The 57,499-nt window shown below is 34.3% G+C and overlaps 4 protein-coding genes, 1 long non-coding RNA gene and 1 pseudogene across 5 annotated transcripts; 4 read left to right on the forward strand and 2 right to left on the reverse strand.

The window, feature by feature from the left end:
• Positions 1-17,317: 17,317 nt before the first annotated feature.
• Positions 17,318-20,004, reverse strand: LOC137000371 (uncharacterized; annotated as a pseudogene).
• Positions 20,005-20,084: 80 nt separating this feature from the next.
• On the forward strand, positions 20,085-22,371 carry LOC105669273 (putative nuclease HARBI1). The gene is made up of 4 exons (XM_067356683.1): positions 20,085-20,506; positions 20,645-20,785; positions 20,893-21,160; positions 21,240-22,371. The coding sequence occupies exons 1-4, from the start codon at positions 20,286-20,288 to the stop codon at positions 21,768-21,770; spliced, it is 1,161 nt and encodes a 386-aa protein (XP_067212784.1). The 5' UTR covers positions 20,085-20,285; the 3' UTR covers positions 21,771-22,371.
• Positions 22,372-23,467: 1,096 nt separating this feature from the next.
• On the forward strand, positions 23,468-27,105 carry LOC136997420 (uncharacterized). Its single transcript, XM_067348159.1, has 2 exons — positions 23,468-26,608; positions 26,692-27,105. Exons 1-2 carry the CDS (start codon positions 23,468-23,470, stop codon positions 27,103-27,105), a joined length of 3,555 nt encoding a protein of 1,184 aa, XP_067204260.1.
• A 48-nt stretch (positions 27,106-27,153) lies between these two features.
• Positions 27,154-28,658, forward strand: LOC136997421 (uncharacterized). Its single transcript, XM_067348160.1, has 2 exons — positions 27,154-28,132; positions 28,183-28,658. The coding sequence occupies exons 1-2, from the start codon at positions 27,154-27,156 to the stop codon at positions 28,656-28,658; spliced, it is 1,455 nt and encodes a 484-aa protein (XP_067204261.1).
• Positions 28,659-29,655: 997 nt separating this feature from the next.
• Positions 29,656-36,638, reverse strand: LOC136999788 (uncharacterized). Its single transcript, XR_010890109.1, has 2 exons — positions 36,294-36,638; positions 29,656-31,157 (listed from the first exon to the last, which is right to left on the reverse strand). It is a non-coding gene; the product is annotated as an uncharacterized lncRNA (long non-coding RNA).
• An 8,849-nt stretch (positions 36,639-45,487) lies between these two features.
• Positions 45,488-53,203, forward strand: LOC136997424 (uncharacterized). Its single transcript, XM_067348161.1, has 6 exons — positions 45,488-46,534; positions 46,650-46,965; positions 47,489-47,496; positions 47,815-47,973; positions 48,163-48,395; positions 48,465-53,203. Exons 1-6 carry the CDS (start codon positions 46,336-46,338, stop codon positions 48,738-48,740), a joined length of 1,191 nt encoding a protein of 396 aa, XP_067204262.1. The 5' UTR covers positions 45,488-46,335; the 3' UTR covers positions 48,741-53,203.
• The last annotated feature ends 4,296 nt before the right edge of the window (positions 53,204-57,499 follow it).

The following is a 57,499-nucleotide window of genomic DNA, read 5'->3' on the forward strand; positions in this document are numbered from 1 at the left end:
ACTCTTACCTTTGTTAATAATAAATCTTAGAGGATAAAAAACTCATCGTTGTAGCGACACCTTCCGCACATTGGTCCTATGTTGGTGCAATGGGGAGAAGGTCGTCCAAGTAAACCACCGAGAAGAGACCCTTCTTACTAAAGTATAAGACTGATTGTAAGCTCTTCGTGAAGATATCAGGAGCTGAAGCCAGTCCAAAAGGTGGGACTTTAAACTGAAAAAGTTGATTTCAAAAACGAAAGCGCAAAAACTTCCTATCATCCTGTATGGATTAGTAAAAGGAAGAATGCATCCTCTAAATCAATTAAGGCAAGAGATTATTTATGGAGAGGAGGCAAATTACCGTTTTCTAGTCCTCTAGCTTGCACTGCGGAGCTATAATAAACTAATTGAGGCAATTTATATTAAACATAAATAACCCTCCTCTCGATTGATTTCTTAATAATCTTAAGAACGGAGATAAAAATTAGACCTTACAATCCGCTACAATCTCGATTGTTCCTCTATCGAGAAGTCTGGAAATCTCCTGAGAACAAATCTGTTCCTCCAACTTGGATAAGTGTTATGTGACCGGTGGCCTATAGCCAGCAATAGCCAGGCTGAAAGATTATCCGGTCTGATATAATTTCCTTCCACCGGGAAGAAAATAAGACAACCTGCCAGCAATATTTACTTCCTTTCTGTCTAGTATCTCCTCGACTGGGATTTGGAGCGGTATGATGATCGGCGACTGTTGTTCGCTGCCCCTGTTCTCTTCGTTGCTAATCTCAAGTATCTCACAGGGGCACGGGCGTTACCCAATCTAACGGGGACTACTTACGATGGTTGCTTAATTGGTTGCTGAATCTTCCGAGATATTGTTAGCGGCGATTTAATAATGTTCCTGGATGATTTCTCCATAGAGGCCGCTGTTCTCATCTGCTCTCCAAAGAAAGAAAAAAAGAAGGTCGTCAGCTGGAATGGCATCCGCTGTATTTTTGGCGATCAATTTAAGGGCGGGTGTAATCCGCGCTCTTTTACTCAAAGAGAGTCGATAAAAAGGGCCACCAGGATCCTTGTTTCGTGTTCGGTCAACTCCGCGCGAGCGGAGAGACTCACACGAGCGTCCGAAGACGCCGTACTTTATCTAGCGACCGAATCATCGCGCGTGTCCTTATTGCCGCCGGTATTTTTTAATCCGGTCAGCAACACTCGCTCCTTCGTTGACCTTTGTTACAGCTACTAGGGGATCCTGATGTCGATAATGAGGAGGGAGGGGGCTTCAACCTGCTTTAATGCATTCTTTACCAAGATTTTTGAAACGGATTCAGCAAAATTGATTTTTTACTTGGAAGGGGGGAAGGTTTAACCCCAAGCCCTCCCTCAGGATCCGCCAATGGTTACAGCTATGCGAGCCTCAGGACCGAAAGCATTCTGCGTAGCTGGCCTAAGAAAATCCGAGCTGGCTTCGCCTAAAGCGCACAGCACTATGCCCACCTGAGCCTGATTCAAGGTGGGGGCCTGAGAAATGTTACCTCGGGAGGGGAGTATTTTCTTAGTAAAAGCTCCCATTGATCTGCGAGAAGCCCGTTACGCGTTAGATCACGCCACCTCTGTGTCACTAGCTCGTTCCAGGATAAAATTTCCTCTCCTTCCAGATCGGAACCAAACAATTGTTCAGTAAGAGAATCCGCAGTATCTTCTTTTAAGGTCAAGATTATGGACAAGGAGTCTTCTATTAGCGTGTTTCGCTTAGATAGTCTAGGGGACGTGTCATCCTCGACTAAGATCTCACCCGCCACTGCCAAGATCCATTGGATGTTCCAAGTATTCGGACAAAAAAAGTTGTGTCGTCATGCCGCCTGTATTTCGCAAATACAGATCCAGCAATATCATACACATCTGAATTGTGGGTCCGTTGGTCCCACTTGTCTTGCAAGGGATACCAGAATATTCGAATCAGATTTCTGATAGATTCTGACTCGATACGTGACCCATGGTCCGCCTGTTGCACAGGGAAAAAAGACGCTGGCAAAGACGGGGGGGGGGGGGAAGAGGGCGATTGGGCGCCTAACCTAACTTTGCGTCAAAATGTCATTTAAGCGGGACATTCTCTTCCGAGCCCGCCAGACGTTTGTTGATGACGATCTCTTACTCTTCCTCGACCTATGAGGAGACCTACCCACACCTGAAAAAATTAAAAACCAAAAAATCAAAAGGAAAAACTACACCTAACGTGTTGAGGAATCGCACAACAGGAAAAACGAAATCGCACAAAATGACGAACCGTGAGTGCAAATAGGCGCGCCTCAGTGTAAGAGAGCGGCGCCTTTTTTGAATTTGGTGTTAAAAACCTGTTGAGGATAGCGCAGCTCAACGCTACTACGATTATCCATCCGGACGAGACATTGCATAATGATAATTAAACACAAAACACATTTTTAATCTAATGAAAGAAAAACAATAAACTGATATTTAACACAATGAAATAATAATTAAATACGAAATACATTCTTAATCCAATAAAACAAAAACAATAAACTGATATTTAACGCAATGAAATAATAATTAAATACGAAATACATCTAGATGTCTTGCTAAAATTAATCAATTTTATCAGTATCTGATTTAACCCATAGCATGTTTTTGGCTTCCCACACTCCTCGGTATTCTTTTTGTGTGTTCTGAAAACCAGTTATATCACATACTTATTTAATAAATATTGATCATTTTGTAATAATTTCGCAATAACATATGGCCCCTCATATTGGGGAATTAGTTTTTTAGAAATACCAGCGGTGCTATCAAAATTACGCAATAGAACATAATCACTTTCTTTATATGTAGTCGGTTTCTTATGCTTTTTACGCATCTACAATCAGAAAAACATACTTTTTAATCGTACATTGTTTATCGATAGGTCCTAAATAGTTCTCAATGTGCAATACATTCAGGGGAGTGTTTTTCCTTTTGGTATTGGATGCAAAGTGCCTTCTGTTTTTCCCAAAGGCGGTGTATAAGCCAAACATTTTAAACAATTTAAAATATGTGTCTTTACTTTGGATTTTAAATGTGGAAACCAATAGTTTTTTTAAATGACTTCCAACGTTTTTTCAGTAGTAGAGCTAGGAGAGTTCAAACCCAGGGGGTAATGAGGAGAGTGCGGGTGAAGAGGGGAAGAGGGGTATCAGATTACAGTGGTGGGGTTAATGACGTCATCGTTTTGGAGGAGAGGAGGTAATTTTGGAGTTGGGTGGGCACGAGGGAGGTGTAGGGGAGAGGGGAAGATATCAGATTACATCAATTCCTGGAAGAGATAAGGATTCCTGGAAAAGATAAGATAAGAATTGTTTATACAAACATGAGTCATTGAGGGATAAGGATTCCTGGAAAAGATAAGGATTGTTTATACAAAAATGATTCATAGTTCCGAGAATTGTTTATATCCTTTGCAGGCACGTGCAGGTTTTTTCTACACATCAAAGTAGAGCGTCTGTTTAAATTACATCATCACTATTTTTAGAACAGACAATGGAGGGAGTGATAAGGAATGTTTATACAAATTTTAGGCAGCGCCATGTTGCGAGATTTCAATATGTGTGACATCATAGCTATTTTTAATTAGTGCCGTGTGCAAAAGCCCATAGCAACAGGCAGCCACGTCAGCATTTTAGGCGCCATTGTTGCCAGATTTCAATTTTATGTAACATTATCGCTATTTTTAATTAGTATCTTGTGCAACAAGCAGCTATATATGGTCCATCAAGAACAACTCGCGGTAACAGTCGAAATGTTCATCGTGCTCTCGGACGAACGCGACATTCTGAGCCTGTCAGCGGAAGAATTAGAATTCGTGCCGAAAGTGTTTCTTCTGAGCAAGTTTGCTCGGTTTGTGGATCATGTGTAGGATAGGCTACCGGAACATTTAAGAGCGGATCCGGAAGTGCGAGGATACTGTCGGTGCAACGAGCACTACAACCAGCCGTGGCAGCGCGATCACATCGACGGGCTCCCGCCGTACCGCAAAGATTGCACTCTGTGCAAATTGAAATAAGTAAAAGAAATATTTTCTCTAAATTATAATTTTTAATTTTTTAATTTTTTTAATAATTTTTTATTTTAATAATTTTTATTTGTTACAGAGATGGAAGACAGTCTCACCTTACAAGAGGAAAATCTCAGTACTCTGACAGATTGGTTAAGAACATGTAAGATATGTAGAAGTAAATATAAAACCAGTGCAGAACTAATGGAAAAGTACACTACATTTCCAGCATACATTAAACCGTATATATCGGATATATTTCGCGAAGAAATGATCCAATGGACGAGTGAATATGACGAGAGTGTACTCGAAGAATCCGAGGAGGATTTTGTGGTGTTTTTGCGAGAATCTATTCTACCGTTATTGACACAAAAGTTGTGTCCGTTATGTGCTGCGGATAGTCTAATATCAACGATGTCTTCACGCTACAATAACTACATATATTTTATGATACCGAAGCAGTATAGATCCGCGATACTGGAAAAAATTAGAAAAATGCATCCAGAGAAGGCGCCGACAGCGATACATTTACACAAAGTACACTCAACTCCTCAACATCAAACATCGATCATCTACTTTTTGCAGAACCGGGAGAACGGAGTATGCAACACCTCAGTGCAAGAATACAAAAGGAGGAGCAGAATGCAAATGTACTTAGACCTATTAAAACATAAATTTTGAAAATAATTTAAAAAAAAAATGGAACTTTATATGTAATTATAATAAAAAACATTTTGAACATATATGTATGTGATTAATAAAAATTTTACACTTTATTATAAAAAAAACAAAATTTTATTTCTCTCTCCCTTTATCTCCTGCCGTAGTATATGTCACATCTATCGCGTGCTTGTGTAAAATATAAATTTAAAAAGTTTCTATATCCAATAAATTTTTCTATATCTAATATTTTACATTTATTATTTTTTCCTATAATTTTTTCTAATATTTTATCTATTTCTCTTTTTATCTATTAATTATTATTTCTTTTTAATTAATTATTATTATTTTATATCATGATTGTTTATTAATTTATACTAAGAATAATAGTTTTTTTTGCTATTAATTTTTAAATATAACTAAAGTTAATCTAAAGATATGGAGAAGAAAGGTATATATATATATATACAATTAGATTAAAATGTAAAAAAATATAAAATTTATTTTAAAAATGTGTACTGTACATGTGTGCGTGCGTGCGCGCGCGCGCGCGCGTGTGTGTGTGTGTGTGTGATAAAAATAATATATAATATACAAATAAAAACCATATAATATAATAATCAACGTATAAAAAATCAGTCATCTGTAACAAAAGAAAAAAATCATTAATATATATTTAAAATAACAGTACAGATTTAAAAAATAGATATAAAAGATATAAAAAATAGAATATTGGCTAGGCAGTAATCCGAGTCAAAACGACCCCAGTTTACAACCGAATCAATCCTGGTTGTTAAGCGACCAAGGACGACGCGCAATAAACACCTTGAGTAACCCCGAGAGGGAACCGCGCGAAACACCGCGAGAATTCGTAGTAAACGATAGAGACGAAAGCGTCGCGAACGTCGACGAAAACGTTGAAACAACGCGAGAATATTCTTTCCGCGAATTAGATAACAGCTTAATATCCGGAGTAAGCGAGGATTCGCGCCAAGATAGGCCTACAACCACGAGGCCATTGAGTAGAATATCGGAGCGCACTGAGACTGCATCGACTACGTACGATAGTAGTATCTTTGATCCGCGAGAATTAAACAACGAAATAACAATGGCACAACCGCCAAACGACGTAACCGCACGAATTGAGGACGGAGAGCCTCCGCGGCGACAGATCAACATAGACGGGAATGTGACCAATGCTACAAACGACATACAAGAGAATTTAATAGAGACACAGATCGGAGTACTAGCAGACGCGATAAACGAGATGCGAGCGCAAACGCAAGTGCTGCAAGAACATTTACATGAACAGATACTTAACTTGCACGAACGATTTAACGCACAAATATACGGTATACAAGGGCAGCAACAGGGATCAACTAGTAACCGTGAATTAAATAACGCGTCACGTGGAACGATGAACGCACCAGAAATAAACGTATCGTACGGCCAAGGCCCCGCTGACGTAAGGAATAGGCCAACCCATTCTAACAATTATATGCAGTTGAAAGAAGCCCGAAGCCTAATACCGGAAATCGACGGGACAGCACCAAATAGAATACAGGAGTTTTTAAGTGCTAGTACCTACGCGATGGAAAGCATAGATCCAACAGAGGAGCTACAATTACTCAAGGCTATACTGTGCATAAAACTGAAAGGGAAAATCTTACTTGATTTCCAAACGAGAAATATTCAATCGTTCGCCCAATTAAAACAGGAAATAGAAAGGGGTTATACTACACATAAGAGTGTTACGCACCTACAATTAGAGTTTAATACTCTGAAGCAAAAACAAGGTGAAAGTGCTCAAAACTTTGGTTCGAGAGTAGACCAACTCGCTATGAAACTCTATGAATCAATGATAGAGGGAAAAACTCACACGATTATGGAGAAAAACACTATTAAAAACACCGTACAAAACTTGGCGTTACAAAATTTCCAGATAGGATTACAAGATAATATTAAAACTATTGTACGCGCAAGGAACTACGGAACGCTACAAGAGGCTATTGCTGTGGCAACGGCTGAGGAAAAATTACAAGGATCAAGCCCAGCGTTAAATAAATATAATGCCTATTATAAAATCACGAATAAAGCGCGGGAAAAGACACCGCAATGTGCAAAGTGCGGAAAATGGGGGCATATCGGGCGTGAGTGCCGTACAAGTCGTTTTGCGAACCGATTCAGTTTACCGAAGGCTGACGGACACAGAGTAAACGCATTAGAAAAATATTGCAAATATTGCAAAAAGCCCGGACACTTTCAGGAGGAGTGCTGGCAATTAAACGGTCGACCCGAAAAAGGGAATGCGAAAGAGAACGCGCAACATAAAACAGTTAAAGAGAATAAGGCAAAGAAGGCCGACAACGACGAAGAAGATGACGCAGCAAACAAGAAAAAGACACGGCCCATAAAAGCGTTGTTAGCACATACAGATAAGACAGCTAAAATACACGCAAATCTAGATTTAATCGCGTTACCAATAGTGGAAGCGAAAAACGAACACGCAACAATGCTTGTGGATACTGGAGCTACACTAACTCTGATTAAAATAAAAAGTCTATTAGAAGAAACACCCGTATATGACGAAACGGTAACATTAGTCGGTGCCACGGGACAGAAAGCTGACACGTTAGGCGTGATAAAAGCGCATATAACATTAAAAGATAAAACAATAATGCATAAAATGCATGTAGTAAAAGACGACTTTCCGATAGGATACGAAGGTATTCTAGGAGCGGACTTTTTAAACAAATACGTCACGAAATGGGACTATCCCGTAAAGAAATTGACGGTCGAGGGAACGACATTCAAACTATTTCAGCATAACAACATAAAACTAGCTCCCAGAAGCGAGACAATAATTAAAGCATCAACAAGCAAAAATGCGCTGGGAATAGTGCATGCAATGGAAACACAACCAGGGGTGATCATCGGTAGTTGCATAGTGGAAGCAGAGGACTACTGTTGCCCGGTTAGTGTCATTAATACCACGGACAAGGAAATAGACTTTCAAACGCCCTTCGTGAACATTGAAAAAGTCGAGGAACTAAAAGAGGAAGTACACACGATTGGAACTGTTAAGGAAGAAACAACTCCAAGGTCACGTGAAAACAAGGTCAAAAATCTCTTAAGAATAGACCATTTGAATGAAGAAGAGAAAAAAGCAATACTGGAAATAAGCGAAAATTATTGCGATATTTTTCATCTCGACGGAGAATCACTGTCTAGCACACAGGCGATGAAACATGAGATCGCCACGCGAGCCGGAGCAGCGCCCGCGAATACGAGACCTTATCGGCTGCCGGAGAAACATAAGGAGGAGGTGAGCCGACAAGTGACAGAAATGCTAAATAACAAAATAATAAGGCCAAGTTCGAGTCAGTGGAACGCGCCACTTTTAGTAGTGCCTAAAAAACCAGATGCATCAGGAAAAGCCAAATTACGAGTTGTCGTAGATTTTAGAAAACTAAACGACTTAACGATCGGAGATTCTTTCCCGTTACCAAACATTACTGACATATTAGATCAGTTGGGAAATTCAAAATATTTTACAACGTTAGATTTGGCATCTGGTTACCATCAAATTCCAATGGCGGAAAAAGACAGAGAAAAAACAGCATTTTTGACGCCGTATGGACACTACGAGTTCAACCGAATGCCGTTCGGACTTAAAAATGCTCCAGCGACATTTCAAAGATTAATGAATACAATATTGGCCGGAATTCAAGGTTTACGATGTCTAGTATATTTAGACGATATTGTCATTTACGGCACTAGTCTAGAAGACCATAATCGCCGTTTAACAGAAGTATTCGACAGAATTCGCGAAAATAATTTAAAATTACAGCCGGACAAGTGTGAATTTCTTCGAAAAGAAGTAGTTTACTTAGGCCACGTAATAACAGAGGGAGGCATTAAACCTGACCCTGGAAAGATCCAAGCGGTAAAAAATTTTCCAACACCGAAAAAAGTAAAAGATATACAGTCATTCATTGGATTAGCCGGATATTATCGAAAATTCATAGAAAATTTTTCTAAAATAGTGAAACCTCTCACTAAATTGACAAAAAAAGGAGTAAAATTTGAATGGACGCAAGAGCAAGAAAACGCGTTCAAAAATCTAAAAAGCAAGTTAATTACTGCACCGGTATTAAATTACCCTGATTTTAATAATGAATTTATAGTCACGACAGACGCATCTGATTTTGCGATAGGCGCAATATTATCTCAAGGAAAAATAGGACAAGATCGTCCAATAGCGTACGCTAGCCGACTTCTCTCAAAGGCGGAACAAAATTATAATACGACCGAAAAAGAATTACTGGCGATAGTATGGGCGGTCAAACATTTTCGTCCGTATATATATGGTATTAGTTTTTCAAAAAAATATTTATTCTGCTCTATCAACTTTTCTTACTACTAAAATGCATTTCCTTCTTTAAATTACATTCTTTTTTGCCTTTCCACCATATCAAATCGCTATTTTTATAATTTTTTTTAGAAAAGTTCAAACTTTTTACATAAAAATATCTCACTTCAATTGTGAGCCAGATTTAAAAACAAAGCAAAATAAAATATTTTTTTTTAACTTTTCAAATTTATTTAAAAAAATTTTGCAATCTAGAATCTTTCATGAATTTTATAATCAACAAAACTATCGAAAAAAATGTTTAAAATTCATTAAAAATTCTAAATTGCAAATTTTTATAAATTCAAAAAATTATAAAATTTTTTTTTGCATTGTTTTGAAATCCAGCTCACGATTGAAATGACATATTTTTATATAGAAAAATCTGAATTTTTCAATAATAAAAAATAAAAATTACGATTGTATATAGTGGAAGGGCGAAAAAACGCAATTTAAATAAAAAATGGATTTTTTTGTAGTAAAGAAAGCTGATAAAGCAAAATAAAGATTTTGTTTGACTAAAACTTAAAATCATTGCATAAAAAAACATTGAAATTATCTCACTAAATAAGGTAAAAAAACATTTTGATATGTTTATCTCAGTCCCTAATAGAGCTAGAGATTTTAAAATTTAGAGTCTTCCTTTTGACACTAATAAAGGATGAAGAAAATTGGAGGTCAATACAAATCGTTCCCTGATAATTGGTGGAATGTGTCATATAATTCAGTAAATAAAAGAGCCAAAATAGAGCTTACAAATTTGTTATATTCCTCCAGATTTTCTGATAAATTTCTTTCTAAAGCCTTGACATCGTCAATTGTTTTTAGTGGGAGAGAGCACTGCATATTTGATACATCCAAAATAGGAGAATCTCCGGAAGTAGTTCGATTAACTTTTTTTTCGACAGCTGCTGAACGACTGTTTAATTCTTTGACTTGTTGTGAAAGGTCGGTTAACGTTTCATATATTACTTCGAAATGAGCTGAAAAATTAATAATTTTAAGATAAAACTGCAAAAAAGCAGATAGTACTGATCCCTGATGGAAATATTTTGCTGAAAGTACTATAAAATCAATACAAAGTAAAATAAAAGTTTTTGAAAAATTACTGAATATGTTTCAAAATAAATCATAATTTTCAGTATGAAAATTTAATGTAATACTATGAAATATAAGGAAAGTTAAAATATACTGTTGAAAAGTAATAAAAAAGTTTTAAAATAATTATCATTATGAAATTTACTGAATTAAACTGAAAATTGTTACTTTTTAATAAAAAATTGCTGAAATTTTATAAAATTAATTAATGGGGCTAATTGAGAGAAATTTTCAAATACATTTCAGTAAAATTTCGTTATATTTTTTCAGAAAAATATTTCCATCAGGGTAAAGTTGTACAAAAAAAAAGATACCTTCCATGCGAGCTGATGTTTCTGTGATTAATGTATGTAAGTCCCTTATACCTACAAAATTTTAAAAGTGCTAGAATAATCCCGCAATATCACTAATAAAAACTGTAAATGAGATCAAGGAACGACTATCAATACAGGTATAAACTTCAATTAACAAAACACATCGGTATAAGTAAATATTTATGAAAGGTATTGCATAAAAACGACGTGAGGTTTACAGCACCTCACTGTAATAAGTGCGTAATTTTTGTATAGTGTGTCATACTAAGATTTATAATATAGTAAATGAAAATTTGCCGTTACTTTTATGTGATACGACAGATCCGTCAATAACCTGCAGATCTACGACTTCTTGAACAGGCTCATCGAGAGTTTTCGAGGATATCTTAACTGACTTCTTTTTATTAATTGTAAGAGCTGGTGGGTTTGGTAGAACCGATGCCGGCTCAGAATCACATTCGGAATCAGAATTAGACACCCCAGTTTTTTTTTTTTGGGTTCTACTTGAAATACGCGACTTTTTGTTTATGTGAATTATTGCGCTATCATCGCATGAAGAATAGTTCATCGCCTTCTCTCTAGCCTGTTCTAAAGAATCTTTGTGGGAACAAAATTGTACTTTTCATGTTACATTGTTTTTCAACATATTATAACATACAAGCTAAATATACTGTTACGTTTCCGAAACGCGTCGCACAGTTCGCATAAATAAACCAACACTTTTTATGAAAATAAACACTTTAATAATAAACACAGAACTCAATAATAAGTAACCAATAATACAATTCAAAGATCGGAGCTGTCATAAACGTCCGCCCGAGCAGACAGCTATCCAAGATCTGACATATGACAGTTTGTTTATAAACTGTCATAGAGACCCTTTAAACCGCTAATCAATATTCGTTGTCTTGACAACGAATATAAGAAAGATTATTAACATATGCCATTTAGCTTCAACTTTCTAGTGACCGATCGATATTATCGATCGGTCCGTCAGCTGTAACACACAGCATCAGTGGCAAAAGGTATGGGCGCAACACTGCCCCTCTTCTTCCAGATTGTCGTCCCGACAATCATTTTTAAATCTTTTTCTTTAGAACTGAGATGTTCCTTTGTTCTTCTCTGAGCTACTGCAACAGATTTTCCGAACGAATATCTCCAATCCTCAAGCTGTCGATTCCAGGGAATGTTTCCTCGCTCTACCTCGCACTTCATGCAAGTTACCGGGCTTGACTTCCCATCGACTTCTTAATTTTCAGACAAGGGGGGGAATAACTTCCGTGGACCCAACGTCCCTGAGGACTCCCTAAGTCTTTGCCTCCGTCCCACGGGAAAACCACGGTCAAAAACCGTGGGCGAGGCAATCTTCATTGAGAACAAAATTCACCGCCATGCTTTTCTGGTGTTCTTAATTCCTTCCTTCAAGAATCTTCTATGTTCACTGTAACTGAACACAAAATAAAACGAGTAACTTGAAAATAGAAAGAAAATTGTTAACTTTAGACTCAAAATTATAAAAATTTATTTATTCCAAAATTTGTCTTTTATAATAGGGAACTAATCTATCTAGATGAACTACTTTATTTTTATATTTACTGGATTTTCTAATATAATAGACTACATCATTTAATTTTTTTACAACTTCATAAGGTCCCTCCCAATTGCTTTGTAATTTAGGTGTTCTTCCTAAAAATCTTTGAGGATTGTACAACCAAACTTTCTGTCCTATATCAAACGATAATTGACGAGCATTTTGATCATAAAGAGCTTTAATTTTAGCAGACCTAATATCTAAATGTCCTATAGTTTCTTCGTGAATACAATTCAATTTTTCTTTTAATTGAGAAACATAATTTTCTCTGAAATAAATAGACTCTTGGGGAGGATTTCCACGAAGAAGATCTAATGGTAACTTTAAGTCTCTACCGAAACACATTTCTGCTGGAGAAATTTTAACAGACTCATGTCTGGCTGATCTAAGAGCCAATAAACACATTCCTATCCATTGATCCCAATCACGTTGATTTGTTGAAACAAATTTTGCTAAATAATTTAAAATTGTTTGATGCTGACGCTTTACCATTCCATTAGATTGCGGATGCAATGGAGTAGTTCTTGTCTTTTTAATTCCTAATAATTGAGATAATTCAAAGAAAAGACGAGAATCAAAATTTCTTCCCTGATCAGTATGAAGTTCTGAAGGCACACCGAATCTAGAAATAAATTGATTTACAAAAACCTCAGCAACAGTTCTAGTCCTGAAATTTTTTAAAGAAAAAGCTTCTACCCATCTGGTAAAGCAATCAACTACAACTAATAGATATTTATTTCCTAAAGAAGAAGACGGAAATGGACCAAGAATGTCCATTTGAAGTCTTTCAAATGGAGAACCAGTGTTATAAATTTGAAATTCCGATTTTCCTTTTTCCGAAGGGCCTCTTTTTGACACGCAAATCTTACAAGTCCTACACCAATTTTCGACATCAGCCTTACATGTTGCCCAATAAAATCGTTTTCTAATTCTATCAAGGGTTTTATTTATTCCAAAATGTCCTCCTGAAAAAGAATCGTGAGCTTCTTTCAAAATTTGACCAATCTTTACTCGGGGAACAATCATTTGCAAAACAGAATTTTTCAAATTAGGTGTCTTCCAGCTTCTATATAGAATTCCATTTTTAACTAAAAGAGAATTCCATTGAGTCCAATAGACCTTGGCTGAAGAATCTTCAGAAACAATTTCTTGCAAAAGAGGTCGACGATCTTCTTCCTTTCCATAAAGTATCTTAACTATAGCTGAATCTTTTAATTGTTCTTCTCTCCAATTTATTGTTTTAGATTCAAAAATAATTCGCCCAACTTCTTTTTCTTCTCTAATCTCTGTTTTGAAACAATAATTACAATTAATTTTTTCACAAGGCCGTCTAGACAACCCATCAGCATTTCCATGCAAATTTCCTTTTCGATGAATAATCTCAAAATCATATTGCTCCATTTGTTCTAACCAACGCGCTAATTGTCCTTCCAAATTCTTAAAAGACAAAAGCCATCGTAAAGAAATATGGTCAGTTCTGATAATAAATTTCTTACCATATAAATAATGATGAAAAGATTTAAAAATTATAGATGTATCAGGCTCTGATGATTGTTAAAATCAATAATATTAGATAGGAGCGTAAAGAGCCAACAGCCAAAAGTCGTGCGAAGGTTATCGTATATTAGTTTATAACCATTAAACATTTACATTAAAAACAAACGTTTCAGCCTGTCATCAGGCCTTTATCAGTATTATTACAGAAACTAATAAAACGCAACGCGTTAATTAAATACAAAATAAGAAGCAAATTAACATAATTAACCTAAACATTTTAACCTAACATAATTAACCTAAATTAATATGTATTTAATTAATGCGTTGCGTTTTATTAGTTTCTGTAATAATACTGATGAAAGCCTGATGACAGGCTGAAACGTTTGTTTTTAATGTAAATGTTTAATGGTTATAAACTAATATACGATAACCTTCGCACGAATATCTGGCTGTTGGCTCTTTACGCTCCTATCTAATATTATTGAAAAGATTTAAGTAAATCAAGAACAGCGAGTAATTCTCTCCGTGTAACACAATAATTTCTTTCAAATTTACTCAAAACCTTACTAAAATAAGCTATAACCTTCTCTTTTCCATCTTGAATTTGAGATAAAACCGCACCAATACCGTGATTAGAAGCATCTGAATCAAAAATGAATTGTCCAACCTCATTTGGAAAAGGAAGAATAGAAGAAGTGACTAAACGTTTCTTTAATTCCTCAAAAGCTGAATTGCACTGCTCAGTCCAAATAAATTTTGATGAATTTTCCGTTAATACAAATAACGGTTTAGCTACTAAAGAAAATCCTTTGACGAACTTTCTGTAATAAGAACAAAATTCAAGAAAACTCCTGATTTGTTTCTTAGTTCGAGGAATAGGCCAATTTTTTACAGAAGATATCTTTTCTTCATCAGTCGAAATCCCTTTTTCGGAAACAACATGTCCTAAATACTTAATTTCTTTCTTCAAGAAAGAACATTTTTTAGGATTCAATTTTAAATTAGAAGAGCGAAGTCGAAGAAAAATCTTTCTTAATCGTCCAAGTAATCCATCGAAATCTTGACTGAAAATAATTACGTCATCTAAATAAACTAAACAATCTTTATTTATTAATTGACGAAACACACTTTCCATAAGACGTTCAAAAGTTGCCGGAGCATTACAAAGACCGAAAGGCATTACTCTGAATTGCCACAATCCATTTCCTACCGAAAAAGCTGTTTTCTCTTTGTCCTCAGGACGTATTTTTACTTGCCAATATCCACTTTTAAGGTCCAAAGTGGAAAACCATGAATTTCCAGACAACCGATCTAGTATATCATCTATTCGAGGCAAAGGAAAAGAATCTTTGACAGTTACTGCATTCAACTTCCTATAATCAACACAAAATCTAATCGAACCATCTTTCTTTTTTACTAAGACCGCGGGAGAAACCCACAGACTTTGTGATTCTTCTATAACTCTCTGTTGTTTCATTTCTTCAATAATCTTATCAACTTCCCTACGAAAATGAAAAGGAATACGCCGAGGAACTTGTTTAATAGAATTGGAATCTTTCACTTCAATCTTATGTTCAACTTCATTACAATTTCCCGCGACAATATCTTCTGCGAAAACATCCTGAAATTCCACTAAAAATTGAGCAAATTGATTTTTTTTTTACTTCTTCTAATTCTTCTGTCTCTTTTTCAAAAAGCTCTCTCAAGAAAGAAGGAATTTCCATCATAAAATCTGCAACACGAGAACAAACTAGAATCTTTTTCTTTACAAGGAAAATTTTTAAAGAAAGAATCACAAAATGTGTCAAATTTAATCTCCGATAGAAAATCGATTCCTAACAAACAATCCTCAACCATATCTACAACAACAAAAGCAGACAATTTTATTGAAAAATTTCCTATTTCAACCAAAATTTCTACTTTTTCTTTAACAGGAACTTTTTCCCCCGTAGGATACCTTAAGTTCAATGAAGTTTTAGTTAAAACCCGTTGAACAGGAAAATTAACAAAATTTTCTTTAATTAATGTCACATCAGAGCCTGTATCAATTTTAAAAATACAATTTTTCTTATTAACAAATCCTTTTACACAAAACATTTTGTTTTTATATTCATCCTTTTTACAATTTATACAACTTAAAATATTTAATCCTTTCGGGGCCCCGTATCTCTTTGTCGAATTCGCCCCAACTAATTCGACTAAGCCTAGTTTTCCTCGGACTTCTGTTTTAGCGTGGAACAGTCCGCACGAAAATGTCCTATACTACCGCATTGCCAGCACTCCTTTTTAACTTTATCTTTTTGAAATCTAAAATTTGTTCTCTCCTGATCATCTTTCTTTTCAGAATTAAATTGCTATACTTTCTGAAATTTCTTTTTGTTTAAATTCCACTCTTGTCTATTAAAACTGTTTTCCTGAATTTCTTTTACCGCTTTAGCTCTTTGAATTGCAACTTCTAATGAAGAAACTCCCTCCAATTGTAATGTTCGTTTAATAAAACAATCTGATAAAGACGAAATAAATTGGGCACACGCAATCTTTTCGCGAACTTGATGAGTACATTCCGGATAAATTAATTGTGACAATTGTTCGATATCAGACCCCAAAGTTGCTTCATCTTCACCGAATTTCTGCCGACGGTTTGTAAATTGCGAATAATACGATTGTGCGAGTTGACTTTCTCCAAAGCGAAGCTCCAATCTCGATTTTAATTCATTAAATTTCAAATTTTCTATATCAGTGACACATTCCAAAACCGAACGAGCTTTTCCACGTAAACATGACACTAATGCGACTGTCTTAGCCGAATCTGTCCATCGATTAGCACTCGCGATCAAATCAAATTGAGAAAAAAATTCACGTAACGGTACCGTCCCGTCAAAATTATACGGTTTTAACTTAAACCCTAACTCTTTTGCGATTGAATTTTCTAAATTACTTTCATTACAACCCGTTGCCCTATCTAAATTTCTAACCACTAGTATCTCTTAAATCTGTACGACTTAGCTGAGATTCCTGGATATTCCTCAGCTGTTCTTCCATTCTGTGCAACATCTCTTCACGCCGTAGTAGCTGTTCCTGAAATTCTTCCTGCTGTTGCAAGCGTTCAATGCGGTATCCCTCCTCCTGTTGCAAGCGCTCGGCGTGTAAATGTTTAATTTCTCGCAAGGCGATCTGTAACGCCGTTGCTTCTGAGGAAGTCGTCTCTCCCACAGGACAAAGCGGAGTCATTGGCCGTAGTCTTTTCCGCGTCACTCTTCCCGTTTCCACTCCACTTTCCGATCTCGAAGTCATTTTTTAGGGACGAGCTATCCCGGACGAGCCCCCAAAATGTTACGTTTCCGAAACGCGTCGCACAGTTCGTACAAATAAACCAACACTTTTTATGAAAATAAACACTTTAATAATAAACACAGAACTCAATAATAAGTAACCGATAATACAATTCAAAGATCGGAGCTGTCATAAACGTTCGCCCGAGCAGACAGCTATCCAAGATCTGACATATGACAGTTTGTTTATAAACTGTCATAGAGACCCTTTAAACCGCTAATCAATATTCGTTGTCTTGACAACGAATATAAGAAAGATTATTAACATATGCCATTTAGCTTCAACTTTCTAGTGATCGATATTATCGATCGGTCCGTCAACTGTAACACAGCATCAGCGGCGAAAAGTATGGGCGCAACAATACAATAAAATACAGATTACCGTAATATCCATGAAATTCAACAGGATACAGACACCACTTAGGGTCATCAATATCAGGCAAAGCTTGTTTTGCGATTAAAGTATTTATATTTTTTAGTGATGGCCACCAGCATTTTGATGATTGTAGTTGGAGCCATACACTTGGCACCTCTGATACAATTTTTTGCTTCTCATTTCCATCTTGTGTAAACGTGACGACAGCGTAATCTTTCATCATTGTTGAAAATCTATCGAAGTAATATAATAATAATAATCATTGTTGAAAATCTGTCGAAGTAATATAATAATAATATTTGATAAATTATATTAATTTGTTTTATTTGCATGCGTTAAACTAATATCTCAATACTCGCCATGAAAATATTTCTTGCTGATGGAGTAAAGGCAATATTACAGCTTCTTCTTCGCATAACGGCAGTTTTACGCATTTTGTTTTAATGTCAGACAAAAAAGTACTGATTAACTCGTATTGTAACTCGTTAATTTGTTTAATTCCAACATGTAAGGAGTCGCATGGAATTTCGAAAAATGATTTGACGTTCAAATACTTTTTACCATCAACAAAAAAGTTGTTATTTTTAAAATAAATTTTTGTAAGCGAAATCATTGTACCGTCTAGCAAAGAGCAACAATTATCAGCAGCTTTTGTACTAAGATAGAAGTTGCATTGAATCCTTGCATTGAATCGATTTTATTAGCCTTTCACCGTTAGCATTTGTAATATTACTGAATTTAGGAATTGGATAATTCTTTTCTTTGCGCGTAATATTCAAATTATTTTCTTCCATGCAACGATTAACTAACTGCTGTAATGGCCGACTTAAAAATCTGATCTTTTTTTTAATTTTTTGCATGTGATTTTCGAACTTAAATGCGCTAAATTCGTCCAACGTTCCCCATAATTTCACGTAGTTGCACAGATGAACTAAATTATGCACATTATACGAGACATGCTGATAACCATATAATACACCGTAATTTTCAACGAAATACACCAATAAGCTTTGCGCATAATCAAGAAGTTGTACGTAATATTCTTTAGAACACAAAATTCGTATCGCTACACTGAGGCTTAAGAAGTAAACGTACGCAAAATAATTTTTTGTAAAATATTACAGGACCAGTATATAATAACAATTGTCTAAATTCAATAGCCTTAAACCGATCGACCTGATTTAGCTCTCTCGGTTTTCTACCAAATTCCTTGGGTAGGAATATCGACAATGACAGAGAGAAAGTTGAAATATGCTCTAATAGAGCTGGCACAAAACGTATACCAAGTTTACCTTTCACCCAAAAGTATAACAATTTTTTCATCACTCCTAACAATACCAGGTGCATATAATCTAAAGGAAATTGCGTGACCATTCCAATGTCCAGTTCTTCAAGATTTGACGTGAATTTATGATGCTCTTCTTGTTGCTATAACTTAAAAGATTCGTCCGATCTCAGCGTCGCATTAATTTCTTGAAATGTTACTCTATGTTCGATGTAATCTCCCTCCTGTATGCAATTGCCACAACCAAAATGTCCATTATGCCCAACAATTCCTTTGATAAATAATTTGGCAGGAGTATCGTAAATAAATGCATTAATTTTAACAGTTATTTTTTTATTATATTCAATAATGCCTGATTGAAGAATTTTTATGCAATTGTTCTTAAAATATTGCATAAAATTGTTACTGCATTTTGGCTTTTTACTACCATGGTATACACCAACGATAAATGGTTTGGTGTAAAAATCTACCACTATACAAGCCAAAATGGGCCATAATTGACTGCCGGAAGATTTTGTTAAGAGAAGGCCATCTACATTAACATTAATATTAATTTGCGATGGGCAAGAAGCTTTTGAGTAATGTTTTTGAATAGATTTTTTCAAACTTTCACCTAAACCTGCATAATAGTAATTCCCTGGTTCTATTTCAATAATATTATTAACTTGCTTCGGAGTTCGAAGCAAAGTTCGTGCATCAGCAGGAAGGTCATGGCCGCATTTTATTAAAATTTTCAATAAACCGCTTATAGCAAATTGACTTAAACAATTCTCAATAGCCCACCTTCGAATCTCTTCCGATATTTCGGTTTCAATGAACGAATCCTTGTCAGAATTGCTCGATGAAAGATTACTTTTATTAGCACTAATTCCTGAACATATAGAAATTAAGTCATATTTTAACACGTCATTGTCAATTACATTAGAATCGTCAACGTCAACTTGCCTTATATAATTTTGCTGCTGAGGCTCTATGCTGTCTTGTACATTTGATTCGCTTACAACATCATTTTCAACTTGTGAAGTATTGAAATTAACAGACCGGTTACGAATATTATTAAGATCTTTCAAAAAATTACGTCGTTGCTGCCTTGGTGTTAAACAGGAAATATCAAGTTTTAGTTTTGATTTGGGCATGACTGCTCTCAATAATAACTTAAAATAAGTTAATTTAACAAATATGAGACAAACAGATATGAAAAAAACACGTTGCCGTGTAGTTATTTATTTTTATCTAATTCTCTAAAAAAAGATAATAAATTTTCAATTTTGTAACACCGATTTCACAACCATGTAACAAGTATTTAAACAAAACCATGCAATGAAATCGTACTGACCAAATGAAAAGACAAAGACCGTGGACCGGCTTGCTGTGAAAATACACGCTGTCACCTCGTTGTAATTATAACCTTTTTCGCTTTGAAAAAACAAAGAAACACGTTGCCATGTAGTTATTTATTTTTATCTGATACAAGTATTTAAACAAAAACATCCAATAAATCGTACTTACCAAATGAGAACATATCGACGTCAACAAATTTATGTAAATGGCTGCGTTCGGTTTGGGCGTTCACGCGCTGTAAGCGCTCATGCTTATAAGCGCTGTTTTCAACCGTTCGGTTTGATATTTGAGCGCTTACACGACAATAAAGAATACGGTTTGTTTTGGCAATTGTAAGCGATTATAAGCACATTAAGATGGCGGACGATAAGTTTATCTGTATTCTTGGGCAAATATTGACATGTGCAGAATTATTATTCTATGAGGAAGAACATGAAAATTCATATAACAAGGAATTCAAAAATGTTATAATGTTTCTAAGCAAACGTTCTATTAAAAGACCCATAAATCGACTGCAAGGATATGTAGAAAACGTCATACCATGTTATAATGATGAACAATTTAAATCACATTTCAGGTTTGTGCAATCCCTAAAAACGCTGCTAAGCTGAACAATATTTATGAAAAATATTTATGCATATTTATAATATATTTAAATTAAAATGGTTAATAATTTTTGCGTTTGGCTCCTAAAATAATAAACCTATTTTTTTAGAATGAAACGAGCAACATTTAATTACATTTTACAAATTATAAAACCTACATTATTAAGATCAAGATCTGGACGTAAAACAATATCACCTGAAAAACAATTTTTTATCGCTATATGGAAAATGGCTACTCCAGATTCATATCGGTATGTTATTAATATTATCATTACATTATTCTTTTAATTTTTAATTTATCCTTGTGTGTGCATATAGTTTTTCGTTGCTTAATATTTAATATTTAAATTATATACAGATCCATTTGTGAGAAATTTAATGTTGCAAGAGCCACTGCGTTAAATGCTGTAAGAAAAGTGACAAAAGCATTAGTTAAATTAGCTCCTCGTTTTATTACATGGCCGGAAGGTCATAGAGCAGAAGAAATTATGAGGGGATTTGCTGCAACTAGCGCTTTTCCTAGAGTAATAGGAGCAATCGACGGCACACATATAAATATAAAAGTACCACATGTCAATCCTGAATGTTACGTTAATAGAAAAAATCATCATAGTATACATTTACAGGTAATTCATGTTATTATAATGACATTTTTATATAATATAATTATTTAAGTAATTACAATTTTTTATGTATTTTTAACAGGCTGTTAGTGATCATACGGGCCAATTTATTCACTGTCTTGCTGGACATGTTGGTTCTGTACATGACCAAAGAGTGTTTCGTTTATCTGAAATTAATAATTACTTAGAAGACGCAGAAAAATTTCCTAATGATAGCCATATATTGGGCGATGCAGCATACACAATACATGAACACTTAATGACACCATTTCGTGATAACGGACATCTCACAGTTAGACAAAAGAATTATAATTTTTGCCATTCATCTGCCAGAATTTCGATTGAACGAGCATTCGGATTGTTAAAAGGAAGATTTCGAAGTTTGCTATCACTTCTTGATATGGAACGGGTCGACTTAATTCCAGAGTTTATTATTTTATGTTGTGTTCTGCACAATATCTGTTTCCTGCAAAATGATGACTTCCCTATTATAGAACCAGATATTTTAGAAGCTGACAATAATAAACAATTAATTTATCAAAGAAGAAGTAACAATGCAGGCTACATAAAACGAGATCTAATTTGTGATAATTTAATAATACGAAATGCGTAAAGTGTACAATATTACTAATAAAACATTTATACTTTATATATAAACTTTATTATACTTTATAACGAATAAAGCATAGTACAAAAATAACGTTTGTATAAAATATATGTATATCTCTATATATATATATATCTAGATATCTAAATATTTGCATATCTTATGATATGGGTAACACAACATAACTTCTTTTACGGAAATACACATACTTTATAAAATAAAAGACTAGCTTACATTTCACATCCTAAATGGATTTAAATAACAAAAATATTTGCACTTGTGAACACCAATTACTTAAAAAAAAAAATTATTAATAAAAAAAAATATCTAAATATTTGTATATCTTATGATATGGGTAACACAACATAACTTCTTTTACGGAAATACACATACTTTATAAAATAAAAGACTAGCTCACATTTCACATCCTAAATAGATTTAAATAACAAAAATATTTGCACTTGTGAACACCAATTACTTAAAAAAAAAAAATTATCAATAAAAAAAAATATCTAAATATTTGCATATCTTATGATATGGGTAACACAACATAACTTCTTTTACGGAAATACACATACTTTATAAAATAAAAGACTAGCTCACATTTCACATCCTAAATGGATTTTAATAATAACGAAAATATTTGCACTTGTGAATGTCAATTATTTAAAAAAAAAAATTATTAATTAAAAAAAGAAAAACAAATAATCATCTGATTTAAAATACATATAACCAAAAATTACTTTTTACTTAAAATATCTACTATTTTTTCAAAAGAATCGAGAAGTCTCTTGCGCATTTATATATATTTTCTTGATGTCTTCTTCTCCCATCTTCCTATTTTCTTTTAAATCTTCTATTAATGTTTCTAGATTATATAATTGCCGAAATTTCTCTAAATAAAACAAATTATTGAGCGTGTAACAACATTGTATATTGTTTAGTATTATAATGATATTAGTGCGTTCATTTCATTTTCTTATTTTAATATTCCCGCGTATCCGCGCGGCGCCTTGCGGCAGACGGCGAAGTTCCGTTCGCGCTCACTTTTTATCACAAGTCGTAGTCGATTTCATGTGTCAAGACAACGTGTATTCTGCGTGCGTTGTAAAACTGAAGAAAATAAATTATTTAAACAAGAGAGAGCAGCAGTCTTTTCTCGACCATACCGCTTGCGACGCAGCATTTCCGTGAGCACGTGTGGAAGCGTGAATCGTTCACGCAACAATACAAAACAAAAAATTGGTCCTTCGAGCCGGATGGTTACGGCCATCCGTCTTCTTCGGCAAGGGTGATTGAGATCTCGCGGTCAAGCGAGCTATTTCTTGACACTCGACACACAAAGAGACTTCCTGGACTCACTTCAAGCTTGCACATTGGGCGGTGGGCTATCCGGGAGCCTGCATAACCTCAACGCACGTGGACAGCAGAAGGATTCTTTCCCCCTCTCTACATAAGGATCGTCCGAACCAGTGGACGCTTCTGACCCACGATCGAGGATTCAGCAACGAGGATCGACGTCAGCATCGAGAACGTCGACCTAGCAAGGAACTATTCTCCATTCGTATCGGTAAGGGCAACCGTGGTAGTGCCAATTCGAGTCCCGCATACTGCGAAATTGTGCGCGTTGCGCACAATTAATATTATTATTAATATTATTTACCGCGTGATCGCGCGCCTTGCATTACTAAGGACAATTTAAGATGGAAACCGATTTAGATCTCGTCGCGCTCAAAAAACGACGTAAGATCATCAAGGGTTCATGCACGCGTATTAAGACATACGTGGACACAATCGCTACTATAACCCCGTCCGTCATAGCTCAGCTCAAGGAACGCAGATGTAAATTGAATGACTATTGGTCGGAATATGGTGATATTCAATCTCAAATCGAATTACTCGATGAAAATGAGACGAATGATCGCGCTCTGTTTGAGGAATCGTACTATGCACTCTCAGCGAAAATTCGCGAATTTCTCAATCCCATCACGCACATACGCGCGACTACCGCTTCTCCGTCTACGTCGCGCGCTTCAAATCAGATGAACACACAAATAAACATTCGTTTACCCAAGCTAAACTTGCCGACATTTTCCGGGAAATATCATGAATGGTTCCCATTTTTCGATTCTTTTAATTCAGTCATACATTTAAATGCGTCAATTAGCAGCGTACAAAAGCTGCAATACCTAAAGGCTTCTTTGACCGGTGATGCAAGTAACGTGATAAGTTCACTAGAAATTTCGGATTTAAATTATGAAGTTGCATGGAACCTTTTAAGAGAACGGTATGACAATAAGCGAGTCATCGTACGTACCCATATTAAAACAATTATGGAACTGCCATCGATGTCTAAGGAAAACTCGACTGAGCTACGACAAATCGCAGACGGGGCTGTTAGGCACATACAAGCTCTTCAAGCTCTTAAGCGTCCCACCGCGCATTGGGACGACTTACTCGTGTACATTTTGAGCTCAAAGTTGGACGCAACCACATTGCGAGAATGGCAGTCTTCGTTAGTAGGCACCGACCCGCCCACGTTTAAGCAATTTAGCGACTTTATTACTTATCGATGCCAAATGCTTGAAGCTACAGGCAGCGCCGTCGATGCTTTATCCAAGGGGGGTAACAAGCGATTCCAAGCTAATGCGAAGCGTCAAACAGCGTGCGTTGCAACAATTAATCCTAAATGTAACTTTTGCAATGGCGAACATGCTATATACTATTGTAAAAATTTTCTAGCATTATCCGTTCCGCAACGAATTATAGAAGTACGCAATCGAAGGATTTGCATCAATTGTCTGCGTTCACCTTCTCACTCGGCTAACAAATGCCCTTCAAGAGGATGCAAGCTATGCAAGATCAAACACAATACGTTGCTGCATCAAACGGAGAGCACCACGGAGACAATCAACAAGGAGACTAACATTCATGACGATTCGGTTGCTACGAAACCCTCAACAACGCTAGTAGCCTGCGCTTCCAACAATAATTCTGCAGAACACGTGATGCTCTCCACGGCCGTGGTTAACGCGTTCCACAAGGACGGATCTGCAGTATCCTGTCGAGCATTACTGGATTGCGGCTCGCAGGCTAATTTTATTTCGCGAGACTTAGTGAAGGCCTTGGGATTGTCTACGCACCCGCTGAACGTGTCAATCTCTGATATCAACAGGTCAGCTTCGAGCTCAACGCAAGCAACCAGGGTGAAACTACAATCACGCCTAAACACATACACAATCGAGATCGAATGCATCATCACCGATCAGATTACGGGCAATCTTCCGACGTTCACAATAAGGCGTGACGTTTACAAAATTCCTCGCAACTTGAACCTTGCCGATCCACAATTTAACGTCTCGTCGAGAATTGACATTCTCATCGGCGTCGAAAAATTCTGGGATCTATTATGTGTGGGACAAATTGAGCATTCGCCAGAGCACCCCACTCTTCAGAAGACGCACTTTGGATGGATATTGGCGGGGCGCCTGTGCAATTCGGTAGGATTGGTTCGAAAGGTTCATTCAATGCACGCAACCGTTACCAACAGCCAGTTACATCATCAATTGTCTCGCTTCTGGCAAATAGAAGACGTTAACACCGCGTGTAAATACACTGCTGAGGAACTCAATTGTGAGAAGCATTTTTTGGAAAACGTCTCTCAAAACCATGAGGGGAGATATATCGTTAAGCTGCCAATCAAACAAACCACGATGGTTGATTTAGGAAATTCAAGAGAAATTACAATCAAACGCCTACAGGCTTTGGAAAGGCGCCTTTCTCGCGACCCAAACCTCAAAACACAATACACCAATTTCATCTCAGAATACCTAAATTTGGGGCATATGAAACGCGTGGACATAGCTCTGGACGAGGATACACCAGTGTATTACTTGCCACATCACTGCGTATTTAAAGGCACAAGACAAGCTTCTAAAATCCGCGTCGTCTTCGATGCGTCTTGCAAATCCAGCTCTGGCGTTTCCCTAAATGACGCTCTCAGGGTCGGACCGACTGTACAACAAGATTTAATGTCCATTGTCATGCGATTCCGCACCTTCGTCTACGTTCTAGTCGCTGACATAGTGAAAATGTACCGACAAGTCTTGGTACACCCTTCCCAAACACACCTGCAGAAAATATTGTGGCGTGATCAACCATCGTCGGATATCGAAACTTACGAACTAATTACGCTCACTTACGGGACGTCTTCAGCATCTTATTTGGCAACTCGATGCCTCAATCATTTGGCTGAGTTACACGCATTGGATTATCCGATTGGATCTGTCCGCGTGCATCGAGATTTTTATGTTGACGATCTTCTTACGGGAGCCAATACCATTGAAGAAACGGAGACCGCGCGGGACGAAATAATAAAGATATTGAGCCTGGGGTCCTTCCAGCTCAGCAAATGGGCCTCAAATTGTTTGCAACTACTGGGATCAATAAACGGTCGAGAAGATCCACTAATTCCAATAAGTGACGGGAATGAATCTTATGTCCTCGGATTGCGATGGGATCAAACTAACGACACATTCCATTTTCCGTACGGATCCAAAGCAAATCACGGAACGATAACCAAGCGTGTCATACTGTCCGAGATATCCAAGTTGTTTGACCCCTTGGGGCTTCTAGGACCAGTCATAGTCGTCGCGAAACTGATTCTTCAGGATCTTTGGAAATCAGATGCACATTGGGATGAGTCCGTTCCGCAAGCAATATACACCCGGTGGTCAACGCTCAAATCACAATTGTTGGAGTTAAATCAGTTAAAACAGTGCCAAGACAAATTAAGTTTGGAAGCAGTCAGCGTGACGTGCAGATCCACGGGTTCTGTGACGCCAGTCAGAACGCATACGGGGCTTGCGTGTACATTCGCTCAAGGCTTAAACCCGACGAGTATCGATCTGAGCTATTGTGTTCAAAGTCAAGGATTGCACCTTTGAAGGCTGTTTCGTTACCACGCTTGGAGTTGTGCGCGGCGCTACTCTTAGCTCGTTTAGTTGAAAAAATCCAATCAGCAATAAACACAACAGATGTTCAAACCTATTTATGGTCGGATTCGACAATAACTTTAAATTGGATATCATCGCCATCTCGCAAGTGGTCTGTCTTTGTGGCCAATCGAGTGGGCGAGATTCAAAGATTGACTAAGGCACAACAGTGGCATCACATATCAACCACCCTCAATTCTGCCGACTTGCTATCGAGAGGCCTCAACCCACGAGAACTAATCAACAATGATTCCTGGTGGCACGGACCGCGATTCCTATGCTACAGCGAAGATCGCTGGCCCAGCTGCGAGGTTCCTTGCCTTGGAGACAACGCACCAGAGCTCTGAAAAGTCTGCGTTGCTGTCGCTGTCTTTGAAATTAATGTCATAGAAGAGATGTTGTCTAGGCATTCTGACTTAAACAAAATTTGTAGAATCGTTGCATACTGCTTAAGGATATTCAAGAAACGTCCAAGACCGCCCACGTTATTCATCTCTCATGAAGAGTCCGACGCAGCACTGAATCAGATATGCAAAATGATACAACAGCAACATTTCTCTTCCAAATACAAGGCACTAGTAAAACATGACGTCATTTCCTCTACTAGCAAGATTCTCTCTTTAACGCCCTTTCTCGACGAGACTGGACTACTGAGAGTGGGAGGCAGATTGAGGAATTCGGATTTAACTTTCAACTCGCGTCATCCGATACTTCTCCCGGCCAATCACGAGTTAACGAAAAAGATTATAATGCGAGAACACGTGCGAAACATGCACGCCGGAACACAGGCCACCATGGCCGCCATCAGACAACAGTTCTGGCCCCTGTCCTTAAGGTCAACTACGCGAAAAATCATCCTACATTGCGTGAAATGTTTCAGGGTTAAGCCGGCATTTTCCGAAGCCACGATGGGATCTTTACCCACCGGTCGCGTTACAGTGTCTCGGCCATTCTCGCACTGTGGGGTAGATTACGCGGGTCCGATAATTTTGCGCGAGAGCAAAAGACGAAACGCACGAAATCACAAGGCATACGTTGCCATATTCGTTTGCTTTGCGGTCAAGGCTGTACACATAGAGTTGGTGAGCGATTTGACGTCCGATGCCTTTATAGCGGCACTCAAGCGCTTCATTTCTCGCAGAGGAAAGCCTTCTCACTTGTACTCGGACAACGGAACTAATTTTGTTGGCGCGCATAATCAGCTTAAGGAGTTTTTCGACAGCTTGAGCAAGGATGAAACACAGGAGGAGGTGAAGCATTTTTTGCGTACACAACACACATCTTGGAACTTTATACCTCCCAATGCTCCCCATTTTGGAGGTTTATGGGAGGCGGCAGTCAAATCCGCAAAATACCATATGAATCGGATCATCGGTAAAGCTCATTTAATTTTGAAGAGCTACAAACAATACTGTGTGAGATAGAGGCTGTGTTAAACTCGCGCCCTATCACTGCGTTAAGCTCGGATCCAAATGATCTGTCATTTCTAAGCCCGGGTCATTTTTTAATTGGCACTACCATGAACGGTTTCCCTTGTTACGACTTACGCGACATCAATGAGAACCGTCTTGTGCGATGGCAGCGGGTAGAACAGTTAAGACAACATTTCTGGCAGCGATGGAGTGGCGAATATCTTCATTCCTTGCAGACTCGATCAAAATGGAAGGCCGACAAGGGTGTTCAGTTGGAAACCGGTCAGCTAGTGCTCATAAGGCAGCAGGATTTGGCTCCATTACACTGGTTGTTAGGACGAGTGCATGAAATACATGCGGGGGCCGACGGTGTCGTGAGAAGCGCCACCGTGAGAACAGCCAAGGGTTTTCTTACCAGGCCGCTGACCAAGCTGGCTATTCTCCCGGTGAGACATCTGACGTCAGATGCTGATACCTTATATTATTAGTGTGATATCTTATTTGCGTAAGAGACCTTCTTTGATTTGTTCATTTCAATGTATAACCTCGGATCAATGTTCGCGTCTACCAAAGATTTTAGTTATAAGACTGAAGACGTGCAATATTTTTATTTTATTTAATTTTGAAGGCAGATCCTTCAAAGGAGGGTGGCGTGTTTAGTATTATAATGATATTAGTGCATTCATTTCATTTTCTTATTTTAATATTCCCGCGTATCCGCGCGGCGCCTTGCGGCAGACGGCGAAGTTCCGTTCGCGCTCACTTTTTATCACAAGTCGTAGTCGATTTCATGTGTCAAGACAACGTGTATTCTGCGTGCGTTGTAAAACCGAAGAAAATAAATTATTTAAACAAGAGAGAGCAGCAGTCTTTTCTCGACCATACCGCTTGCGACGCAGCATTTCCGTGAGCACGTGTGGAAGCGTAAATCGTTCACGCAACAATACAAAACATATATTAACATTGTACATATAACTAATATTTTCGATTCTGTATTTAGAATAAAGGTATTAACTTACTACGTGTTGACTTTTCTTCAGTCTCCAAACAACTGTCAATACTAGATGTACTGCATTCTGATGGTGATTGAGATCCTTTCCCTGTTGAGGATATAGTACTTACCGGTGACATAAATGGCTTCGAGCCTAATAAATTCTCCATATGCTGAAAAAAGACTGTTATTAGCAAATTAAATATCAGTTGTTTCTAAAATAATTACTTACAGATAAAAATGGCCATTTTCTTGTTCCATTGCCGGACTTATTATTATGGTCTTTGACAGTTTTGTATGTTCGTTTTAATCCAGAAAACTTTAACAAACACTGTGGTCCTGTTACATTGTAACCATGTTTCACTAATTCGGTTGCAATTAAGGACCATACTTTTTTTTGCGACATTTTTCCAGAACTTAAATCGTTCTGTTTCAAATTATATTCTTTTATTAATAGAAGAATTGCCTAATGAGGCCATTTGAAAACTGTAAAAATAAATATGTTTAAAGAAATATCTGAAATTATATACTAAATTACATATTATTTAGAAAAATTATTAAAAGTGCCTCCAATTTCTTCATTTATATTCTGATGTATCCCCTCTTTCTGAGATATCTCCTCTCCTTGTAATATCTCTTCATAGTTGTCAATAATGTTATTGTTTTCTAAATAAAAATAATTATAAAAAATTTATTACAATATTTTCTTTAAAGAAAATCCATCCCACTTGTTATATTTACCACGTTTCTTTTTTATTTCATTTAATTTTAATGTTGCGAAAGCAAGATCTGAAAATAAAAAAAATAACTATAATTGTATAATAATGATAAAATAGGAATTAGGGGAAAAAAAATGATTCATAACCTTCAAATATTTTACAATAATGACTTTGAAAATATTAATAAACTTACCAGTTTCTAAGCGCATTGCTTCTTCCGGTGTTACATTTATTGTGTACACGCGATCGGTTTCTGCATCTTTTAAATATATTTGTGTAAATTCTGTTCTATTGAAAGCCATCTTTTCATGTGTTTCGCTACAATTGCGTTCCGAAATAAACATAAGCGTTTACCAGCGCTTACGCTTACTCGCGCTCACGCTGCCCTACCTCGTAGAAATAAGCGTTTGTAAGCAGAAATTATGACGTCACGATGACGTCATTAGTCGATTTGTGAGCGCTAACCACAGATGTCTATACTAGTACTAGATCGCTAATTTTAGGCTTTGACGTATGGAAAAACTGAGGTTGGCAGAATTTCCGGTTTCGGCCATGACACCCTACAACAAAATGGCCGCTCCCGCTATTGCATGAAATGTACTAAAATATTTTTATTTTGTATTTTTTTTTCATTTTCAATAAAATAACATTTTTTAATTCTAATATTTTAAAAAATATTTATAACATTTATAAAATAATAAAACGTATGCTATGGACGCATAAAATAATAATAAAACATTAATATTATAGTAAAAAATACATTTTATTAAAAGAATTGCAAAAAACACATTACTATATTTATTAAAGTAAAATTTATGTATTATTAAAAAGTATTAATTTTGATAATTTTTGCCGTTTACTGACGGGATTTATTACATCTTTAGTTAATATCCTAGAATATGAATACATTCGAATTATTAAATATTTGCGACAAATCATATTTATTAACTGCAGACGATGCGGCGTATCTATACCTATGTATCTCGAATCCTTCGTAGCAATCGTTACTGTTAGAAAATAAATCAGTATCCAACGCATATCTGCGTATTACTCGATAAATTATTTGAGAAAACGCATTTTTATTTGGTAACTTATTTTCACGATCTTTTAACGACCGACGGAAAGACTTTTAAAGACCACTTGCATTAGGTCTTTCCATAAAATCTGTATCTGTGAAATGAGCACTACAGATTAAATGATATTTTGTGGGTTCAAAACCGTCTCTTCCAATGGCATTCATCCACATTTTTAAAATGTCTGGACGATTCAATGGAAATCTGAAATATTTTGTAACATGGGTTAAACCCATGTTACTATTCGCGCGATCGGTTGCAACGATCGTCCGCGCATCGAGCCGCCGGCCGCAACACGTCATCGGAATGCGGCCGCCGAGTGGGGCGAGCGGGTATATAAGGCCGTCGCTCCGGCCAGCAATGCTGCCAGAAACGAGCGGCGGCATCACACTAATACAACCGAGAACCGATGACGTCACCCTATCCGTGTGAGCTCGACCCGGTCGACCAATGGAAGAGAACGCCGTCTCCCTTCCACCGAGCCGACGCAACAGACGATAAATGCTAAGAAGTAAGTGTTTCTAAGGGTGCGTTCCACTTAACGCCCGCAAAGCTCCTAGAATCATTTTATCCTCGTTTAACTTTCGATGAAAAACAAGGATAAAATGATCCTAAGAGCGTTGCGGGCGTTAAGTGGAACGCACCCTAAGGCATGTGGCTGGAATATGAAAAATCCCGTGTTCGAGATTTGCTTCTCATTTTAACGTGTCAAATGTAGACGAATTATTTCTATATAAAAGATAATTAAAATTTTCACACCAACAATCTATGATATATGCTCCATATGCCATATTATATTTTATTCCATTTTTAATCATTTATTTTAAACTACTGCATATTAGCAAAAGTTACTGTACTATGGAGATGAGTGGAGGAGACGGTAACATATATTATAAATGCAGTCAGATTTATTGTACTCTTGTTAAAATATTGTAAAAATAATGTATTATTAGTAATTATAATAGTATTTATTAGTAATTATAATAGTATTATTAATAGTGGTCTTCCGCACCACCTTCGAGGTTCCACTAACGGCGCGTTAGGTTTTTTTAGTGGACCTTCGCCAGGAGCCCTATTATACCACATTTCATTAATCTTTCTATATATTTCTTTTATACATATGTGATGTCATTTGCAGACATGTTAGTAATATTTTATTTATCTATAAATATGTGACGGGATAGAGAGTTAGCACGAGATAATTGATTTTATTTGAAATTTTATTTTATATATATGTAAAATAAATCTTAATATAAAATTATCACAATATGACTAGTCAATATATATTTATTATAATGTTATCACATAAATTAGATTAAAAAACATATTATTAATAATAATAATAAATCAATAAAAAAAATATAAAATAAAAATATAAATAAAAAATTAAAAAATAATAAAAATATCGTCAAAAATAATAAAAATATAAATAAAAAAAAATATAAGTATATTGTATAAGTAATATAAATTAAAAAATAAAAATATAAATAAAAAATAGAAAAGATATTAAAAAATAAAAATATAAGTATATTGTATAAGTAAATAAGTTAAAAAATAATAAAAATATAAATAAAAAATACAAAAAAAATATTAAAAAATAAAAGTTTGTTAAAAAAATAAAATTAATATTAATATGAAATTAATATATAAAATTATTTTTATATTTATCTAATATTTTTTTAATTTATATAATATTTTTTTATTATGATATGGCCTCTTCCGCCCTAGCCACCTCTCGGTCCCCACCCACCTCTGCCACCCCATCCACCTCTGCCGCTCCATCCACCTCTGCCTCCCCATCCACCTCTGCCTCCCCATCCACCTCTGCCTCCCCATTCACTTCTTCCACCTCGCTGGTGATACCAGCGAGCGCGAGACTTTCCGCCTCCTCTCCTTTTTTCTAAAAAATAAGCACATTTACAGATAAGTACTATATTAAATAAAACAATCATGCATATAAATTAATCATTTAGTTACAAAAAATAAAAAAAAATAATAATGTACCTCTTGTTTGTTCCTCCGGCTGCTGCTGCTCTTGGATATTTTCTGTGTTTGTATTTTGCTGCTGCTGCTGCTGCGTTGGTGCACCACTACTTATTAACAAATGCAGCTGCTGCTGCATTTGTACCAATTTTTCTTGTTGATGCAACATTTGTTGCATCAACTGTTGTACAGCAGCATCTTTCTCCTCCAGCGTCATACTTTCCACTCTTTGTGTCATGTCCTCTGCAAAAATTAATATATATTTATTAAATTAGTAATACATTTATGAGTTTAAAAAAAATAAAAACTGTTATATATGTATAAGAGAGGAGAAAAAAACTAAAGATTAAACATTTTGCTAACAAAATAAATAACATTAAAAACGGTAGAAGAATTATGAGCTACAGCTAAATAATATGTGTTAACCTTTCTTATATTTACAAAATTGTCTTTAAGAATATAAACAGTTGACTATTCGACCATTCTCAATATACATAAAATTAAAAGAATCAGCAATTTTAATATTCAAAATACATAAAATTAAAAATTTTAATCTTTAAGCAAGATTTAATGTAAATTTTTTTAAAAAGCTATGCTACTTGAGAAACTTGCAACATAGAAACAATAGATTGAGATTAGCGATTATTGGAGTAACGTTATATTATAATAAAGATTCTCTACGTAGAATAGAGAAAATATTAGGAATAGGAATAAATATTAAATATTAGGAAAATCAAATTGGAATTATTTTATTTGAAATAAGATAACGAAATGTATTAATTATTCCTAATTCTTAACACATAATTCTAGTCATAATCAATCTAGTCATCACTCTTATGCCGTTTTTCATATTATTTAATTAAAAATTTTATTTTTAATTAATAAATAATAATAATTTATATCTCTTATGATGATTTTAATAATAATTTAATTTTCTACTTACGATCCATATTTCGCAATATTCTTCAAATCGACTTTTCCATCAAGTGTATTAACTGATAAGGAACCGAAGGAACTAGTCTGATCTCTGTTTGTACGCGACTTATAAACACAATTGAGGACGCGGATAAACGAAATCGCTCTGCGCTCGAAATCGTGTAAAAATATCGTCTAAACGTCTCGAAGCATGAAAATTTTGAAAGTCGCAAAATTAATTTTTTTTAAACATAGGCTTGTAGAGAATGATGAGACGAAACTTTTTTCTATTTGCAGTTTTTTTGTTCGATGCTTATTTTTAATAATAAAAATAAAAAATTGAAAAATTTTTATTCCCAAATTCAATAAGATTTTAAGATATAAATCGTCGTAATTTTGCCAAATTTTGTTGAAATTGTTTAAAATTTGGTATATCTGCAAATGACACTACACTTGTAAATGACAAGAGTAAAAAGAGTATCTTGTCTGCAAATGACACCACACTTGTAAATGACAAGAGTAAAAAGAGTATCTTGTCTGCAAATGACACCGCACTTGTAAATGACAAGAGTAAAAAGAGTATCTTGTCTGCAAATGACACCGCACTTGTAAATGACAAGTGTAAAAAAAGTATTTTGTCTGCAAATGACATCACATATGTATAAAAGAAATATATAGAAAGATTAATGAAATGTGGTATAATAGGGCTCCTGGCGAAGGTCCACTAAAAAAACCTAACGCGCCGTTAGTGGAACCTCGAAGGTGGTGCGGAAGACCACTATTAATAATACTATTATAATTACTAATAAATACTATTATAATTACTAATAATACATTATTTTTACAATATTTTAACAAGAGTACAATAAATCTGACTGCATTTATAATATATGTTACCGTCTCCTCCACTCATCTCCATAGTACAGTAACTTTTGCTAATATGCAGTAGTTTAAAATAAATGATTAAAAATGGAATAAAATATAATATGGCATATGGAGCATATATCATAGATTGTTGGTGTGAAAATTTTAATTATCTTTTATATAGAAATAATTCGTCTACATTTGACACGTTAAAATGTACACCGATCTCAGATTGAGATACTAGAGTGTACGAAAATTAAGTACATTATTGATCTCACTATTCGGATTCTCCGAATGTACGAATAGAAAATTATTGAACGGGAGAAAAAATATCAGGACGCGAGTGACTAATTGTAAGTTGGGAAATAATTAAAAGTTTTACAGGTATGTAAAATCTTTCGAGTCGATAGACATAAATGCCAAAGCAAGCATGGCTAAACGAATAAGGCGAATGGCAAGAACATAGTATATGTTAAATTTACACTTTGTTGCAATATTGCAAAATAACTTCATTTTTCTATTGACAATAGCAAATCTGAATTATTTCAAAAATTGTTAGTTTTAACATATGCGAATATTATTAATAAATATAAACTATTATTTTTTAAGCAAAAAAAAGATTATTTGATAATTTACACTGTTAGAAACAAATGCGGAAAAAAGAAAAGAAAGTTGCGAGAAGCAAATCTCGAACACGGGATTTTTCATATTCCAGCCACATGCCTTAGAAACACTTACTTCTTAGCATTTATCGTCTGTTGCGTCGGCTCGGTGGAAGGGAGACGGCGTTCTCTTCCATTGGTCGACCGGGTCGAGCTCACACGGATAGGGTGACGTCATCGGTTCTCGGTTGTATTAGTGTGATGCCGCCGCTCGTTTCTGGCAGCATTGCCGGCCAGTAGAGACCTTACCCGGTCTGCAGTGAGCACGCTGCAGACCTTCCGAGCCATCAGGGCGCACTCTGACTTGGTTCTTCCTTTCCTCAAGGAGCAGGGAGCACTCTGTCTTTGTCGGGAGCACTCGACGTCCCGTATATACCGTCCGTTCGTCCGTAGGATTAAGTAGTATTTAGTTCGCGCTTCCTAGTTTAGATTCTCTAGTTTGTATTCCTTTAAGTCATCTTTTTCTAGCTTATTTTCCGCTAGCATGTATTCTTTTCGTTATATCAAACGGTTCATCCTGTTCTAGCTTGTATTCTGTAGTTTATAGTCTTTCGCGGTAGATACCTGTCTCACTCTTGCGTTACCCGCGTTACTGCCGTACGCTTTCCGCGCGCTTTCGCTTACACGCCGCACTTGCTTGCTTTAATAACTACCGCTTGCTCTTTATAATTATTGCTTCAATGTATTATGTTTTCTTTACTTAAGAATATATTTATTTTTACCTCCAAATTGGTCTAAGTTAATTGGAGTCTCCCCGTCTGACCGCTTATCCCGAATCCTGGCACCGGCGAGCTATTCCGCGCTTAGAAATAAGATTCGCGAGATAAAAACGCACCGTTACAATTTACATTTTTAACTGAAACATAATCTTCAAATATTACAAATCTCGAATTATAAATAAATACATTTTACTTACCTAAATAAATGAAAACCATCTTTTGTGGTATTTTTGCATTTTGGAATGCAACAACTGCTCGGCATCATTCAAGAATTTTTACAATATTATCAATTTGTGTCACTACGCCGGGTATCACATGTGCATACGCACGTACAGATATACACATAACACACGCATTGTCGCCATTTTGTTGTAGGGTGTCATGGCCGAAACCGGAAATCCTGCCGGCCTCAGCTCTTTTGACGAAGTTAGCGATCTAGTACTAGTATAGACATCTGTGGCGTTAACATCTCCAAAGCGAACGATGTGAGTAACGCTTATAAGCGCTTTAAGCGTGTAAGCGCCCAAACCGAACGCAGCCATAGTAGCATGTTTAAGATGACGTCGCAATTATGTCATTACAGTTATGTAATATTGACGTAAATTTTCGAAAATACACATTGACGTCAACAAAATTACGTTAATGTTACGTAACAGAGAAAATAAAAAATTACGGAACATTGCAACGTAAATGTTGCGGATTCGTTACGTTCATGACATAAATGGTATATCATTGTTTCCTCGCAATGTTCTGAAACGCCTACATACAATCTGTTTCATAAATTTTACGAAAATGTGACCAGCATGTTCACTGGGGAGGATGTTAAATATAGGTCGATTTTGGCCCATGGTGTGGAACCAAAACTACAAATGGTTTCTTATAGATTTCATACCGTAGAATCACGTGGTAAAGTTTGTTTTCCTCTAGACAGCGGGAAAAGTACGGAAAAATTGAAAAAAGACCATGAAAAATGCAATTTTCCGAGTTGGTTGAAGTTTGGAACATTCCTGAAGCGATTTTTAAAAAATGATTTGTCGCTCTTGTCCTTTTGCAGGGAGGAAGTTTCGAGACTAACAAACACAGTACAAAAGAGACCGATCCGATACATGGGTCGGAAGACACCCTTATACCCGAAAAACCACCCCAGAGTGCCTAAAAAATTCTCGCCTAGCAAAAAATAACTTGTCGCTTTTCTCCTTTGACATACAGAAAGTTCTAAGGCCCTCACACGACATGCAAAAAAATACGATCCGATACATGCGTCGAAAGACACCCTTAGCTTGGCGAGAATCGTTTAAGTGATTTTGGGGGTGGTTTTTCGGGTATAAAGGTGTCTTCCGACGCATGTATCGGATCGGTCTCTTTTGTACTTTGTCTGTTAGTCTCGAAACTTCCTCCCTGCAAAAGGACAAGAGCGACAAATCATTTTTTTAAAATCGCTCCAGAAATGTTCCAAACTTCAACCAGCTCGAAAAATTGTATTTTTTGTGGTCTTTTTTTAATTTTTCCGTACTTTCCCCGCTGTCTAGAGGAAAACAAACTTTACCACGTGATTCTACGGTATGAAATTTATAAGAAACCTGATATATTTTTGTATTGCGCGTGAGCGAACGAATTGTACGTATCGCGCTGCTAGCGATTACTTGCGTGGGAGAGCTCGCGCCTCGCCGATACGGCTCGCTCTCTCTTCTAGCGGCTTTCGCCACGTGTAGACCGCATAGTCGGTCGTATTAGCCCGCGATTAGCGTATTTCATTTCTGATTATAAGTTTATTAAATATATTGGCCTTAGCCTTATTAGTGTTCAACCTAAGTCGTAATTAATTCATTACCGTCCACCTAACTTAGTGAAGACATTACAACTGGCGACGAGGATCGGATTTTAAGTTCTCAACAAAAGAGAAATTGAACACGTGGAAACCGGAAGACGGTGGATCTTTCGAAAAGCATTAAGAGACGTGGCATACGAGAGATTTGGCAAAAATGTCGTTGTCGCGATCAAGTGGACAAGGCACGGTTCCAGGAACAGACTTGGGTCAGAAAGTGGCAATTGCAAATCCGTTACAAATTGATACGTTCGACCCAGAACGGCAGCCTTTGGACCGATGGTTGCAACGCCTAGAAGGTACGTTCCGAGTTTTTCAAATTCGAGAAGAGACAGATCGTGTGGCTTATCTCTTACATTTTGTGGGAGTTGAGGCTTTTGGCATTTTATGCAATCGGCTGGATCCTGTGGATCCATATACGTAATCATACGCCACATTAATCGATAGATTAAAAGAATTTTACATGCCGGAACAGTTGGAAATCGCCGAGATATATATATATATATATATATATATATATATATATATATATATATATATACAGGGTGTTCCAAAAATTTTGACACAGCGGCCGTATGCCCGTAGAGCAGACCAAACTGAACCGAAAAGTCCTTTACCATTTTACAATTTTCACAAGGGTTAAAGAGATATTAATTATTAAAGATTACCGAATGCGAACACACGGCTGAGATACGACCGCCTACATAGAAAATAATTATTTAGAACAACGTCTAGCGAGACACGCCGCTCGCCGCTCCCCGCTCGCCGCTTATCGCTCGCCGCTTACCGCACGCCGCGCGCCTAGCGACCGTAGTCTGTAGGCGGTCGTATCTCAGCCGTGCGTTCGCATTCGGTAATCTTTAATAATTAATATCTCTTTAACCCTTGTGAAAATTGTAAAATGGTAGAGGACTTTTCGGTTCAGTTTGGTCTGCTCTACCGGCATACGGCCGCTGTGTCAAAATTTTTGGGACACCCTGTATATACAGGGTGTCTGGCAATAATCGCCCCACCGGTCATATACAGATAGAGGAGGTCAAATCGAGTAGAAAAGTCCTTTACCATTTTTTAATTTTCATAATAAGTACTGAGTAATTAACGAAAAAAGATCGGCGAATCCGCGCGAGTAAAGCGCGCGCGGTGAGAAGGACATCCCACTGCTATGCGATCACTAGGCGCGCGATGAAGCGTTGGGAGGAGCGCTCTACAAATGACAATGGCAACATACGAGCGGCGCGTAACGCTAGATCCTTGTGTCCTAATGATCGCGTAGCAGTGGGACGTCCTTCTCACCGCGCGCGCTTTACTCGCGCGGATTCGCCGATCTTTTTTCGTTAATTACTCAGTACTTATTATGAAAATTAAAAAATGGTAAAGGACTTTTCTACTCGATTTGACCTCCTCTACCTGTATATGACCGGTGGGGCGATTATTGCCAGACACCCTGTATATATACAAATATATTTTTTATAATATTTTGTGAAAATATTTACAGCTGCTGTACGCCTTAATAAAAACGCTCAAGAATGTACAGATTCAGAAATAATATGTTTTATAAAAGCGTGGCTTGTAAGGAGTAAAGATCGCTTTAACAATAATAACAAAGACAAAAATATAGCTCCTCAAAGAGTTGAAATTGAAGAATCAACTCATTAATAATATAAAAAATCCAGATGCATAATGTTCAAGGTTCAAAATATGTTAAGCTATAGCTTTAATCTATATTCGAGATTATACATGTGTGTATAATATATTTAATATAATGAAAATTTATGTTTTTATATTATAATAGATAAACATTAGTTCTTCTATTTATTTTTGTGTTAAGTTACAATACTATATAGATAGATTCATATATCTAATTGTATTATGATAAAAAACAGAGAAGAAATGTGCAATTTTTTTTTATTTTATGAAACAAAAAGAAGAAAAAGAGTGCAATTAATACTGTAAGCCTTTTTTTATTTTATGAGACAGATAGAAAGAAGAAAAAAGTGTAATAATATGTATGATTTATTATTAATTATAGTATTCTTTTCAATTCCAAACTTGTCTTTTTTTCTAGTTTGTTATATTAATTCTTTCCTTTTGTCATTCTATATGACTATTGCACACACACACACGCACGCACGCACGCACGCAGGCACGCACACCACACACACACACACACATACATACATATACATAACGCATATAATAATGCATGTATGTATATGACACGCATGATTCCTTCAGCTAATAAATACTATATATTTATATTTACAAATATAAAATTATTATAAAATAAGATATTCCGTATGTTCATATGCACATTCAACATACAATAATACATATTATACAAGCTCACATGTATATGTATTACAGATGTATGCATACAGAAATATCTTAATAAATGAATTTAAACGCATATCAGGGTATATATCTGTAATACATATACATGTGAGCTTGTATGATATACACTCACCCGAAAAAAAAGCGGTACACTGAAAATGTGGGAAAAATTCATCAAATTTCAACTGACGATAACTTCGTAAATAATAAAGATAGAAAGTTCTATAAAATATGGAAATGAAGCTAAAAATCTCTACTTTAAGAATCAATTTATTTCAATGTTGCAAAATAAATTTATTGAAAATGGCGGATGACAAAGCGCGAGCATGCAAAATTGAAAAATAATGGTTCGAGTTTGCGACGGTGCACGGTATAAACAAAAAATTGTAGCTTATTGGGATCAAAAGCGTACGAAAGTACAGAGTCTCCTCTTTAAAATGCTTTCTTATGCATCTCGATACGATGATTTTTCGCCGAGAGATTCGCATTTGAAGAAAAAGGCAGATTCTTACTTCAAATGCGAATCTCTCAGCGAAAAATCATCGTATCGAGATGCATAAAAAAGCATTTTAAAGAGGAGACTCTGTACTTTCGTACGCTTTTGATCCCAATAAGCTACAATTTTTTGTTTATACCGTGCACCGTCGCAAACTCGAACCATTATTTTTCAATCAATTGTTTTGCATCCGAAGGAGATGTCTGCAGATCTTTTGTGATTTCTCCGCCCTGACTTTTTGTTTATGCTCGACCGCACATTGCGAGAAGAGTGCTTGATTTCTCTTGATCTTTTTCTTTCGAGACGCGTTACTTATTCGTACGACTTCGTCAAAGTAAACAATAATTAATCTTTTCGCATTGAAATTATTGGTCAATTATGGCGACGATAAGTCCTGAAAAAGCTGCTCAAGTTGTAGCGTTAATTGAAGATGGGAGAAGTCGAAGGTACGTTGCTGAGGCACTTGATTTATCAGTGTCAACCGTGCAACGTGCTTATGCTAGGTACTTGGAGACTAATTCTGTCCAAAGAAGACCTGGTTCGGGACGTCCTCGTTGTACGAATGAAAACGATGACCGATTTATTGTTTTAAATTCATTAAGAGACAGACATCGAACGGCTGTTCAAATTCGAAACAATTTAAGAGATGTCCGCGAATGTAATGTATCCGTTGACACTATTCGAAACAGATTAGCGGAACACGGTCTTTTTCCGCGCAGGCCAGCAAATGTACCTTCGCTTATGCGTCGCCATCGCGTAACTCGACTCAATTTTGCTGTCGAGCATGCAGGCTGGACATATGCAGAATGGAGTACCGTTCTTTTTAGCGACGAATCTCGTTTTTGTCTGTATTCTTCAGACGGACGAGAACGAGTATACCGTCGCGTTGGAGAACGATTTGCAGACTGTACTGTAAGTGAGAGGCCTAGCTACAATGGTGGCTCTGTAATGGTTTGGGCAGGAATTTCTGCGAATGCTCACACAGATCTCCACTTTTTTGACGCAAACATGAACGCAGATGTATACGTGGAAGACGTACTCATACCGTACGTTGTTCCGTATGCGCACTTCATCGGAGAGGACTTTTTGTTTATGCAAGACAATGCTCGACCGCACGTTGCGAGAAAAGTGCTTGATTTCTGCGATGAAGTTGGCATAAATCGACTCGAATGGCCAGCAATGAGTCCAGATTTAAATCCCATTGAACACCTATGGGACAATATTAACAGAAAAGTACGAAATCATATACCTGCTCCTCAGTCATTGCCAGAACTTCGAAGAGTTCTTGAAATAGAGTGGAATGACATTACGCAGACTGAAATTAGAACACTAATAAGAAGTATGCCTCGTCGCATGAATGAGGTAATACGCGCACGAGGAGGTCATACCCATTATTAATATACGCGCGCGCACACACAATTGTACACGCACCACCGGGAGGGTTTGGAGTCGTAAAATATCGTGGATCTAACGAGCCATGAGGTCCTTATCCCAGTGGTGCACGCGCACACACACGCATGCACGCGCACGCACGCACGCGCACGCACACACACATACACACACACGGACGCACGGGCACACGCACGCACACACACACACACACACACACATACACACGTGCCAACATGTGCACACGGGATCAGATTTCTGCCACGTCCACGCCGTTGATCCTGGGTAACGCCAAGAGCAGAATTGACACTTATAACCGTAAGGAGAGTTTGGAGTTTTAAAATACCGCGGAGCTGATAACCACAGAATTCTTATTCTTGCAATTCGGTCTGGTTCAAAATTGAATATCTCGGCACGTAATACAGCTAGCAGGATTTTTTAAAAACCATTTTAAAAGTTTGGATGTCTAGTGTTCGAAAATTCATAACGCAATAATGTGTGATAACTTTCTCCAAAATGGCGGATAACAAAGCAAAAGCATGCGAAATTGAAAAATAATGGTTCGAGTTTGCGACGGTGCACGGTATAAACAAAAAATTGTAGCTTATTGGGATCAAAAGCGTACGAAAGTACAGAGTCTCCTCTTTAAAATGCTTTTTTATGCATCTCGATACGATGATTTTTCGCTGAGAGATTCGCATTTGAAGTAAGAATCTGCCTTTTTCTTCAAATGCGAATCTCTCGGCGAAAAATCATCGTATCGAGATGCATAAAAAAGCATTTTAAAGAGGAGACTCTGTACTTTCGTACGCTTTTGATCCCAATAAGCTACAATTTTTTGTTTATACCGTGCACCGTCGCAAACTCGAACCATTATTTTTCAATTTTGCATGCTCGCGCTTTGTTATCCGCCATTTTCAATAAATTTATTTTGCAACATTGAAATAAATTGATTCTTAAAGTAGAGATTTTTAGCTTCATTTTCATATTTTATAGAACTTTCTATCTTTATTATTTACGAAGTTATCGTCAGTTGAAATTTGATGAATTTTTCCCACATTTTCAGTGTACCGCTTTTTTTTCGGGTGAGTGTATATATTATATGTTGAATGTGCATATGAACATACAGAATATCTTATTTTATAATAATTTTATATTTGTAAATATAAATATATAGTATTTATTAACTGAAGGAATAATGCGTGTCCTTATAATTAGTATATGTATACATGCTATATATAAAAAGAATGTATATAAAGTATATACATAAACTGTAATAATAACACGTACATACATATGTATGTACTGGATATTCTATATATGTTGTTCCGGTTACATTTGCACATACATTTCATATTCTATGTATCAACACGTATAAAAAAGTATATACGTAGAATATACATAAATGTATATACTAGGCATATTATAATGTTTTATGACTTATATCTAATGTATGTACACTTTGTATACACATGGTATATACAGGAAATGTATATACATAATACATGTACATAGATTGTACTTATCATATACATATGTATGTATCATGGATCTTCTATGTACATTAATCCGGTTTCATTTGCACATACATTTCATATTCTTTATATATAAATTACATAAGGAAGTATATACATAAAATATATAATATACATAAATGTATATACATTGTATGTACTAAGTATATCTTAATGTTTTATGGGTATTACATATATTTAAAATTTTTTGGTCATAATCTTGAAAGAACCAGACGTTTTGCCCCTATCAGGTTTTCTTCAGTGTTACAATTATTAGAATAATAATTAATAAATATATACAAAAATTGGAATATACAAATTATTCAATTAATAATATTAATGTTAATTTAAGTTACATGAAATTTGTTTTATTTCAATTTCAGATTCTTGTCGTATTATACTGCCGTAATATTATTTTATAAGTAAAAAAATGCCTAAATGTAAAAGTAAACGTACTTTTTTTAGAAAAATTAAAAAAAATACAGATACGTGTTATGAACTTATAAAAGAAAATGTTAATACATATGCCGATATTGTTAATTTAACAGAAATTTACAAAATTAATTCTAGTGAACGTAATAGTTCTGATGAAATAAATAATAATTGTAATAATAGTAATAATAGTCAAAATGGTATCGCTAACAACAATTTTGTTGATGTTCTTACAAAAGATGAAAATGATAGTTTTAACAATTTCGATCAACCTTCTATTATTTCTAATAACTTTGATGTTAATATACAAAATAATAGTACAGAAAATAATTTTTTTCATAATTTACGTGAATGGGCAATTACATACAATGTGTCTCATGAGTCATTAAAGAAACTACTAAGTTTACTAAAAACAATACCTATGTGTTCAAATTTACCACATGATCCTAGAACTTTACTTGCAACACCTCGCAAAACATTTTCAAAAAATATAAAGCCAGGAATTTATGTACACTTTGGATTAAAATTAGCAATATAAGAATTAATTTCTAAAGTGGAAATTTCCACATTATTATCAATTGATTTACTAGTTAATATAGATGGATTACCTCTTAGTAAAAGTTCGAACAGTCAGATATATCCAATTTTATGTTCCTTATTTCAATATCCTTATAACGTATCTGTAATTGGTATTTATCATGGTTATGAAAAACCCTTCAATGCTAATGAATATCTCTCAGATTTTGTAAATGAAGCTACTGAACTAGTAAATAATGGTTTTGTGTTTCAAGGACAAGTTTTATCATTTACAATTAAAGGTTTTATTTGTGATGCTCCTGCAAAATCTTTTATAACTTATTGTAAAGGTCATTCCGGATTTTACTCTTGTACTAAATGCATACAAAAAGGTAAATATATAAAAGGTAGAGTCTCTTTTATTAAAAATAATGCAATAAAAAGAACAGATGATAGCTTTCGCCATAAATTGCAGCCAGAATATCATAATGGAGTATCTATTTTAGAAAATATACCTAATCTTGGAATGGTAACTAATTTTCCTTTAGAATACATGCATCTCATTTGTTTAGGCGTTGTTAAAAAACTTCTTTTAAATATATGGTTACATGGGAAACCTTCACATAAATTATCAAAAGAATATGCAAAAAAAATGTCTGATTTACTTTTATCGATAAAATGTTATGTACCAATTAAATTTGTTAGAAAAACGCGTTCATTGGATGAAGTAAAACGTTGGAAAGCAACCGAATTCAGATTCTTTTTATTATATAGCGGACCACTAGTTTTACAAAATTTAATATCTGACAAAAAATATTTACATTTTCTTACTTTACATATTGCAATTAGAATTTTAGTTTCTACAGATTTATACCAAACATATAATGAATTTGCAAATAGTTTATTGCTATATTTCATTGATCAAATAAAAGTTATTTATGGTTATGAATATATTTCTCATAATGTGCATGGATTAGCACACATAGTGGAAGATACTAAGATCTATGGAACATTAGATTCGTTTAGTGCGTTTCCGTTTGAAAATTGTTTGCAAGTTTTGAAGAAGTTGATAAAAAAGCCAAACCAATCATTAGCTCAAATTGCACGTCGTTTGCATGAAAAAGATTATATACTATCAATATATGATATAAAAGAAAACAAAATATCGTTCAGCACAGAGCATAACGAAGGACCTTTACCATCAAATAACTTTGAAAAAGAATATAAGAATTGTACATTTAAACACTTAAAATTTAGTACAAACGTCGGAAACAAATGTTGTTTATTAAACGATAACTCTGTAATACTTATTGATAATTTCGCTTCACGCAACAATAATTATTATATTATCGGTAGAAAATTTGAAAATGTTTGTAATTTTTTTAATAAGCTGTGTCAGTCTTCGCGATTAAATATTTATTCTGTAGATACTCTTGGTTCTATTTCATTTTGGTTAGTAAATGATATTAATAAAAAACTTGTTATTTTTCCAAATAATAACGGTTTTGTTGTTTTTCCTCTTCTTCATGTTTAAATATTATGTACACGTTATAAAATTGATTGTGTTTTTTTATTTTAACAATACTTATATGGCTTTTAATGGGTTTATTTCTGTGAATGTATAAAATAGATTAATACAAAATAAAATATTTTGATTTTTTATTTAAAAAATATGTTTAAAAGGAATAAAATAAAATTGTCTCAGAGGATTTAATCTTAATAAAACTTTCAAAATCATGGAATGGATGATAATTCATTTCCTTGATGATAATGTTGTTGAGGCTATACCATCTGCTTGGGTATTTGACGACATTTGTTATTGGCCACCTTTTAAAGGATCAAAATTAACGCAAGCCATATCATCGTGTATGCCACCAACATTTGGTGAATGGAATATGTGTAAAATACGACAATTAGCAAATGGAAAAAAATATTGTAAGTTTGTAGAGTATTAAATTTGGAAGAATTTTATTAGATTTTATTGCAATATTTTGTTTTAACTTATTAACTTATTATATTTAACTTTATATATACCTGTTTAATTTTTCAGACAATTTGCTAAAAGCTAAAGCAAAGTGCGCAAAAGCAGAGGATACGTCGGATCTTAATTCAGATTTAGAAGGTAAAAGACAAATAAAAAGGAAACGATTTTTTGATGAAAAAGATTCAGAAGATGATATTGCTCAGTCTGATAGTAATCCTACTCTCCAATATAACATTTCGTTAGGTACCACACAAAACAGTAAAAGCCTTATTCATTTTTTAATTTGTTATGAAATATTATATTTTATTTTGACGATAAATAGAATGTTTCGTCCAATTATCATTTTAAATTCTAAAATGTATTTAGGTGGTAAATATTTTTTGTAAAAGCTGTTTGTCTCTTCAATCAAAATTTCTGTCATATATTTTTTACAAAATTGCATTGTTTTAAACATTATATTTTATTAAATTTTAAAATAAATTTTAAATATTGTTCAAATATTGTTTAATTTGTTCTATATAAACCACGTTCTACAATAAATGTACCGCGTTTAAATGAGTTTTTTTAAATATTGAACATATTGTCATAAATAATAAAAATTAAAAAATATTATATCTACAAAATACTAATAAATTGAGTACGAAAAAATAAATAATTTTACACAATTTTTTTTATGTTTTATTTTTATTATTTGTCTATATATATTTCAATTTATACATATTAAAATTAATAAAAATTTTATTTCTGTGAATAAATGAAAAATTGGTACTGTTTATGTAATAATGTAAAAGATGTAAAGAAACTAGTTTACAAAATTTAAGTCAATAGTTTACTAATCTTTAAAGTGCTCTAAAATTTATACATATAATCTATAATCATTATTAAAATTAATTACATATTTTTAGGGAGCAAAGTAAACAGTGATATTTCTGAAAGTTCAAGTGACTATGAACATGATGATACACAATTGAATAAAACATTGCCTCCTTCACCTAAACATGATACACAATTGAATAGAACATTGCCTTCTTCATCTAAAGGTAAAATTAAAAAAATTAATCAATATTATATATATAATAAATATTATATATATAATATTGATTAATTTTTTTAAAATATATATATATATATATATATATATATATATATTAATTAGTATTTTGTAAGCATTGTTTTATACTTTAAAATTTAATAAACTTTAATAAAAAAAGTACAATTTTAACTTTTACAGTTGGCATAAAATCGCAATCAATTTCATTTACAAATGAATCTGTGCTTAAATCTGCTACAGGAAAACATAATAAAAAAGAAAATCGTGTATTACCTACTACGATTATTTACAATAAGTGTTCATCTCAAACTATAACACCAACTGATAATAATTTATTTGGTAATATTTATATTTGTATTATATATTCTATTTTTATTTTTCCTAAAAAATACTTCTACGTAAAATATATTTTTTTTTTAATGTATTATAATAATGATCGATGAAGTAAATGTTTGCTATAAATCTATAAATCTATAGAAATAGATATTAATTAATGTATATTAATAAAAAATATCTTATGTGTTTCAGATGATAATTTCAAAAAACAAGTATTACGACAATTACAAATAATTAATCTGAGACAACAACAAATTACAGAGGATCTCAGCGTTTTGTTAACAAAAGCAAATTCTGAGAAAGATGAACTAATTTTATCAAATAAAAATTCTATATTTAACAATTATAATTTTCCTTTAAAGGAAGTACAAGAATTGGAGGCGTTAGAAGAATTTTTAATCCACGACAACAATTTCAAAACTTTTGTACGTAAATTTATGTAATACATTTTTTATTGTATTTATAGTTTGTATAAAATTATTTTTTTATTTTAGATTAAAGAAATTATGCAAATTGGAGGAGTATCGTACAAACATATGATAAAACGCCTACTGACAAGGATAATGTCTGATGACTTATCTAACAATAAGACATATAGTTACATAGGTTTTAAAAGAAAACGTAATTTTTCAATTCTTCGGACTTGCTCAGCAATAGTAATTGCTACACAAAAAACACATGATTGTTCTGAAGCAATGATAGAGACTGTTATAAAATATTGGCTTGTAAAATCAACGGAACGACAGAAAAAATCAAGGAAAGAAAAATAAGACATTCTATTCCAAGTAAATGGAAAAATTTTATTTTAATATTATAATTAAGTATTATTGAGTATTATTTTAAGTATTAAATTAAGTATTATTTTGAGTTAAGATAAAAAAGAAAAATTATTTTTATTTCTTTTGTGCAACAACAATTACTTAATATTAGGAAGTTCTTCGTTTTATTTAAAAAGTATAATTTACTTATACAGTTGTTGTCTAATTCATTGCTTAAAGTTAGTATATTGTGCAATGTCTTTTTTATTTTATAGAATGTTAATTAATGATTAAGAAATGCATAAAGCTTTATTTTATTTATAACACTGTTTTTATGATAATTAATATTTTAAATTAAAAATAGAAAAGTTTTGTAATTATATTTCATTTGCTTTATAAAATATGTTTATAAAATATTAATGTTTAAAACGTTTTGAAATTTATACTTTATGTATAAAATTTTTTGAAATAATAAAAAATTAGGTTTAATTACATTTATGTATTTATTACTTAAATATGAACCTTTCGGCCTAATATATGTATATATATTCAAATAATTACAGTTGTTTTAAGAAACATTAAGTTGTTCATTTTCAGACAGTTAAATATATTTTTATGCAACATTCAATATCTTATAAATATGAATTATTTTCAAAGGAAAATAAATCCATTTTACTTTTTTACAAAGAAGATAAAAATTAGTTAAAATTATTTACAATGCATGAAAAATATTTAAGTGTTAAAATTAAGAAACTGATAATATCAGTTAATAGGTAATATTAACATTATAACAATTTCTCAAGTTATACTGTTTCTTTCTTTGGATTAAATAAAAGATGAAATAGATCGCTTTTAAAAATAATAAAACTCACATGTTAATAGATTATTGAATGTTGTAAAAAAATACATGAATGATATATAGAATATTCTGTACAATATACTACGCACGTTCATATAGTACATAAAGTATTTTAAAGAATATTTGCAAAATATTCTATAAATATACACAAAATATTCTATAGAATATTTGGTAGATTATTCTATTCACATTTAAAAAATATTTATAATAGTGCCATTCGAATGTTCTATAAACATACGATAAATATATAAGAATGTTTTATGGAATATTCGAAATATTCTTGAAGAATATTTATAAAATGTTTATAGGAGTATTTAGTGCTATCTGGGAACTTAAGAAAACTTCTACAACCCCAGTTGACGTTAAATTCAGCAGTAAATTTGTGAAAATGGCATTTCAATTAACAATATCAATAGTGATGCATGTACTTGCATGTATATCATCTGTCTTTTGCCTTTTTTCGTAGCCGCCAAAAAAGATAATTTACTATAAAACACACTTGAGAAAATGTTTAACTGCGTAACTGCTGCAATTGAATAAGCAGTGATTCAAAGCAAACGCATCACACCGATGGTTTAGTACAAACGGTGTCAGACGTCAGATAACAGACGTAACACGATACAAGCAATTATTGTAACGATATAAACTGATATGATTATATGACCTTATTTGTCTTTTCGCTCGGAGTGGAAATAAAAAAAGTATTGTAAAGAACGAGTGATAACACAAATGTATGCATGCATATCTTGACAAATGTTTGTAAACTACGACAGTATTATAATTATAATTACTTGCTACTCAAAGTAAAATATATGTAGTATGTAGTATTATAATATTTCCATTATATGTTTACGTGTGGCAAGCAATAGAAACTTTGAAGTGTCCGGCTATTATCTATTGACTTCGGCTGAGCAAGAAGAATCCCAGATAGCACCGAATTCCATGAATGTTTATATATGATTCCAATGTTCCTTCTCAGGTATATTTGCATAGATGTTCCTTGACCTTTTCTGAAATGTTCTGAATATTCCATAAACATTCACACGGTATGTCTAGTGAATATTTGTATCAAATGTTCCTTGAGTGTCCATGGAATATTCTCAATGTTCTGTAAATATTCGCATAGAATGTACGTGGAGTATTCACATAGATTGTTTCTATGAATATACATAGTATGTTCTAGGAATGCTTACTGTGCCACGTGGTTTTCAAGCATGTGCCCGGTAAAAAATTTCTCATACATAATTAGACAAAAATAGTACATAATCTAATTATACAAAATTATATACCGAATTTGTCCATACATAAATAAATACACCTATATATAAATAAATATGAATATATATATTTATATATGATTATATAAAAGTGTGTATGAGTAAATATACATTTTCTTGTTTTGTTTTGTTGTGTTTTTATTGCGCAAACATAAAGTACATAATCATACATACATCACATCATATATGTATATATATACCCATACAGCACACAAAGATTGCATACACATTGCATCAATCTTTCATCGCAATGTTGCAATATTGCAAATTCACTGCAAAATGTTGTTGCATCATTGCTGTGGGATTGTAGCAACGTTAAAATGTCCGCTTTTAGGAAGATTGTAACGAAATATTACAGTAATATTGCAATGTAATGAATTTGCAATAATGCATTGTTATTGCAATCTTAGAATAATGTTGTATATATTTTTATTTATTCGGACATTTATCTGTCCGATTTTTGAACAATCAGTTCAATATCTGAATTCCCTGTGTTGAGGTCGTATCAGAAAAATTAAACTGATAAAAATAATTACTATGTCTTTAATCTTACTAGCCATTCTTTGCAAGTTTCATATAATCATCATGACTAAAACTTAAATACGAGATAGATTTTGCAACGCGCGTCGCATAGCGGTAAACGAACGAGCGATTACCGAATATTGCTATTGCAATGTTGTGCGAATGTTGCTGTCACATTCTCATGAAATATTACAATTACAGGTTAACAACAATAATGTCTCAACAATATTACACTGCAACTTGCAAGATTGTAACATTGCTGCAATGTAATTGCAATGTTCTGTGCTGTATGGCAGTAAGAGTGACTTGATGAAGTCCTTTCTTAAAAATCTCTTCTTTAAATACCCCAAGCACTAATTTTCGAACTATTTGTATCACTCATAAAATGTATTTATATTTCATGTTATTTATTTTTCTCATATTATTTAGAAATACAATAAATAACATATATCTCTTATAAATGTAAAATAGTGTTTTTTTATTTTATTTTGTTTATATTCCTCTCTTGTATGCACGCGCGCGATAAGAAAAAGGTATAGAAACTTTTAGAAAAGTAAAATATTTCTAAATCAAGGCATTAAGTGAAATTAAGGAAAAAGTGACACAATTAGTCAGAATTTCTTGTTTATACAAAATCATATACAATTGCGTATGACTATATCTGAAATTTGCTTCTTACTTATATATGTTTATACATGATGCAAGACTTATACATAATCATATATTAGACTAACAGAGATTCATATATAATTATATATAAAATATTGTGGACATTATATATAAGTATGTATAAAAAGTACTTACATGTAATTCTATATTGCAGTCGCTCCATTTATATATGTATATATACAAAGCGCGGCAGAGCGGTGGGAGGGACGCTCTCTTGGCTAGCTATGCACACTACACACGAGCGGCGCGTGACATAGCGATTCCCACCGCTCTGCCGCGCTTTGTATTATGTTATGCTGGGTGGGTCCTACTCGCCGCGCGCTTGGCGCTCGGGGAATACTTGAGCGGATTGGCGGATCTTTATTAATTATTTTTTAATTAATTATTGGAAATTTCGCAAAGTGGTAAAGGACTTACTTATTCAGTTTGACCCGCTCTATCTGTACACGATGGTTGAGCCGCAAACTTTGGGACACCCTGTATATGAGAAATTTTTTACCGGGTGCAGTATACCATAAACACAGTATGGCGATAAACAAATAAAAAAACTAGGCTTCCAATGCTACATGGTCGTTACTTAACTTGAATCGTCAATTATCTTTTTAGAAAGAATAAAGAAAGAATTATAACAAACATTATTTTTTTCAATTATGTAATATTGGATTATATAAGTGTATAATGCAGCAATTAAATAGGTACATATATTTAATAATTTTGCTGTACGTAAAACAGAAAAATTTGTGTATTACTTTCAACATTATATTCACTGAACATAATTATACTTAAATAATATTCAAATTTATATTTAATAATTACAGAAATATAAATAAAAAATACATAATTAATTTTTATTAACATTTATCTAAATTACATTTATAAATTAGATTCCGCAGAAATATGCTAAAACGTAAACGTATCAATTTCAATTTCTATAAAAAAGTTTCTCATAGTATGAATAGATGTCTTGAATTGGTAAATAAAATATTTACGATTTCTCCTTCGATTCCGAACATACTTTACGCAACTCTATTGCGTCAACATCAAATGGAGAGGAGACACATGTGGAACATTGTCTAGATGATGCTTTTCATCATGATTATGATGACGCTGTTCCTGATTACAAATCTACTGATATAGATAGTGTTAATGATGAAGATATTGCAACGGCAAATAGCGGTGCTGGAAAATAGACTTTTAATTAACCTGCATTCATTAATAATGATTTGTCATGTACCAAAACAATACTACAAGGAAATTGTTACTTTTGCTAAAAACCTTAGAAAGAACCTTAGAAACCCTCTTCAGGATACTCATTTATCCAGTGATCCCAGATCGCTATTGACTTCACCTAGACAGACAACTTTCAAAGTCGTCGAACCAGGCTTGTACTTGTAAGAATCTCTTATGATAAAGTAGATAACGGCGGATTAATTAGTTTCTATTTTATGTATAAAGGCGCTAGCCTATGTCGTATATGCGCAAAGCGCTCCGGCGTCGCCGGGAGGGAACGGATTTTCAGAATGTTCGAGAAAGAACGAGAACGTTCTTTCGAAAAAGAGGGCCCGAACAGGCAACGAGGCTTTTTGGCTCTGATCAGTAGAGAGATAAAGTCAGTCAATTTATACAAGTGAGTGTTTCCAACGACGAGAGGGACTTCGTCAAAGAGACATCATTTTCCAATTGCAAAGAGGGACTTTTGCAGAATTTTAATTAACAAGCAAAGAGGGACTTTTGCAAGTTAAAATTATTTGCCGAGAAGGACTTTGGCTAATTTTTAAGTTTGGTTACGTGTCGCCGGAAAGCACGGTTAAGATAAGTGCATTATTCAGACATTTATTTATCGCTTTATCACATTCTTTATTTAATCAATTATTCGTTAATTATATCTTGTTAATAAATTACTGTTACGTTAAAACGTTCTATCTCTATCCTGACATAAACGGACCTTACATACTCGCACCTTGAATTATCAAATGCAGTCAAAAAGTTGTGTTCGTTGATAGGAAAATTTTTTAATAAAATAGTATTGTTAGTGAATATTAATGGTTTGCCTCTCAGTAAAAGTTCTGGTAGTTAAATATATGTTATTAATGGATGGGAAGGCTCAATGGCTGTCCACTTTTGGCAGCCCCCCACAAAAAATTTTTTTTTTGCTAAATTAAAAAAGCGCAAAATTTTTTCTTTGTAGATTTGGTGAGGGCATAATTAGCGCATAATTTATATAACTATTTATATAACTTTTTTATTGAATTGGCGCAAAGTAGGACGTGGGCTAGCTGGGCAGACATTCATTACTTCCCATTATGAGGATTTCTTACTGAGATTGATGTGAATTTCTTGTTCTGCAGTGTCTTATTCCCCGTGCTAGGAGACAGTGTTTTAACTGACGAGTGACTGGACAGTAATTTTATGAAAGAATATGTCAAAATTTTATATAAGCAAAAAAACAGATATAGTGCTTATTAAATAATACGCATAAAATTGTAAAATTAAAATTACAAGGTTCTAATAATATAATACGAAGATCAATCAAATATAAACCAAACTTTTTTTCTTATCGCTGAACGAGCTAACGTTCGCGACTGAGATCGAGTGGAGGATATTAATGGACGTATCTAGACTACCTTCTTGCCGCGCACATCACCTTGCATTCGTTTGTTTATTAATTAACACGATGAACGAGCAAGCAGTACCTAGTGGCGTTGTGCAACGCATTATCAAGTTCTTCACTTTTAGAGAACCGGCAACTATGGCTCTGAATCTGCACGATAGCTATATACAGGGTGTTTCATAATGTCCGTGCCAACGCTCGTGTGCGAATAGAGTGCGGTAAACTGAATAGAAAAGTCCTTTACCGTTTTGCAATTTTCGCAATAGTAATTGAGATATTAATTAAAAGGGATTGACGAATAATCGCGCGTTGCGCGTAGCTAGATCGTGGGCTGTACACTCTAATAGCGTTTTCGAATAAACGGGGTTTGAACGATCTAGGGTTGATCAATCACTATTTTACTATAAATGCAAGTCTTTCATTGGTGGAGAGGTTGCAATGACGTCATTAACCAATCTTGGGTCGTTCAAATCCTGTATAATCGAAAACGCTATAAACGTGACAACAACGAGGATCGCATGGCAACGAAAAATAACACGTAGCGAGAGCAGGAGTGATATGCGTTGTTATTTTTCATTGCCATGCGATTCTCATTGCTGTCACGCCTAGAGCGTACAGCCTACGATCAACGCGCGATTATTCGTCAATCCCTTTTAATTAATATCTCAATTACTATTGCGAAAATTGCAAAACGGTAAAGGACTTTTCTATTTAGTTTACCGCACTCTATCCGTACACGAGCGTTGGCACGGACATTATGAAACACCCTGTATAAGACGTACTTTATATATGTATACAAGTTTTGGGTATCAAATAAACATGATTTCAAGAAAAAAAGTGCCATGTAAAGACTTGCGTCCTCGGTCGGTTTCACGTTTTCGTTCGTTAAAAACTTGATTATAATAAATAAATGTGAGGTGATGTGCAAAGAGGGAGTTTAAACCATTAGTCCATTAATATCTCCATTCGATCTTAGCCGCGAACGTTAGCTAAGTTAAGAAAATTAAATCGGTAAGCAAAATTCATGAAAGATTTACCAAAATTTTTTAATCTAACAAGGAATAATTTTAAATAATTTACGTGATTATTTCAATATTTATTTGCTAAAATTACAGCATTTTGATTTTTTTAAGTAAATATTTATGAAGTAAATTCTACTTTATGAGATAAAGTAAAGAAGTATAAATAAAAATGTAATATTTATTATCCATACTCTGTTTTAATGATGTAACTGATGTACGATATCGATTTTATCTCGAAAAAGATATTATTGCAGTAGTTTTAAGCAGAAAACTGTTATCAAAGAAGACTAAATTAATATTTACATAATAAACAAATAACATAAATCTATATTTGTATTTTTGGAACAGTGCGCTGTACTAAAGAAATTTGATTTTAAATTAATTGAATTGTCAATTAAAGGTTTGTAATATTATTCAAGATAAAAAATTCAGAAGTTTTTGTATTACTCTACTAATAAAATCTGATTAATTGCATATTTATATTTTTCTAGTGTATTTTCAACATGTGTATATCAAAACCCGTTATTTAAATTTCTGCTTTATACATATAATTATGACGATTATTTTCAATTCAATTCTCTGCGAGAGAATGTAGTCGTGCTTTTTTCTTAAAAATAAAATATTAATTTTTACTGTTTATTCCCACATTTTTTAAACACATATTTTGGATTTTAGATCTTATCGACTACTTGTACCGTCCCTGCGTCACGTGTTTTACATGAAACACTTAGAGACCATAGATATGACCAACCAGCAGAACGTCATGCCGATCAAAGTCAACATGAGTTTTAACGTTTGATGGCACCAATATAATCTGCAATATCAATAATCCACAAACTAAGGTATTGTTGCGTCCTCGCCGTTTTGATTTTTGTCGCCCGATATCGCGTTTGACAGCTGATAAAACCGCGATCGATATATTGATTTGCGGAGTTAATAAAAGAGGATAGTTGCTAAGAAATAGTAAATGTTTAACAGTTACTAGGATATTGTAAATAAACAAGTTGTTGCTAAGAGAATGTAAACAAGGAAACAGATGTCAAATTTTCGGGAGCTGCAGAAAAGTGCGGACGCGTTTCTGCTAGCTCAGCGGTATACGGTTTAAACGGGATTGTTCTGTGTTATTCTGTTCAGTGTTGAGTGAAATAAAGTTTCTGTTGTGTTTTAAAAAGTGTTCTTTCTTTCGTGCGTGCCGATTGAGACGGAAAGACCGTTCGCGGGCGCAACAGTATATATTTTTTTAATTGGATAATAAAGGGTTAAATAAAGAGTACTATATTTAATATTACTTCCTATTTATGAAGAAACGCAGTAAAATAAAGTTTTATATATGGTTTAAATTTTGTTCAAATTGGACATTAAAAATTTTGTAATATTTTTACTGAACTAATTTTTGTCATAATTGGGATTTGGAAATAAATGTATATAAATTTTCATAAAAGCAAATAAAAACTTAACGATTATTTTTTAGTTTGTTATCGAGTATATGAGTAAAGAAAAACTTTCGCGTAGTTTTTTGAAAAATTTTGAAAATGTCATACTTTTGCCAGTCAGCGCGTGTTTGCGGCAGAGTGTCCAAGGGATCCTTATTGAGATTCACTCTGAATCCTCGTATGTACATCTTGAAGGGAGGGTCTCAACTGCCTACATTCCCATTTGCCAACTGCTTCGTTTGCCCATGTCGGTCAACCGTCGACGCTCTCACCCGCTACCGCGCATGGCGCGCACATATGAGTCATTTAGACTCCGCATACTTACCGATAATGAATCGAGCCGGCGTCATTAGCATACTGGCGGTTAAAGAAATAAGA

This window comes from Linepithema humile, chromosome 1 (genome assembly GCF_040581485.1).
Source record: "Linepithema humile isolate Giens D197 chromosome 1, Lhum_UNIL_v1.0, whole genome shotgun sequence".
NCBI lineage: Eukaryota > Metazoa > Arthropoda > Insecta > Hymenoptera > Formicidae > Linepithema > Linepithema humile.

What these genes read in the sequence shown, in the direction of transcription:
- LOC105669273 (XM_067356683.1), top strand. Translation starts at nt 20,286, where the DNA reads ATGGCGGACGATAAGTTTATCTGTATTCTTGGGCAAATATTGACATGT. An exon ending in GCTACTCCAGATTCATATCG is followed by an intron (nt 20,786 to 20,892) that starts GTATGTTATTAA and finishes AATTATATACAG; the next exon opens with ATCCATTTGTGAGAAATTTA. An exon ending in ATCATAGTATACATTTACAG is followed by an intron (nt 21,161 to 21,239) that starts GTAATTCATGTT and finishes TATTTTTAACAG; the next exon opens with GCTGTTAGTGATCATACGGG.
- LOC136997420 (XM_067348159.1), top strand. Translation starts at nt 23,468, where the DNA reads ATGGAAACCGATTTAGATCTCGTCGCGCTCAAAAAACGACGTAAGATC. An exon ending in CCACGGGTTCTGTGACGCCA is followed by an intron (nt 26,609 to 26,691) that starts GTCAGAACGCAT and finishes TTGTGTTCAAAG; the next exon opens with TCAAGGATTGCACCTTTGAA.
- LOC136997421 (XM_067348160.1), top strand. Translation starts at nt 27,154, where the DNA reads ATGTTGTCTAGGCATTCTGACTTAAACAAAATTTGTAGAATCGTTGCA. An exon ending in CCATATGAATCGGATCATCG is followed by an intron (nt 28,133 to 28,182) that starts GTAAAGCTCATT and finishes TGTGTGAGATAG; the next exon opens with AGGCTGTGTTAAACTCGCGC.
- LOC136997424 (XM_067348161.1), top strand. Translation starts at nt 46,336, where the DNA reads ATGGAATGGATGATAATTCATTTCCTTGATGATAATGTTGTTGAGGCT. An exon ending in AACTGATAATAATTTATTTG is followed by an intron (nt 47,974 to 48,162) that starts GTAATATTTATA and finishes TATGTGTTTCAG; the next exon opens with ATGATAATTTCAAAAAACAA. An exon ending in ACAACAATTTCAAAACTTTT is followed by an intron (nt 48,396 to 48,464) that starts GTACGTAAATTT and finishes TTTTTATTTTAG; the next exon opens with ATTAAAGAAATTATGCAAAT.